This window comes from Sinohyriopsis cumingii, unplaced genomic scaffold (genome assembly GCF_028554795.1).
Source record: "Sinohyriopsis cumingii isolate HCF-2022 unplaced genomic scaffold, ASM2855479v2 utg003074l, whole genome shotgun sequence".
NCBI classification, from domain to species: Eukaryota; Metazoa; Mollusca; class Bivalvia; order Unionida; family Unionidae; genus Sinohyriopsis; species Sinohyriopsis cumingii.
This window is the reverse complement of record NW_028316387.1, coordinates 66,539-138,627: the sequence shown is the minus strand read 5'-3', so window position 1 is coordinate 138,627 and position 72,089 is coordinate 66,539. Positions and strand designations below refer to the sequence as shown.

Here is a 72,089-nt window from a genome sequence, read left to right as displayed (position 1 = left end):
TGGTCTTACTGCAATATCAGAGTAACTACCCTTTCACAACTAGGACTTTACATAACGTCTGTTTATTGTTTGTTTCCCACAGCCATCTGATTTATAGTGGAAAATAAATTCATTTTAATACAAATGACAACAACAGACTTAAATTATATCTTGAGGGTCATTGTTTTTATTAACTTACTTGCTGATTGCAGACTTTATGACCTGAAATATCAAAGCACTCATGTATAGTAGACAACAGAAAATCAAAACAAAAGGAAACAAATAATTAGAATTTTAATCATTTTAAATCAAAAACTGAATTGACTGAGTCTCATAAATTTTGTGACATAACTACACAAGTTTTAAGACCCTTTTTGGTCTACTTAAATGATAAATATACATTATACAGCTTCATCACTCAAATGTATGTTACCGTAGTAGTTGTAAAGACTTTGCTGGGTCTATATACTGGTCCATATCTTCCCATATCCTATATGTACCAAAATCCATCCAATAATCTCCTAAAACAGACATTTTACAACCTTTATGGTAATCATATTGATATTTTACAGTCAGCTGATCATTAACATCAGAAGTCTGTTCAGCGGATGCATTAAGTTGATTGATAACTTTGTCAGTGCATATCCATATCTGGTGACAATAACAATCAGTACTGTTCGAGTTTTACGAATAACATGTCCATATAAACGTACATTTGCCTGTATATTACAGTATGTGTTTTAGATTTTTAACATAGCTTTAAAACAATTTAAGTCATATCACTATAATGTCTGCAGTGGCAGCTTATAGTGATGTCTAGCACTGGTTTATCATTCCCCAGACATGCAGCATCATCTTCCACCCAGGCACATTATCCTGACACCAGACCAACCAGTCCTAACACTAACCTCTTGATACTGAGCACCAAGCAAGGCAGCTGTTATTACCATTTTTTGAAGTCTTTGATATGACTCAGTTGTGGTTTGAATCCACGACCTTCCACATCCGAGGCGGATGCTCTAACCACTAGGCCACCAGAGCGGTCACCTGTATATTATATAATGCATGTACTGGTAAATCTTGTGATAATGATATGATTAGTTAATTCTGTCACTTTATTTTTTCTGTGACACTAATAGGTCGAGCATAAAGTATGTATTCATTGAGTGGAGGTGGGATGTGTTGAAAAAAATTCAAAAAGCAGTAGCCTGTATATGTGGCAGGGTAACTGCTAAGTATGTTCTGCAGCGATAGGGGTCAATATTCCTTGATAACAGTGATGTTTATGAAGACTAGTCAAGTCAGAAACATAACTAGCAGATGAGTTAGATGCAAAGTGGCTGGTATACCATGTCAGGCAGAGTCAATATCTGCTTAGAATTATGAAGTGTGATATGTTGTAGTTTTATTGCACATGGTGCACTTTGCAGAAGACATTTTTTCCTCTTCATTTTCTGACATGACCAGTTATTTTATCTCATGATTCCGACAGATTATGCATTCCAGACCATGGTGCCTCATGCGAATTTGTGAAGCCATACCTTGCCAGACTGGGACAGTATTGTATTTGGATAGACACATGGATTGCCTTTTAGACACGTATTGTCCTTTACTTTTATAAGCGTGAGATTCAGAAGCGTGTCTTAAATTAATTACTCATCCTAAGCCATCTTGAAATGTCACATGATCGCACACACCTTACAAAAATTGTCACCTGAGAAAAGAACTGTTATGGTTCATGATTTTGATGATATCACTTGGGATAACGGAGAAATCCTGCCAGTCATTAAATATTCATATATGCAAATATGCAAATGAGTTTGGTACAAACGACAGTTTTCATTCGACATTGTGGTTTTAAAGAAAACAACCTAGTTCCTTTCGCCATTGAGACTTGTTCTGCTCGAAATATAGTATTGTGTTATCTGGCTGGTGGTATAAATATTTTAACCATTACTAATAATTCATTTCACGTTTTATTTAAGCGCTGATAATTACATTTTATATTGTTTACTATTACAATATTTAACTACTTATTCAATTGACAACACCATTGTTCGCGTTATCAATTTTCGTGGATTGTCTCAATTTCTCAAATATTATTATTATTATTATTATTATTATTATATTATTATTGTTTAAAACGTAACTTTGAATTCATTAAACGTTAAAAGTTTATATTTTAATAGATAAGTTTTGAAATTAAAATGGAATTTAAACCATACATTATATACGCCAGACTGTTACCGTTATCAGTTTTCGTGAATTGGTAATACGATCGCATTGTTTTATTACTATTTAGTACTATTATATATAATGAAACTGTTAGTAAGAATTCATTTACATTTAGTTTGGTTCTTGCAGTTACATTTCTTCCTACGATATCGCGGGTTTAATATCTCAAAAATTTAAGTTTTTTTTGCATAGCACCATGTACATATTTTATATGCACTACAGGACCGTAAGATACTAGTTCTTCTTTGCCAGTTGATTTCTGGAAAACGAGTATGTGCGTGTGTGTGTGTTTAACGCAGCTGTAATAATTGTTCAGTCCTATCACTATGATGTCTGCAGTGTGGCAGTTTATAGTGATGTCTAGCACTGGGGCATCATGCTGCAGACATGTAACATCATCTTCCCCCCACCGCTCCGGTGGCCTAGTGTTTAGAGAGTCCATCTCGGATGCGGTAGGTTGTGGGTTCGATGCCCGGTCGAGTCATACCAAAGACTTACAAAAATGGTAATAACAGCTGCCTCGCTTGGCGGTCAGCATTAAGAGGTTAGTGTTAGGAATGGTCAGCCTGGTGTCATGTCAGGATAATGTGACTGCGTGAAACATCATGTTACATGTCTGCGGCATGATGCGCCAGTGCAAGACATCACTATAAACTGTCGCACTTTAGACATCATAGTGATAGGACTGAACAATTATTAAAGCTACGTTAAACACACACACACGCACATTTTATCAATCCAAAGAATGTCTTATTCCAAGCTCTTTCATACATTTAGATACTGTGTCATCCGAACTATCAGTTCTAGACTAGGAACTTGAGTACTCTTCTGAATCTCTTTACAGTCTTTGTCAGTTTGCTGTTTAACCCCAAAATACTTATCCAAATTTGCGAATGGTATTTTGTTTAAGTCTCAGCATGTATTGATTCCGAGGTCACATGCACTGCTTATTCTACTTTGCTCAGAAATTAAGACAATAATAAAATATAAATTTATTTATTTGATGTACGCTTATAAATGACCACATTTACATCTCCGGTTCTTTCTGCCTCTGAATTCATTCACAGTAAATATCAATACATTGTCCCACCCAGCCACCAGTTAGAGTCTTTGAACCTGCCACCCAGCTATTGCATCGTGTTCTTTTTTAATGTACTCTTATAATGGCAACCTGTATATCAATGGGTCGTTCAGCCACTAAATTATGTCAATGTAAATATCAACACAGCTAATGAATCAACACATTTACCCACTAAGCAGGTGGCTGAAGCATGACAGGCAAGTCTTTGATTGTTGCCGCCCACCTATTACATCCAAGATAAAACATTGGCGTCCAAATACGCGTGATTAAGCATTTCCGAGACCTCTGAAATAACATGTCCATATAAATTTACATTTACCATTAATATATAATGATTTATATAAAGCTTGTGATACTGACCTGTCTAATTCATTCTGTCATATATGTTTTTTCCCTTAAACTAATGGGTCATCCATAAAGTATGTATACATGGAGTGAGGGTGAAGTGTTTTGAAAAAGCATTAGCAGCAGGGTGACTGTTAATAAGCATTTTCTGCAGCTGCAGTTGTCAAAATCCCTTGCTAACTGATGTTTATTTAGAGATGTTGAGCCAGTCAAGTCAGAATCATAACCAGCAGATGAGTTAGATGCAAAGTGGCTCCTATGCCAAGTCAAGCAGAGCCAGTTACTACTTAAAGTTATGAAGTGTGATTACCTTGTAGTGTTCTTGCCCATGGTGCACATTGTGGAAGACATATTTATTCTTCATTTTCTGACAGGACCGGTTGGGATATCTCATGATCTGACATATTATGCAATCCAAACCCTGATGCCTCATGAGAATTTGTGAAGCGGTACCTTGCCATTTTTTGACAACATATTGCATTTGGATGAACCAAGAGGCACATTGATTACCTGTTTGACACATATTGCCCAATTACTTTTATAATAGTGAGATTCAAAAGCATGTATGTGTTGTGTTTGGAATTTATCACCATTTACAGTTCAGCATGAAATGTCACATGATTATACACAGCTTACAATAGTTCTCACTCATGAAAAGAACTGTTGATGTTCATGATTTCGATGATGTCAAAGCTGGTGATAAAAATTGAAATCGGTCATTTTGTCATTCCAAGTGATGACAATCCTGAAAATATTCCAGTAATCCAGTTCGATTGGTTGAAATCAGAAATTTAGTCACTTTCTGATTTTTGACTATTACACTTTTTAACCTGATAAAATCTACTAAATATTAGTTGCTGTTTAACACTTTCTTATTTTCATTTGTAAAGTTTCATTACTTAGTAATAATTTAAACCTCTGCTTATATTTAATGAATATCCTAATAACTTCATCATTCAAAATTCAATTGTCCCAGCTATTCTTGGAAAAGGGATGGTGACTCACCAATATGTTTACACAGTGGGGTGTACAAAAATATATTCTGTGCAGTCTGTAAGGGGAAAGGTGGTAAAAAATCACAGTTGTGTCATACATACTTTATGGAGAACCCTTAACATCATTATCACCATATTATAATCACCAAACTTACTGTTCTTAGGTTAAATTATTTGATCAATTAAGCATTATTTTTAACATGTTTTTTCTTTAGACCATAGTATCTTTACTGTTCCTTTGTGCATAAAATATCATTGTAATTTATGATTATTTCCTTCTTTATTTCAGCTGATAATTATATGGATCTTTACAGAAGGGCTTTGTCACCTTATAGTCAAAAAGATGTTCACATGACATCTTCGCTGTGTTGAAATATTATAGATGAGTCCTATGCTAAAGACAAGCTAACAAGAACATTTCAATTTGTCATAAAAAATGGTACGTTTTCCTTACCTTATGCTTTGTATGGTCATTTTTTAATTGTCTGTTATTTATTAATATAAACTTAAAATCTTTGTCACAAGGGTTTAATTGCTCCATTTTACAATAAAGTAAATATTTTACCCTGTATCAGCCACAATTATTAATTTTTCCTACAAGCACTAAAGGCAACAAGTGCTATGTATCTGTATTAAAAGCAATAGTTCCATTAAGTCTTATATATTTCACTTTCAATTCATCATGTGTAAGTTATTTCACATTATTATTATTAAGTGCATTATTCAAATTTTCAATGTTTGTTTGTTCACATTGATGATTTCATATCATTTAATTTTCAGATTTACATGCTGGTTATGCAAATGAATTTGAATGTTCATGATCTGCTCTTTCATTTAGCAGCATACTTTAGCTGCTATGGTACACATATTGATACAACAGATGGGGAATCGATACAAAACGATACATCTTGCAAGTTATTTTAGACTTCATCAGTCATGAACCGCTCTGGTGGCCTATTGGTTAGAGAGTCCACCTCAGATGCTGGAGGTCATGGGTTCAATCCTGTGGCCAAGTCATACCAAAGACTTACAAAAATGGTACTAACAGCTGCTTCGCTTGGCGCTCATCATTAAGAGGTTAGTGTTAGGACTGGTCGGCCTGGTGTCAGGTTAATGTGACTGGGTGGGACATCATGCTAAATGTCTGTGGCATGATGCCCCAGTGCTAGACATCACTATAAACAATCACACTGCAGACATCATAGCAATATGAGGGAAATTATTTTAAAAATTCATTAAAAAATCTAAACCACACACGAACTCATTAGTCATGAATAATTATTATTAGTTTGCTTTGTTATTCTTTACATTATAATTCATCTTAAATAGTATTTACAGTCACAGGCACTTGTTTTTTTTTAGTAAGGATAAAGACTATTGAGAGGGTTATAACTCTACAGTGCTTTGTTTGCCCGGTTTTCAAATATCAGACGAAAAAATATAGGAAAAATGAAAAAAGAAAGATAAAATAAAAACTGTTTTGAAAAGTTGGCAATGCCTGTTTTGATTTCTTATTCCACAATTCATCCATTGTCAAGAGATCATTCTGAAAGAAGGAACAAAATGACCAGCGTAATTTGCAGTATTTCTCTTTATGCTTGTTTTCCAGAAGTGTTTCAATATAGAATTCAAATAAACTTTTCTACCATTTTGTTTTTTTTACTCGATATCTCTGCTTCTATTAAAATTTTATGGTTCAGTATGTAATTGATAACATCATGAAATGAACAGAAATTTTTATTTTAAGGGCTGCATAAGGTTTCACATTCGTACCCATTATCCATAATACTGATACATCAAATGAGCTTAAAACATGAAGCTCACAATTTTGTGAAGACAATACAGAACTGGATATATACTGTGTGTATGTGTGTGTGTCACTGTCATTGACACAGTTATTTTGGTATATTTACATAAACACTCTGTGAAAATATAAGCAAACTTAATTCAAAAATCAATGAAAACAGTGATGTAGAGTCACGTTTAAATTAAAGAGTTCAAGCAGGTGAAAATTATGAAACTTAATGCTGTCTGCATCAGTTTTTAAGTTTATAGTCAGTATATAAAAGCTGACCTTTTTCTTTTCCTTTTCATGTTACATGTATTTCAAATCAAAATACTTAACACATAGACCATATTTGAAATTGGAATAAGGCAAAGATAAAATCAGAGCACACAATACTGTGATAAAGCTTAATGTGACCACCGATTTTTCATATTGAAAGTTACATTTTCAATTATAACAAAGTGACACTGTTGCAAAGACCAGCTGAAAATCCTTCAGTCACCAGTCCAAAAAATATGATTATGTTGTTGTGCCATCATGAGGGGTTATTTTTTTAAAGAAATGTAGGGACTTATTTCTGAGTACTGACTTAAAGTGGACTCCGATGTAAATAATATGATCTAATATGTTTCATAAACAATTTTATGTATTATGTGTATGTTGTTATTCCTTTTTGTTTTGACGAATAGTATGCAAGATTTATAGACATCTAATGCAATATATTCTTTTTCTTTCATTTGTTCATTTGAACAGTAATGGCATTGGGCAAATCCAGAACGACTGCATCATCAAAGGCAAAGAGAAATCTACCAGACTAAAGTCTATTTTTTAGGGTATGTTAATCAGAAAGATGAAGGTTCATTCTTACGTTAAGTTTTTGTGTTTCCTTATACATGCTACTGTACATTTTGCATGAGATCAGGTAAACCATGTTTTCTTATTTGCAAGTGTTTTTATATTTTGTTAATGTTGAATTCTTCAGTGTATCTGCTGAAGAATGTTCTTTTGTTTTGCATACATTGGCCAGTTTTATGTGAATTAGTGTCATTAGGTTTTGTTAAGCCCATTGTGTTGTTGCAGTTACTATTGTCATAATGTGCATCCACTTTGGGTCCCACTAGGATACCGTATACATTCTTTATTTTCACCCTTATCTATGTAGAAATCAACAAATCATTGCAAACTTTGTAAATACTTATAATAATCTATTCATTTTTGCCACATGCTGCTTGTCAGAGGAAAATGGTGGACAAAAGCAATGCCTGTAGGTGTGTATAACTTACACTCGCTGATTGGTTAATTTGATAGGCATGATTGACAAGTGGTGATAGATCAATTTATTTTAACAGGTACATTTTAAATTGCAAACTATTAAGTGTGCGTTTTAATTATTGTTTTTTCACAAATGAGTTATCTTGCTGCTATTAATTATTATACAATATTTCTTAAAGTATCAAAACGCTTCGTTAGATTTGTTTCACTTTCTGTAATGCAAAAAAAATCTGAATCAAAGACTTGTAAACAACTATGGATATATTAAACGATGAATAGTTACACACTAAATAATTTACATCAACAGAATCTAAACTGCTTACCGCTTTCTTCACATTTGTCATTTTTTTTTAAAGATTTATGGTGGGAGCATTTATTCAGTAGCACGCTTTGATGATAAAAATGATGAAAGTGATGTCATGGCCATTCATTACCTGCACTGATGTTACTATTGGTGCCACAATCAAGCATCATTCTTCAATTTTATTTATTATAGGACTTGTTCCCATGATAGTTCTTAATTTTAAATTTGCCAGTGTCTAGTGGGAAAAAAAGCTGGTACATAATTTCTTGTCTTGCTCACTAATGTTAGTTTCAGTACCATTAATAAGTTGACAATAGTTGGAATTACAATGGTTATTGAATATTTGGTAGTTGATCTTTTAATTCCTATGTGTTATTTTTTTTTAATAACAGTTTATTTGATTTTACAGGTAACATACTAAGTTTAGGCTTGCACCAGCTTCTTTGGTGCCATCCATTTAGTATGTATGCAAAAGTCTGGCAAAGCTTCACCCCTACACCCCTCCCTGTACACATGCATACTTTTTTACACACACCCCAACCTGTGTACGTATGCTTGACCACCCCAATTCTGTATAACGGCCTATATTTAATTCATGTATGAACAATCAAGGATTAATAGTATTTATGTTTTTTTTATAAAACAGATCGTCCACCGACACTGAATGTCTGGCTGCATCCAAGAAATAACTGTGTAACTTTAAAAAGTTTGTCTCATGTCCACTAAAATTCAAATGCCAACTGAACCCAGTCGAATAGGTTATGCGTACGTACGTTATCATTATACCACTACATACGCAAGTGTATGCATTACGGTTAACCCCAGCTCCCCTCCATGTGTATGTACTAAATGGACAGCCCCTTTCCAAATCTCCAATTTTTTTAACTACCAAAACTTACTTTCACATTTCAGTCATGAATTTTGCCAATATTTTTTAGTTTCATTATAAAGGCACATTGCCTCAGTCAGTTAGTGCAGTGAGTGACAGTGAATCCTCCTGTTACATTTGACATATACTGCTTCTATGTCATATTTCAGTGTCACATGCCAATTGAGTTAGAAATGTTCCGATAATATTGCATCCATTGATAACCCATTTACTGGTAATAGCAAATGCTTTGAGGACATTAATGTCTATGAGTATGTTATTTTGCCATGTCACTGGAAATGTAGTCGGTAACATTAGCAGACTCCTGTTACCCTTTATTTGAGCATAAGCCATTAAAACCCCAACATCCTCTGTCCGGGGCACTCTGTTGAAGCACTTTCCAAGGTTCTCCTAAGGTGATTTCAACTACATGTACCAGCTATCATGGTTTCATTATGCTATTGGCTCTAGAATTTAAAAAAATTTAAGTTGATCAGCATTTTACCATAATGAAGATGTCTTATGTTTTCAGAAACTTGTATGGGATGATCATGGTTATACTGGAAATGAAAGTGTTCAGTCTACTAACACATTTTTATTATCTCATACAAGTGAAATAAATTTTCATCGGTTATTTTGATTAGTGATACACTTCTAAGATATCATCCATAAAGAAGTTACACAGGGATTTTATGGGTGAGGGGTGATGCAAAATTGTGCATAATAATAAATTTTATGACAATTTAGAAAATGTGACCTATGAAGGTCGGATTTAATACGTACCTACAGTGTAAAGAACATTAAAGTAAAGTGACAGTGAGACAGATAATCTTTAAATTTCAGTGATCTGTTTGAAATGTATCATTATGCTTTATTATTACAATAATCGATGACATTTTTGTAGGACATTGATAATGAACTTTTTGTGGCTGCATAATTTTGAGTCATGTTAAACTATAAATTTATTTATACTACATACACATACATGCCAATCATTACGCTTTTTTTTCACTAAATTACGCCTTACACCTAAACGTATATGGTTTACGCTTTTTCGGTATATCCACCTTCCAAAAACAATCGTTTGTTTTCTCGCATTTATTAACATCCCATTAATCCCACATACCATATTTTAGAAAAGATGGCTTCTACATAACTACAATATAAGAGTAAACTTGTCCATGCTTTTTCTTAACAGTATTATGTTCTATTTATAGCAACTATCCTATTACCCAGAAACATGCTCTACTTTCAAACTTTTGACCTCTTATTCTATACATAGCAGCTTCATGGCTTAGTTTACGAGACAACAGACTGGTTTTCTAATTTTTAATCTTTACTCACAGATTCTTTTTTCTAATTTATATTTAGTACAAAACCAGTCTATAGGTATTTGGTGCTAAAGTGTAATTTATTTGAGTCGATGCGTGTATGAGAGCAAAAATATCTCCTTTCAAATAATTTCACAGATGGATTAGAAAAAGCCAAAAGTAAACGAAACAAAAAATAACAGAATCCTACAAAGATGAGGACACAAGGGCAGCATCACGTGACATCTATTGCAGGCCATGTGGAAATAATTTTACTATTTGGCTCTAAAAGTCTTCAGATGTATTCTAGTCGATGTTTGTGTTAGAGCACATATATTTTTTCAAAAAAATTCACAGGTGGATCAGAAAAAGACAAAAAAAACCCCGAATCCTTCAAAGATGAATATATGAATGGCTCGTCTTACGAACTCCAATACTAAGGGAACTTCTTATCTGCAGCAGAACTAAAGTGCGGACATGAATGTCATAAACACAGAAGTGTTATTTACCAAGTTCTTAATAGAAAGATAATGAAGATCTTGCTATTGGTGCAGAAGCAAGAGAATTCATAGAACACAGTTCTACTCTAGCTGTGAATGTGTTTTATGATAATTTTTTGAGATTATTATGCTACAGCCTGTGATTACATGCTCCAGAAATTCCCATATGGAGATGAAGTGCTTTTAAAGCTTCAGTTGCTGATGTAAATGAGAGACAGTCAAAAAGCTTCCAAAGTGTTAGATTCTTTTTCAAGAGATATCACTTTCTAATACCCTCGTCTGCCTTGGATCATCTGGAAGGAGAATTCCTGAAATATAAAGTTTAGATTCTACCTGACAATATACTTAATGCAGATAGAGTTGATGTGCAGTGGCACCTTATTTCCCAGCTAAAAGACACAATCACTTGAAGATATAAATTTCCTCTTCTTTGTCAGGCTATGAAAGGAATATTGGTTCTTTACCATTCTAATGCTGACAGTGAGAGATTGTTCAGTATTGTTAACAAACATAAAAGTGAATACAGATCCAGGCTCAGTAACCCAGTACTTTGTGCTCTACTGGTGTGCAAAACATTCATGGTCTCAGCTGGTACAGTGTTTTAAAATGCAACATGAAAATCTGTTGCTTTCTAAAACTAAAAGTGCTACATATGAAAACTTGAAGCAGTAAAGGATGTTAAAAGAATAGAGGGGCAAATAAATCATTGTTTATTGAAACTGTAGCATGTTATATGTGGATTCCTCTTTTTCTGCTTCTATTTCTCTTTTAGTCCACTTGGATTACACTTTTTCCTCGTCAGAGGTTGGTATGTATTCATACATCCTAAAACATGGATTTAAAAGTATCATTATAAAACAATTTGATATACCAGCAAGTCTTGTTTCCTTTTAATGAAAAATTTATACATCTTGAGGTATATCATTGATACAGCGTACATACTATATATATTTTCTATATATATATAGTTTTTATTTTTCTGCATTAGTTACAGGAACCTGTAAGGCACACAGTAAAATATATAAGTATCATAAATATGAAATCCCTTAATTCCTTACTTACTGGAAGTTTTTATCTTTCAGATCCAGTGAAGAATGTCATTCTTATGATGGAGAAGAACTGTGTTATTCTCCACGGAAAGCCATGTACAGTAGCTACTACATACAGCAGATTTACACAGAGAATGTGACCTCTACTAAGTCTTGGAGCACAAGCATAATTCCTCAGTCCTGAACAGCATTAACTTTTTATGGCTCACTAATTATTAGTACTAGACATATCTGTATTAGCTAATTCATTGTACATTAATATTCAAAATATTGCATTTCTGATCACACTTGCTGATGCTTCCATGCTTTTCCTATTAATAAAGCAATACAGTGTGATCCTGCTGTAACAATGTAGTTTGGCTCCATAGAACCCAGTTGTGTTATAAATCAAACCCTGTTTTAACCAACCAATTAAGTTACCTAAAATATGGTGGGCTGGAGGGGTTATAAAAGCGTTTGCAAAAAGGGGCACTTTTGATTATATGTAGACTATATGGCTTCAAAAGTCTGGACATTTAGTTTGCGTTTTGTGCCAATGTTTTTAGCAATTGTAAGCATAAGTTTTCATGAAGAAAAAAAGGAAATGGCATTTGTTTGGTCAGTTGTAGCAGTTTCTTATGTTTCATACGTTCAAAAGTTTGTTGACTGTAGCAGAGCTCGTTATCATAGATAGACCAACAGTTGGATCTCTGTTTTGGTGGGTTGTTTCCCGTTACATTTCTGTTGGCGAAGTAATGCTGCCTTCCATCATACATTTTTTTTTTTAGAAGGCCATCATAAAATGAATACACAGGTGTTCCGTTCTGTTGGTAGTGATTACTACAGAAAATACGAGTGTTCTTTAATTTTACAATCCACTTACAGAGTTCAGTGAAAATAAAAATATTAATTACTAGCGAGCGGCCAATAAACCAACACTATTTCTTCCAAAACATCCATTATGAGCTAGTTCCTTGTGAGGATGATATCCACTACCAAAAATGATTTAAGGAAAAAAAGTAATGAGATCTCACGGAACATACAGTACTCAGGCCAGATGTCAGGATAAGCAGATTATGATATAACATGCATAGTGGCCAGTATTATTGGTGGAGGAAGAACCAGGGCTAACCCCATGAAGAACCACTGACCCACGAGAAGCTACTGGCAAGCTTTCTCACATACCCACATTGGCCGAATCCTAGACTCGAACCAACGCAGACAGAGGTGAGATGGCAGTGATCCGTAACGGAGAGCGCTTTAGACCACTTGACCACTCAGGGCCCCTATGAGAAGAGTACATGTATATTTAATTTCAGAAGCCATGCCATAGCCATGTCATATCCAAATTCGTGTTACATCAAAGCAAGCTATAGCGGGGTCACACTGAAACCCCGGAAAGAACCACCGATCCACGAGAAGCTACTAGCAAGCTTTCTCACATGCCAACATAGGCCAAACCAGCAACTCGAGCCCATGCAGACAGAGGTGAGATGACAGTGATCCGTAACACTGATGGCGCTTCAGACCACTTGGGGCCCCCAAACAAAGATCTAACAGTAATCCTAATATTAGTGTACAAAAAGAAAGTAAAATAAAATAAAACAGCAGGAGGAAAATATTTAAAACCTTATTTACATATAAGTTTGTATCAAAATCATAGAAAAGGTCATTTTATCATTATTGGTTTCATATTTAAAGAATGAGGAAATCATATACTTACTCATCATGATGTCAGTCAAATTTAAACTGCTCTTGTCAATTTCACAAGTTGACATAATATCATAATGAAGCAAAATTAAGACCTATGTATTAAATGTAACGTAATTTATTAAAAAAATTATTGGGTTAATGGAAGAATTGCTAACTATATACCATTATGAAAACATGAGAAGTAAAGCTAATACTGTGCTGTCTACCCGCAGTTTAAGGAGCTGAGCAGCGAAAACCACTAACATGTTATTAACATGTTGTTCTGTCCGGCAGGAGTTAACTTGCAGGCACTCTAGCATTAGCATTAGAGTACACAAAAAAAAAAAAAAAAAAAAAGTTCATCAAAGATCGGACGATAGTTATGGCTCTCTGGTAAGTGTTATGTTGATAAAAATACATTTCTTTTTGACCGTTGACCTTCAGGACAATACCTGGAGACAATAAACTGCTTGTAATTAGACCACTCGGGGCCCCTGTATTAAATGTAATGTAATTTATAAAAAAGGTATGGGGTTAATGGAAGAATTGCTAACTATATAACATTATGAAAACATTAGAAATAAAGCTAATAATGTGTCGTGTCTTCTACCTTCAGTTTAAGGAGCTGAGCAGTGCAAACCACTAACATGTTATTAACATGTCATTCTATCCAGCAGGAGTTAACTTGCAAATGTAATATATGTATATAAAAGTATGAGGGCAATGAAAAAATTAATGAATTTACATCATTATGAAAGGACGGAAAAAAGGCAAATACTGTGCCATTTACCTGCAGTTTAAGAGCTGAGCAGTGAAAAAAACTAAAATGTTAGTAGCATCTGAATAAGAAAAGCTAGCAAAATTTATGAAATAAAGAACTAAAACGATCTCCAGCTCTCTATTAATTTTTCTGTTGACTGATACACACAACATTTGTGCCAGTTAACATTTTTGAAATTAACCACAAAATATAAGCGTATAATTTTTAATACAGTAGTAAAATGAACAATAATTCTTTAAAGTATGACTGGAGAAACATAAGGATTGTAAAATAATTTTATCAGAGTTTGTCAGTTACAATCCAAATGTTTAAAGTGTAACAGACCAAAAGAAATTAGTGATAGTGGTCGGGTAATGATGAAGTGAATCGCTAATGTTGATTGATAAATGTAGAATTTTTTGTTTAATGGAGCAAATAAAAATGTCTAAGTGGGTGTTAAAATATGGATACATTTGTCAAGTACATTTGATTAAAGATATAGCAGCAATAGTGAATAGTACTAAAGCTTGTATTTATAGTATTATGGATGAGTATAATAAAAAATGATTATAAACAAAATAAAAATAGATGAAAAAAAGCAGGCATGAAGGACAAATCTTCAAAAGAACAAATGTGAAAACCCTAAGAAGCTGAAACAGTGGGCAAAGACTGGAGATATTAAAAAGATCTAGGCTTTGGAAATTGTGATCAGGTAAAGGATGTTGAAAAGTTGGAATGGCGGCATAGGAAAAAAATGAAGCCATATTTTGTGAGGCTAGAACATGTAAATGAGATTTGTTTAATGCAAATTAACTTCAGGCTCACATGGGAAGCATATCTTTGGATACTGATTGAAAAATGGGAAACTTTACATATCTCAGGATATAGAGAAGAAAGCACAAGACAAACTACATATGAGCCAATGGAAACTTAAACATTTCTTATGGCAGAGTACCAATGATGGTTAGTATGTCAGTGAACTATTGAAAGAATAAAGGTATGCTGCTACTGGAAAAGATGGCAACGATTTTTAATAAAGCAAAAAGTTGTGATTCTTGTTTTCATGTACAATAAACCCTTATATTTAATAATCTGAAAAAAACTGAGCTTGGAAAATCTGGAATGTGTTTACTATAATACTGCTTAATAACGTACAGTAGAAACCGTAATAAGTTTATTTCAATGTAGTTACGAAAATAAGTCTTTTAAAAACTTAGAAATATAAACAAAAGTACCTATTTGGAATCTTCGGATGCTTTTTCAACCTTCAACTTAATCTGACATCTTATCATGTGTAACAATAATATCAAATGTAATTTTTTAATAGAAAAAAGTATCTTTACATTACTTTACGAAATTTGTCTCTGTTTATGATCATTTTATATATTGTAAATATGTTTCACATCTAAATTTTGGAGTAAAAATTACTCCCTCAACTGCAATAATATACCCAGAAATTGTATCAAACAAAACAATGTAAAATGCAGCAAAGAAATTTAAGAATATGAAGGTGTTCCAATGATCTATAACATACATCTAAACTCCAGCTAAAGCAACTGTCATTTGTTTTTGATACCTTTCACTTTTTCTTACATTCCATTCATGTATGAAAAATTGTAAGTAGAAGCAAAAATGTTCTTGGGTCATTTGACGAGCTGATGATTTAATACACTGAATGAAACTGTTAAATTGTTCACATATTGAAGAATTTAGAGTCAAATCCAATCAGTCTTGATGATCGATATGCACAGGAACATTTATGAGCAAATCCATGGAAAATTTCATGGAAGAATCTAACATCTCTAAAAAAGCCACTTTCTCGGTTTAAACAATACTCATGGAGATTACATGCAAAGTCATAAAACATATTCTTTGGTGGAGTTTCCAAGTGGGAATAAATTGATGCTGATGGGTCTTTACGTCCTTCGGCATTTGTCATATGAAATCCATAACAATGTCCATGATTAGGACAGAACCAAAGAAATAAAGATGAAGTACCAGGTGCGAAAATATGAGTTTTAGAGAAATATTTTTCACAGCGATCATGATCTAAAGGTGGATCATCATAAGCCAATGTTTTCCTTTCACAGTCAATAGAAAATTTTCTGACTGAACGCAATTTCTTTCCCGACTCAGAAAAATAGTATGCTCTCCCGAACTTTGGAGGATTATAAGTACCAAACTGTGGCAATGCAGGTTCAGCTGGAGTTACATTTATTTCACTAACTTGTGTTATTAAATAACGAATGAAGTCAACTACATCTTGGCGTATACAATCTTCACCATTCTCATTAATGTTGCCAAGCACTGATGTTGCAATCAAATCTCTTATTTCAGGTGAATATTCACGCATTTCCTGCATTTTTCTATTGAAGAAAAGATCTCCACCATTATTAACCTTTTCTCCTGTCATATGATCCAAAAGTTCTACAATGCAATCCAAATACGTATGAGGGATCAAGCTAATGATAGGAGCTGTTGTAGACAACATTTTAACAACATTAGCAAATGCAATATTTTCATCTGGTAAAATATTTTCATCCTCCGACATGTGTGCAAGAAATCGTCTGAAAACCGGCTTAACTGAATCACATAACAAAGACAAAAGTAAATTATTTCTGTTAAATTGTTCTTCATGTGGCAGAATCTCCTGCTGTGGTATTTCTTTTAAAATTACACTGCTTATGTAATGCAAATGTTCTCTGGCTTGTTTTAAGCTATCTTTATCAATGCCTGTCCTGTCAGGAAGGAAACATCTTGTCATTCTTCTGTGCAGTGTTGGTAAGATGGTATAAGGGTCATCTGGTTTGCTTATTTCCTCAAAGTTAGCATTGCGAAACCCAACTCCAACTTTCGTTCCATCACATGCAAGCTGATTTGGGGCAAACCCACAAACTGGACAGGGTTTTCTGAAATCTATCTTCATATTTGAAGCCCAGCTGAACCACCATTTCCTAAATACTACATGATCCATGAATGTGCGGAAATCTGGATTTGATTCACGGTAATCTTTAGTTCTAAGGTCACAAAATGATGAAAACGTCAATTTAGAACACAAAACCTGGTTTACAAATGCCCATCTAATCTCATCACCTGCAGCAGTGTCCCTTGTAGCAACGTGAATGTACAGAGATTGCCCTTCATCCCATTTTATTTTACATGGTGCTTCAGTTTTAACACATATTCGTGTTAAAACTCTACAATGCACTGGTGCAATTTTTGTGTAAATGGTCAATGTACGATCAAAAACAGTTTTACCATTTAAATGATCTAAATCAGTCGACCCAGCACCGCACTGACATGAAAACTCTAGTATCTCATTCACAAGGTCAGGTCCTTTTACACAACCATTTTCGATATTGCTAAAGTCTGAAGTGATCCAAATGTATCTTTCCCTTATGTTCTTGGCCAATTTTGAATCTTGCTGTTTTCGTGCTGAATGTGTACTTACACAAGGAAAGGACCAAAGTCCATCATTGACATTAAAGTTTGAGTCATTTCCTGTTGAAAACTGGTCTTCAATATTCATTTCAACATCCATACTTTCAGTAAAGGCTTCAGTTTGCAAATCATCTGCAGTATCATTAAATAAACAATTGGAAAACTCCATCCAGTAATGAGGCGCATTTTTTAGTTCCAGCAAATGGCAACATAGGTTTCCTCCTTTAGTGAGCAAATCTACATTTCTTTTGAATCCCTTTCTACTTCTGCAGAAACCATTTGTACATGAAAGTATAAAACGCTGAACACGGTCACTGAACGTTAAATGTACAAATGAAATTTCATCATCATGCAAGACTGAAAATTTCTTTGTATTTGGTCGGCAAGATGACAACTCAACTACCTTCATATCTTTGAATGATAGACTTCTCTGTATCACTGCTTGTATGTTTGTAATTGCTCCATTTTCATCACTTTCAATATTTGGAAAAATATCTTCTTTTAATACTTGACAATGCATGCACTTTATACCATTTATATCCAAGGCATCATACTGTTCTTCTTCTATATCACTGAAACATTCTAAAAGTGTGCGATAAATTTTACATGTACAAGTGTAGAACATTCCATTTTCAAACTGCTCCCTTGTCGTCACGACATACTCAGACTTCTTGAATTCTCCCGTTTCATCATCATAGTCATTCATGACAGCAATTAATTTGTGCTCATCAAAAACCTGTATAACTAAATCTCCATATTCAAGTAGCTGTTTCTTGAAATTATCATAGATACTTATATCTTTCATTACATTTTCATTCTTTAGGTCAACAGTTTTCAATACCATTTCTGCTGTCACAATCTTTCCACGTGGTGTGAACATTTTCCTACGTACTGGCGCAGGTTCAGCATGATACACAATATTTTCACTGGCACTATTATTGTGATCATTTTCCTGGCAAAGGTCTCTGTAGACTTTGAATAATTCACCAAATTGTTTGTTCTTGTAAAGATAAAGCGCCTTGTTCCTTAATGATTTAGCACTATAACAGATAGAAAAGCGATACAGAAATTTTATTATGTCAATTCCATGGTCATTTGATAATAAATTTAGCATAATACTTTGTTCATATAGAGACTCAACAGAAGCAAAACTTTTTAGAAAGTCTACTGAAGATTTCTCATAATGATCCAAAATTCTGATCTCTGGATAATGACATATGATATCACGAATAGCAGGAGTCTTCAGCATTTCATTGTCACAGGACATGTAATAGGCATCCGATACATCTTTGCCGATTTTAACAGTGAATCCTTTGCGAGTGGTAAGAACAAAACAGGCACATAATTCCAAGTTGGTGAAATTTTCAGCATGCTCTGCAAGTTGTAGTTTTCTTTCCTTCAAATTACTTAAATTATATTTATATACTTTATCTGGTCTGCTAGGACTTTTATGTGAACCTTTCATTTTCCTCTGTGTTATCTTTTTTTTATCTTCATCAGTGGCAATGTTGCACAAGAAAAGTGATTCTTTTGAGATAGTCAATTTCTCACATATTAGATGTGAAAAATTCTCCACCATAAAATTTTGATAATATCCTGATTCAATATATCGCATATAATAAAATGGTGCTTCACTGCTGTCATTTATAATTTTAAGTAAAGTAAATACGAATACTCCCTCAGTACAATTAGGAAAAGTGGCTATATTTATAGCAGCATCCTCAAATTGTTGAAGCTGCTTATTCTTCGAATCCATGAAATGGCACTCTATCAACTGACTGATGATGTCATGCTCTATGTAAATGGCTTTATGGCACTTTTCCAAATTGGTTGTAAACACATTTTTAGCAATACTAACTTCTGATAAATCTGACTTTCTTTTCCTGGATAAAGTTTTATTGTTAATATCTGTAGGATGTAATGCGGCTTCCTGCTGTAAAGAATTTGACACAGGAGTTTTAACTTCTATACTGTCATCTGTTGTCCACTTTTCTCCTAGAAGCTGCCTCTTGCAAATATATTCTGCAGTTTGCTTTTCAAATTCACGAGCATTGGAACTGTTTAGCATAGATAAGTACTGGCTGTGATCTTCAATAGTGTATGGGTATTTTGGTGGCATTCTGAAATCTTCATCCAGTAAAAGGAGATGCAGTTTGCTTCGCTGTTGACAGAAAAATAAAGTTAACTGTAAATAAAACATCTTGAATATCACTATAAATACTATTTTATAAAGATCTTTGTTATCATCAAAATGTTATCAAATGAGCTTAATTATTAGGAAACTATGCAGATTGTTATGTATGAGAGACATTACACACAGACTGAAAGTTAAATGAGAAAAGAGGGTGAGCTGATTACCTAAAAAAATAAAAAATAATCAAGATACGCATTAGTAGTAATGTATTACATTATAATTAAACTATTCCTCGAGTGGAATATTGTCTTAATCAGTTCCAATATAACTGCTCATTCTGAATATAACAATATTTTATATATGTAAGAGGAAAAAAAAATATAGGAACTGAACAAATTAGTTTAGGTAAATAATTACTTTCAAATCAGCAAATGAAATAAAACTTATCATGAAATATCCACTGAAAAATAATTAAAGTTGGAATATTAAGAAACTGTCACAAAATTTCATGTTACAAAATAATAAAGGTAAAACTAGATCACAGAAAATTAAGAAATCCTAAGTTTAACTATACCATACAATATGGATAACTGATATGATAATGAAAGCTATGTGATAAATAGAACTATCAGTGAACCAAAAACATGCATTTTTTAATTTCAAGGCGCATTTCTAATGACCATCATTGTAATATCTCACCAATGGCACTGGACATAAATGCAGATCACTAGTTATTTTTGATAACTGTCCAAGAGGTAAAGCTTGTTGCCATTCTTCAATGGAATGAAAAGAAAACTGTTCCTGCAAATGTGATAAAATATTTTTTTTAAATGTTTAAAATAAGTAATTTTTTTCATTACAACAAAACCTTAAATATCATGTATATTCCAGAGAACAGTACATAAAGAAGCTGAAAACAAAATATATTCTGAACATTCAAATGTTGTCCAAGAATTAACTCATATGATAATCAAGATGGCCTTAAAAACATGACAGTGAATGAAGAACTGGGCTCTCATTCACCAACAGTCAGATTTTCACAACTTAAAGATGAAGAAATTCATAGCAAGTAACCAAAAACATGGTTAGGTCATCGGAAATAATTGTCTTTTATATATGACTAATGCTGTAGCTGGTTTTGAAAGAAAGTTCCTCTTCCAGTTTCACCTGCCACTGCTGAAATACATTTCTTCATTAATGTTACTATGAAGAAGATTATTTTAATATGTTACACAGTATATGGAATATTTAAGCCAAATAAGTACAATTGTAATAATGAAGCAGTTAATATTGTCATTACAAAGTTACTATAATTATGATTAAGGTCTTCATAAGGACCAAACTAGTGTTACTGGCCACAGCAGATTTTTCTAGGCCAAATAATTTTCATAGCCCAACTTATTTAATTTTGTCTGTGATGTAACCAATTTGTGATGACTGTAGCATGTGATTGACATTTTCAAAAGTTTCAGTGCACTATTATTATGTTTTAAGGACTACATTATTCATGAATGAATGAAAAAAGAAATATATGACAATAACTGAGTCACACTCTACAATGTAGACAAAAAAATGCAAAAACTGTAAGATTACATACCAAATAAATGTGTTTTAATACATGTGTTTCCAACTCATTTCCATCGTAACTGGTAAAAGCACAGTCTTTCCATTGACATAACATGCCAGGATGAATATGACCTATTACATGCTGTCCTAAAAGCTGCTCTGTTTGGAATGTTTCTGTGCAAGATTCCCAGGAACATTCGATCTAGAGAGAGATTAGTAGAATAGGGCATGATATGGGGAACTAAAATACTGTAACTATGAGAACTAATTCACGTGTTAAACAAAACTGAACCTGTTTGAAAGTATTTTCCTACCTTTTAAAAGTATAAAAAAAAAGAGAAAAAGATGACCAGGAAAACAAATAAGTTTAAAATGCTAATCTTGTATATTAAGGAAACACTGGCAGTTAACCAATTCAGCCCCGATCCTGTCTGTAGGCGTGATGAGGCTGTACCCTACTTCAAAGCCCTGAAGCAGAAATTGATGTTTCTAATACAACTAGTCATTATTCTCATGGATAATTTGTTTAAAACAGCTGTATTACGATGTATTCAAAAATAGTACCCCAAATGTCCTTCCTACGCACATTTCAGGCAAAAAAGACAAAAACCTATGGGGCCGAATGAGTTAAATTTGGTTTATTATGATCACTCACACTGCATAGAAACTTTCACAGTTCTGACTGTACACACTACTGCTAGTTATATTTGCCGATCAGGAATTTCCTAGAACTTATTTCTCATTGATACATATTCTGTTTTAGTGATATACATATCAATTCCTCGTATGATAATTTTTAATATATATATTGTGAACAGAAGGGAGAAAAAAATAAAATGTGTGTACCCAAAAGGTATGTTGTTGTTGTTGTTGTGGGGTTTAACACCATTTTTTAGCACACAATAGGCTATACATGGGAGCCCGTATTAATTGGTTGAGGAAGAACCAGGGAAAACCCCAGAAAAACAACCAACCCATAAGAAGCTCTGGCAAGCTTTCTCACAAAGGTATAGATGACAATATAGAAATAATTACCACTGGAGGTCCAGGATTTTCTTCAACATCACCAGAAAGGATCAGTTTCATTTTTGCAAAGTTCTTCCAACAAAATGCAGCAATTTTCTTTACAAATGACAAACAGTTTGACAGCACTGTTTGATCTCTTTTGTCTCTTTGTTCACATTTCATGCCTATATATTGATAAAGATGATAAATTTAATAATAAATGAACGAAACATCCATCAACAATATGTAACAACTGTATTCAAGGTGATGTTAAATGTGGCATGGCATCACTTTGTTGACAGGAATTTTGCATGAGTATGCAAGGTATGTGCTTATACAATGGCGAGAAACAGCATAAGAAAGATCTGATAATTTGCTTAATGATATTACTAAAGGCATCAGCGTCTTGAGCCAGAGTAAATATTATATCGTAATACCCTGGTTTTCTTTCTGATAAAAAATGACTATCACGGATGATATATGGCATTAAATCCACAAAGCTGAGTATCGTGTCTGAAAGGAAATTATTCATGCCTTATTGACAAATAAATGTTGAATCATTTATTGTGAAAGACACAAAATAATGTTCAAATTAAATAAAGGGAAAACGATTAAGTCACATTAAAGTTCCACTTTACACATTCTATACCTCAGTCTTAATAAAACGGCACATTAGGATGGCACTATATATATATATATATATATATATATATATATATATATATATATATATATATATAGATATAGACACACACAGAAAGTGAGAGAGATGAAAATAGTAAACAGACCAGATACATAACTGTAATACTGAAATGTATATTTACCAAATAACTGCATTTCAGGAACATCCAATGCAATAAAATCACTATCAGTTATGGAACTTATGTGACTGGATGCTTTACAAGTATATATCTCATCCTGTAAAAGGGTAAATTCATTATAAAGCCAATGACTGAGGGTTGTTGAGCATTTTATAAATAGGACACTAGAAGTATTAAATAGCTATACATACACAGATATCAACAAAGATGAAAATTGTACCCTGATTCTGTTGGAAGATAAATTTTAATTTATGCATGAATTATTATCATCAAAAAGAAAATTGATATCTTTTCAAGATATTATTATAGGAACATTAAAATATAACATGGACTGTATTAAGGTTTCAGAAATAATTTTATTTAAGTCAACTTTATGTGTCATGTTGAAGTAACTATGTGTGTGTGTGCGCGCAAATACCCAATCATGAATCATATGCATTAATTAAAAAATGTACACCATGAATTAGTTATGTAAGTATTTCTGGAACAAACTAAACAAACGAAGTAGTATAAGTTGTCCTCATTCAAAACAAGTGATGGCTGCCTTAACACAAGAAGCCAAAATATAATTTTGGTAAACATAATTAAAATTATTAAGTTCTGAATTGTATTTAAGCAGAAACTAATATATATCATACCTTCATATGGTTTGGTTTGAATGAAGCATCCTTATCTGGAAAGGAATAAATGTTTTAGATTCGATTAAAGAAAAGGCTTACAAAGAGGAAACAAAAAGCTAAGTAATAATTAAGGAATAAAACAATATTTGTGTATCTATGCTGGAAAATGAAAAACAATCAACTTCATATCACAGAATTTACAGGTCAAAAGCACCAAATATATAACACAATATAACTGTAATGCATCTATTTCATCAAGAATAAGCAAATTAACTGGGTTAATTTTTTGAAAATTTAATAATAATTTGGCAATAACTACTTCAAGAAACATACACATGATCTCCTCCATTTTCTTTCTATGAGGAACATGTCTGCTCAGGTAATGGTTCAAAAGAAAGTCTTCCTTAGTGCATTTCACACGGCACTCAGGACAGCAGAATACCTAAAAAAATAAAAATATTTCAACAGTAATAGTGTTTTAGGAAAATAGAAAAGCACTTAAATGTTAACAATGCTGCACTTTTTAATAGCTTAGTATTCATTATTATTAAAGAACAGTGATTCAAAAATATATATAAAAAATCTCAAGATCAGATTTCTTCTTTACTGGTCAAATGTGAAAACATTAGCCACAAAACAGTATTTAGAATGATAAAATAAGAAAAAAACAATTGTATAGTATTTTCTACCTACCTTTGCAGGGATGATTTTCTGGATGAATCTTTTCACTTTTGGTTTCTGGTGTGTACAGGCAGCATGAATATGTCGATCCTTAAAAAGTTAAACTTTATATGGTATCACAGTACCAATTGTTTTTCCATATACCTCAATGCTAATGTTTTGTGAAATAAATATACTTTCTGTCCTACTTGGGCATGCATGTCACACACTGTCATATAGAACAATGCTAGATTGTCAATTTGACAATGACATGACCAGGTACTCCATTGCATTTAAGAGAGATAACTCTACTGGAACTAGACAGGGGTAAGAGTTATCTAGTCACAACAAGCACATTTTCAGCCATGTGTACCATATTTTAAAAAAATCATAAAAAATACAAAATATGATCTAGATAGAAATTAACACAAACTCACATGTTGCCAAGAGGCTCAACATTTTTTTTAAGCCAAACAGAAAGTACAACTCTTACATAATGCACCAATCACAGCTAGTGTTGTTCTTTAATTCTGAATACAATGTTCCATACACCTTAAGCTCCGCCCACCTGGACTTGCACAATTGGTACCGTTATACCTATAGCAAACCTTAATTTTTCCAATAATCTGTGAAATAGTTCGGGACTGTATAAGTAACAAATATACTTAGTCTCACTTGTGAAAAACAATTTGATGAGGTACTAACCTATGTCTTATATGAATGTGTCCAGAAATGTCATTGAGCTGTTTGAACTATTGTTTTCATACTTTTGCTTCACCATCAAAATCATCTTTTGAAATAAAATGAATTCTTTCAACTGTGAGTTGTATCTTATTCCTATCAGCACTTATTGAACTTCACATAGGTGATATGGGATAAATCACATTATGTCATATTATGTAATAACTAGGTCAAAGGTCAATGTACCAAATAGTATGTACCTGTCCTACTTCAAAATGTACAATTCACCTAAAAGAAAGGAATTTATATTTGTTTGGTAGGTGCAGAACTTAACACCAGAGACAGGTGGACATGACCCAATCTTATTATAAAGTATAAGCTTTGACCACTTTACACTATCTGCAGATACAAGAGGTCACTAACCACCAGTCCTCACACAAAGGTCCACCTACCCATCCTCTTTGTAACAGAAATAGTAAGCTTTCCTCCTTTGTAATGTGAATAAAATTGTTTCAATAAGCCAGTCAGTCACCAAATATAGTAAATCACAGCTTTTAAGTGGTTATGTTGGATTGGGAGGTGAAATTAGGGGAATAAAATACAGAAAAATGCCAAATATAAACACTAAGTATAGCACATCAAATGGAGTTAAAAACAGGAGGAAAGTGTTTATCTAAAAGGGAGAGGTAGCTTATGAGAAAGGAATTAAAGGAGGCAAAATCAGCAATGCGAAAAATGAGAAGTGAAAGTTTGATGCCCTTACCTTGGACAAATATATGGGGCAGGGCCCAACAGGTCCAAGGACAGCCCAAAGGCAACTGTGCTATAACATCCCTTACAGGTACCCAAATTTCAAGTGAAGTTGTGTTCATTTCCATCTAATATGAAAGGGTGAATAATTTAGATAATATAGATACATAGAAAGTATATTTCTTCTACATAAGAATTTAATAATAATTGGCATCAGATAGAGAGAAAACTTATCTCAGATCCAAACAGAACATACCTTATCAGTTTTTAAACTTGTAAACTTTACTGTGAGAAATTATTAAACTGCTTCTACTTACATTTGCATCAAGATAGAGGGCTAATATAATACTTCACAAATCTTCTCTTTATTTTCATAACCAGTCACTGAAAATGTGAGATTTTATTTCCTTGAAATGTTATGACTGGTGTAAGGGAGATAACTGAATGATATACATAAGGTGTGGTAACCTCTTACACAGTATGCATGTAATATAGATGAGTTCATCAACAACCTGTATTAACTTCATTGCAATTAAATTATCTCAAAATACATTACTGATAAAGTGAGAACCTAACATTTAGACTCCTATATTTAGTGGAGACCTCAAGAGTCATGTAATTTTAATTTCTAAGATGACGCAGCTCTTTCATATCACATAGTTCATATTTTCTACAATGCCAGCATGTAGAGTGCAGCCTTCCATAACCATGCAGATATCATCTCATGCCAATTTGGATTCTTGCGATGGGATGCAAAGTTTCAAGAACAGTGTGGATTTGAATGGAATGAATACGCACTGTGTAACTAAAATGGTTATCATTCTGTAATGTTGGACCAAACATGGAAATTCCACAAGAGCAGCTTGACAGAAAGAAATAGGATTAATTGAAAGTCAATAGTAGATTATAATTGGGCTTATACAAGTGCCAATGGGAAATGCTGACTTAAGGAAACTGTTCTTGTTTGTTGGTATTCACTGCTACTTCAACAAAAGGGAATGCAAGAGAACTGAACTAACTACATGAACAATTTCAAAGCAGGAAAGTGTTAAAAAAAAGGACAATTAGAGCAGAACAATTCAAATCAAAGTGGGAAGAAATACCGTATCCGTAATAAATTGCCTAAAAATTACTCCTGCCAGAACATCCCACATGGTACAAGTGATCTATCTACAAGTGTACTTAGAGTGTTCTCTATCCTGGTTTATGGCATGCCTTACAAGAACAAGACAACTGTTTTTGTACACGATTTTTCATCTTTTGCAGGTAAAATAGCCAATATTTGGTCAAAATCAACTATATTATGTTTACATAAGTTATTTTGTTGCATGCATTCCAATCTAGGAGGTAACAGCACATACATAAAGGCATCAGGTAACACAAGCCTATATCTATCATAGCTATAGTTATCAAAAGTCCCCATCCAAAGCCAACTTGTGCTATTTTCTGAAGATTTCATACATTTTATTCTTAAAGAACTTTCAATATTTCACCAAATCTGTTCAGCACACATTTGTTTTCCTACATCAAACTAGTATAGTTCATAAATGCCGCCCACATGTATGCGTTAGTAGAGATACACTGTGAGGCTATTCTTTCCTTTAGGTATCACAGTACCAATTGTTTTTCCATATACCTCAATGCTAATGTTTTGTGAAATAAATATACTTTCTGTACTACTTGGGCATGCATGTCACACACTGTCATATAGAACAATGCTAGATTGTCAATTTGACAATGACATGACCAGGTACTCCATTGCATTTAAGAGAGATAACTCTACTGGAACTAGACAGGGGTAAGAGTTATCTAGTCACAACAAGCACATTTTCAGCCATGTGTACCATATTTTAAAAAAATCATAAAAAATACAAAATATGATCTAGATAGAAATTAACACAAACTCACATGTTGCCAAGAGGCTCAACATTTTTTTTAAGCCAAACAGAAAGTACAACTCTTACATAATGCACCAATCACAGCTAGTGTTGTTCTTTAATTCTGAATACAATGTTCCATACACCTTAAGCTCCGCCCACCTGGACTTGCACAATTGGTACCGTTATACCATATGATGGCACAAAATCAAGCAAATTTGATAACAACAAATGTTGTCATTAACACAGTCATATGCAAAGGTGCCTATATCATCATTTGCTCTGAAATTTATAAATAAATACCTTGTTAATTATATTATCATATATTTTTAAAAAAAGGAAATTTCCAAAGTCATTACTTTCACTGTAGTTTCTATAACAAACTATAATACCGCAAACAGCACCGGTCTTTTATTCAATAACTTTTTTTTAAACTTTCAGACTGAAACATTTATACTTTGATAATTAACATTTATACCTTAATACTAAACAATTACCTTGTATATGTTATGAATAGCTGTTGGTGGCAATATTACAGCAACATCCTCACTGACATGCACTATTATCTCATGCTGCTCTAATCTGCATAAAAAGTATATATCATCAAAAACATTTCAATAGTTATTTTCCTGCGAAAAAAATTAATTGAAACAAACTTATCAAAGTATCAGCAATAACTCCTGACACATAAAAAAGGACACCTGATACAGTTAAATAAAAGACCTGGCAAATGCGTCACTCGAATTATAAATGTAAAAATACGTACGTGTCTTTCAAGAGAATTTTTTAAAAGAAAAATAAGAATATGCGAACAATATTATAATGATGGCTACACACATTGGCTGTAAGGGGTGGAATCTGATGAAGAATATTCACTCTAATATAAAATATTATTGTGAAATAAAGATGCATAAAAATGTAATTTCAATTATTATTACCATTTAGCAAATATGCAGTTTATATAAAAAGTTAAGATAGATTCATATTGCTGGCAATGTCAGTTTTCCACAAAAAGAAATGAATAGGCCATTCTTAATCTATGATGGTATATATGTTCAGTACACAAGCACTACCAGTTAACAATTCTCAGATGATTTATTAATCATAATGTAGCAACGCAGCTGTACAGATATCAGTAAATTACTATCATCAAACAATAGCATAACTGATGATTATTTTCCTGCTCAAGTAAAAAAATATCACTTGGAAAAAGGGAAAAGAAAGACAAGAAAAATAACAATATTAAATACTAACAACTATAACAAAGTATGTAAACTGAAGCTGCTTTTACACAGGTTCCAATCGACACACCCATAATGTATGTATTAATGAACACATGCACATTGAATAAACTTGAATCAAATATATAATCAGTGTGAAAATTTTGCTCTTGTATAAGTGAACAGATTCAGTATTATCATCTATAAATAGACATGCAGAATAGGTTAACATATTTTTTAACTAAGCTGCAGGATTGATCATAATCTCTATAATTGGAAACTATAGCAGGCATGGCCTTACATAATTGATTAAATGTACAGTACCAATCCTCTATTTCTTAGAATGCCAAATATTGTAATTTTTATGTTTCATATAAATGTATGGCAAAATATAAAACAATTATTAAAGCAGTAAACAACATTGTTTGAATATTTAATGTACAAATGAAGTAAAAACAAATGCATTTAGGTTATAAATTATAACAATAATTGAAAAGTTAACTAATCACTAATTTTGAAACACACTGGCTGTCATAAATACCCACAGGAACCCCAATACGATTTTAATACCTTTTAAAGAAATTGAAAATTCTCATTGCATGAGTGTTGTATATATTCTTTTTAGTGGTTTTATACTTCTCCAGGCCAGGGGAATTTTTTTAAAAATTAAAACAAATATTGTTAGTAGTAACAATATAACAAATTTCATTTCTGAAGTATGTGCATTATTAAAATGAATTGAAAGAAAAAAGAAACCAGTCTGGTCCATAATGAACACATTTTGTTATGACTGAATAATAACTAGTAATTTTATAAAAAATAACAATATAGAAGGTAGTGAACATACTGAGCTTTTGTACTGTAAATAAAGATATGCCACACTGCATGATTTCATTATGTGCTGATGAAAGGATAATTTAATGGTAAATTAACATGCACATTGTGACAAAGATAATTGTACTGTAAATTAACATCCACATTCAGAGATTGCATTAACTTTATAAGGTGGCATGATTTATGTCATCATTTATATAGTAACTGATAAAGAGCAACTGGAGTCATCTGAGAAAGATTTTAATTAGTTTTATTGGATTTTTAATGAAGCGTTAACAATTTATCAGTTACATAACTATAAGGTTTCCTTGTCACAGTCTATAGCCAGGGTGTAAAACCGGTTTTGGCCAAAGACCAGATTGCATTTTCTAAGACCAATCGAGGGCTGAAAACAAATTTCTTTAATATTATTACTGTTCACACGCCAGATTAGGCCCACTGGCAAGGGCTTGTGCATCTATGGTATATAGTGATGTCAAAACCATGCCAAAGACATATTGTGTCACACATTATCATGACAGTGGGCTAATATGCATTTACTGAAATGTGATTGCAATACAAATGAGATGCAACATCAGAGGTAAATTTCTGGTCTTATAACTCAACTAGAATAATGATGGTACTTATTGAATCATAGGATTTTAAGAATAAAACTTGTTATGTAAATAAGAAATCTGTATTTAAATGTGAAATATTTCTGCTTTTCCAACATGATTAATGATATAATATAACCTGACAATTGGCTTACAATTTATCCACCTTTAATCATTTTAGTTGTAAATGTAAAAAATGAACAGAAATGAAATATCAAAAAGGGAATCAACATAATAAAAACATGAGAAAAACAAACCTTTTCTGAGAACAAACTCTAGTTCTATGAGACTGAAAAGAGTTTCACTTTTATTGAAATTAAAATAAATATAAAGCAGAGATAAAAGTGATGCATGTCAGGATGAGAAAATTGATATCTTTTTCTTGTGAATGATATATCTGCCTGAGCTGTGAAACCTAACTTATGAAACAAGCGAGCTATGTACATTTTGGAAAATAGACTAACAATAATCATGAAATTTATTTATAAAATCTTTCAGATTTAATAAGAAATAAAAATGTCTCTTCCCACACCCACTTTTTTGATGTTCAAAAAGGCAATGGTGTGATGGTGATGGAACTGATGTTTAATGCCATTTTAACACACTGTGAGATGGTTAAGGCTGAAAGTCACATAACTGGAACCAACTATGAGAAACTGACATTCATTTTTTGGAGTGTGAGTGGACTTGACAGCATCGGATTCATATGAACAATTCCTCAAACTATTTTTAAAATTTAACAAGACTTTCAAACTCTGAGACAAGACAAAAGCTACATTATGTCTATTTCAACCCTTGAACCATACCTGGACATTCCAAGCTTTCTGTGTGTGAGTTTATATAACCAACATCACTGTATATGTGAAAAATCAGAATTCTTATAACAATTCCAGCCTGTACATGTGGTATATCTGATTCAACCTTTCACCCCCAACACAAAGCAGGTCGACTGAAACAATTCCGCTAAAATATTAGTGCAAAACTAGTAGGCATTAGATAGTTATGGCAAAGAAAGTTACTGCACAGATAAAGCTAGAGTATAAGAGTTTTGATCTATGAACAATAGATGTGTCAATGACTTTCACAATTTATGGGTGGGTGTAGATATGACACATGATCATATGATTCACGTTTCATATGAATAATTCTATGAAATCTTTGTGAAAACCCAGATATCGCTAAAAAGTTGCAGCCTGGATAAGCCTGACGTAGGCCTAACCTAACCTTCGACTCAAAACCATGAAGTGGAACATGTAGTTGAAACTGGTATATGACACCACTAGGACAATATAAATAAATTATACAACAACTGACTCATGAAAATAGGGATAACAATGCGGGGGGGGGGGGGGGGGGGGGCAGGGGAGACTTTAGTATAATTTCTTACTTTAGATGATACATTTTTCAATTTATCTTTATCTCTATCTAATACAAAATGCTCATACCTTTTTAACTCGTGTTGAAACAGGTACTCTGTATCGTTTATACCTCCTGAATTTGGGAATAAATGGCTTTTTGCTAAAATTGCAGCTCTCCTTAAATGAAATAATTATAAAACATTAACAATATATGTAAACAAAAAATTCTGTACTTTGGTCAGTCCAATTACTCTTAAGTATATAATAAGCACATTAATAATTTTACCTGTCATTTTAAAAAGGACAAACATGAAGTTGACATTTTCTAAAAACAAATAGGGGCAGAACATTATGATTTAACATGGACATATTGCTGTAATACCAAAATCATTTACCAAATATAGACTGATGTGAATATGTGACCTTATTCATGTTAAAAGCAAGTTTAGATTTTATGTAAAAACTATAATTTATGTTAGTCACCTTATCCTTGTAATCCATCGACTTAAGTTTATCTCTGGGTGGAAACTGCTTCACTACATCCGCATAAGACATACGGGTATCGACAAGGTCCAAGGATAACAATTTTTCAGCGCTGTTTACCTGCTCCATGTCCAAACTAACAACAAATGACGCCAATACTGTTTTCAATACATATGCACCATTTATATTTACATGGAGTCCATCACGTGCCAAATGCATACTTCGATCAAACAATGGGTTATAGTCAATAAAATGGCACTTATCACATTCTCGGCTTAAGCTCATAATGACATCATTTAGTGCAGCACATCCTCTTTGTAAGTCTGGTAAAACAGTAGAGTTCCAATGAAAAGATTTAAAGTTACTGGTGGTTCGAGGCAGAATTCCACAAACAGTGACCAGCATCGTGGGATTCATTTCCAGCAGCTGACGAATAAAGTCTCTGTAACAACTGAAAGCAAGAAGTGCACAAAAAGAATTAACTAAATGCAAACAAAACATGACTAATAAAACTGTGAAAATTTCAGAAATTCACCACCATAGTAACTGCTGCCATTTGGGAAATATAAAGAAAATGATACAAAAATTTAAAAACATCTGCTACCAGGGTTATTTTGTTCAACTCTCAAGCTCTAAGCAAAAATAAATATCCCATTTTGACATCATATGGCAAGATTTCAGAACAATCAACACACTTCATTTTTGTTGTAGCAATGTAAAAATTGTATTGTCATAAAGTGCAATATGTATTACCTAATTAATGTTACCCTCCTCCTGATGTTAAGCCTGTTTATTTGTGGCATTTGGTGGATTATTAGTTAATAAATGTAGATTGTTGGAAGCTGAGAATACCAAAATCAGTTAAAATTGTGACAAGAATCTTGAATTAAATGAAGCTACTGAAACACTTTCTTCAATACTTTTATGTTTTTGTTCATTTTGTTAAAGAAACATACTTCAACTTAATCTGATTATGGCATTCCCGGCATAAATCACATTTCAGGCAAATGAAATGTAGGCCAACATAACTTGAAATCAGGTCCACATGACTGTGTGAGAATTTTAATTTATTAGAAAAAAGGCATCAGAGTAAGAACAATCTCGCTAAATCATTGTGACTTTAATTTGTAGAAAAGCATCAATACGGGCTGCATAAAGTTTGAGATATTTCTGAAATCTGACTTCTCAATATGATGCTAGGTGACATCAAAACATGCTACACAAGCACAATTAATTAGGTAATAAAACATTGACCCAAAAACATAAATATCAGGGTCAATGTCTTAGACTGTATGACGAGTAGTCAATATGGATGCTAATCATGTAAATTTGTTATTGAAAATTATGCTGGTCATATTATAATTAGAGAGAATATTTGGAATTCATCACTAGCCAGTTGTACTCTGTAAGATCAATATAATAAATTAAATATACAATAGAAATTTATAATAGTTATGCTGCAAATATTGGGCACAAATAATAAATGTTTTCAAAGTCAAATTTACAAGTAAAAATACCTTGTAAATATGCTAACATCTTTTCCAACATCATTCGAACCTATGTGAAGAATCAGCAGGTCAGGTTTTTGGGCTCGGACAACATCTAACACTTTGGATTTAAAATTGGTGACATCTCCAACCAATTTCGCACCAGGAATAGTCAACAGGAATAAGTTGGGAAGATTCAGAAGACAACTGAGTTGCTTCAAATTGGAATCACCTGCAACGAAAATGCTCCTCGACATTCTGACAAGTATGCGGCAGCTATGCAAAATATACAATGAATATCCACTATTTAAAAGAAGTAACTGTCTTTCTAAAAAGAAAATATAAATTACATAAACACTAAATTATACTTTTCACACCAGATCAAGTGTAATAAAATGGAAGTTAATCATAAACACTCCAGAAAACAAACTACTATCTTGGGGTAAAAACGTATCAAATGAATATAACTAATAAAATATTTTCTAGTATATTCTTCACGCTATCAGTTCCAATACCTTAACTAGTATGTGAATATGCAAACTTCTTACTTAGGTAGTAATCAAATTTAAACACTAATACATATAAATGAACAAAAAAAACTTAGCAATGCAAGTACAATATCAAATAAATTCAGCCAATATTCACAACAAATAGAAAATAAAGTCAAACTGATAAAACTTAAAAGGACTGAAACGAAAATTCAAATTGGTCTGGCAGTTGGTAACGTGACTATGGTCTATACAAACTAGTTTGTTAAATTTGCGCACTATGGTAAACTGTAAAATAAATCAAAGCGTGATTAATTATAATTACATATATGTCTAACAATTTTTAAATATATATGAATCGAGAATATGGTAACTAAGATGCAGCAATTATTAATCGTTATCGCTCAAATTTGAAAGGCGTTCGCACGAATTTTGGTTCAAGCGGAAGCAGGAAGTAGAATTGGTGGTTTATGGGATTCTTTCTGAGGAATGTATTGTACAACCAATCAAAACCATCGTTTTTAGAGGATACATTTGCATATCTGATTTATCGACCTAATTCGCAACTTGATACCATTCCTTTTAATTGTAGAGAGACCTAAAGCTTGAAAGTTGACAAGGAGCGAATTTAAGAAACCGTGGTATGTTATTTAATTAAAAAAAACCTGTATACTCTCCGGGACAGGGAAAATAAAGTAACCGATTCCAGTCCATTTTTAGTCATAATTGGAACTATATTCCCTTAAACATAGATGCTTTTCTTTGAGAAAGAGATATGTGATATACTTGAAATTTGACTGATATGTGTTGTAAATGTTATAATAATAAAACTGTTTTATATTGTGCAAACTTATTCTTTGACTAAGCTGGTTTGGAGGCTGTATCGATTTTACTATTCTTTCAATCGATTAGTGTCAAGCATGACAAAGTTACCTCCCATTGATAAATATTGCATAATCGCGCTGTAGTTTTTATTTATCTGAGATTTCTCAGGAGAAGGCAAGTGAAAGTACTTTATTACTTTAGTTTTCAGTTTGAAATTGCTTGAGTTTAATAGTTATTACCTCTAATTCATATTACAAATGTTTATATTATGGTGTATGGGTACTATGTTTGTTGATTTAGAAGGTATGAGTTGTCAGGGTAAAGATAAGTGTGTCGTAATGAGATGCAGATGCAGCGGCGTCCATCTTGAAACTTAGCCATTGTCGAGGATGCCCGTTGTTTGGATTTTAGATGCAGGAGGAGAATAACATTTCTGTGTAGCAAGATTTATGCGTTGTTTTCGTATTTCTCATAAAGTTTATAGCGCACGATATATTTGCCTTGATTGTTCCGACATGAACGGCCGCTACTTTAGCATAGAGTGATTGAGATTTACATCAGTGTGTGATTTTGATTTTTAAAGTAGTTTTAACAATTTTGAGTCATATCGTTACCGTGTCTGCAGTGTGGCAGTGTGATGTCTAGCACTGGACATCAAGCCCTAGACATGTAGCATCATGACCCACCCAGTCGCATTATCCTGACACCAGACCGACCAGTCTAGTTCAGTTGTTTTAAGTTTTTGGTATAACTCGTCCGGGGTTCGAATCCGCGACTTTCCACATCCGAGGCGGAAGCTCTAACCACTTAGGTAACTTTAGTGGTAGAGATTTACATTAGCATTATCAGGTCAGATGTCTTTCGATGTGAAAATATAATATCTATTATTTGGGTAATTTGAGTTCGCACTAATATGCAAGAACTTGCTTGCAGTCGGCAGCATGCATCATGTTTTCAAAACATATAAAAAGTTACATTATTTTGTCTGGTAATTACTACAAATAACATTATTATTATTATTATAATAACGGGATCTATTTCCTCAAATGACATTTGTCCTTATTTAACAATTACTGATAGTAATAGCAATGAAAATAATATATATATGTACACTATTTAAATGGAAACTGGGAACGAGGTGTTATGCTATCTTTTCTTCAATAATGAATCCCTTCAGAATATATGCTTTTATTAAAGAAAGATGTGCCCTATTTATGTTAAATTTGATCGACATTTTTGTGGTTGTTGTAGTAAAATATCTCTTCTCTTTTGTGCAATCTTGTTCTTTGACTAAGCTGGTTGAGTAATTGTTTCTGTTTCATTATTCTGTGAATAAATTAATACCAAACTTTATAAAGTTACCTCCCTTTTACAGTACAACTGTAGCTTCCAGTCATTTTCGTTGAAAATTTCCAGGAACAGGTAACACTTTTATTATAACTGTGAAATTTTGTCAGCAACACTTCAACATATATTCATGGTTTATGGTTAAGATTAGTTCAGAAAAAAAACAGTAAACTTTTCAGCATGTTGCAAATAATGAATGTTTAACGATTTTGCTAAGAATATGACTAAAGAACATGTAATTTCAATCAGCTATAAGTAACTTGAATGACTAATTTTAAAACACAGCCTTCCCCATAAGACCAGTTGACAACTTCAATTTTAGATGACTACTCGTCAATGCAACTTATCGAGAAAGAAGAAGGAAATGAGTCTGTGTCCTTGAGTAATTTAAAGTAGGACAAATCACGATGGCTGAAGGATCTACTGGACTAGATTCCTCTTCAGGAGAGCCTTTAAAACGGTGAGTGCCTTTTTATTTTCCATTTTATAGACTGCGACTGGAGAAGCGGCATCTGTTTCCTATTCAGTAATATCTATTAGATTCGAAACTCCTTTTGATAATAGTTCTAATCTTTACATCCGTCAGAACGTGCTTGCAGTTGACATTGTATATATTTTCTAAGTTTATATAGTTTTGTTGTGGTTAATATAAAAGGAAATCATTTACTCGAGGCGATAAATCTGAAAGATATTGTGTTTAGAGACAATTTTACAGTTGAAAGTGTCACTATTGAATATAAATAAAAATAATCTTGGCTACCATTCCTTGACTTAAAAATTCAACAAGATATTGATTTTCATGAGTAGTGTAACAAAAAACGGTTATGACCCCACAAAGTGATATTTCATGACCACCTTGTGGAGTCACCACTCTCCTGCGTGTTTGTTTATTATCATGGTTTCATAAAAACGTGATGGTTTCCTAATTAGACAAAGGATATTGGTATAATCACAATGGATAAAACATTGAAACAAAGGTTGGAAGAATTTATAAGTCATTATAAAACCAAGCAGAGAACTGATAACTGGTATCAGTTAATTGACGCTACTACTGGTGTCTCTGAATTAGCTTCCGTGATGGTTGTTGTCCTTTTCTCGATGTAGATGATGTGGTTAATAAGAAAGTAAACCCCCTTAAGAGTCCTCATCAACGTTACGGGTTTGTTGGGATGGTCTTTCTGAAGCGCCAGACCCAGAGGTGCCAGGCGCAGCAAGATTAACACAGAGCTCACAGCTGAGGCTGGTAACCCCTCGATCGCATTCATCTGAAGAAAGACGGAAAAGGTATCAAGTGTTATAAAACACCATCCGACTTAGCCCAACGATTAAAATTAATCAGCCAATAAATTCGCCGGAGACATGAGAGTGGAAATCGATAACGAAATGATAGAGATAGTGGACAATTTAGCCTGAGGATTATTGTGTGCTTCATCAGGATTTGGTCGGTGGGTAACTGTCCACTGCTTACATTTTTATCCGCCTGTTGATTATATACCATCATATCGCTGTTATTTGACTTGAAATTCGCTCAGCGATAATTTTATAGTGCGTTGTGTGACCCGATTCCACTAGACAAAGAAGCTGTTGATCATCGGAGAAATCTGGAATGCTTTTGATAACATGACCATGCGCCATATGTTTTCAGATACAGTCCCGATTGTTTGAGCATTTTTCCACTTACGATAACCCAAGACATATAACGTAGTCGACATCGCCAATGAAATACAGCGGCTGATTACTGAAAACAATCACAACGCAAATAATATTAATATGGAGCCTAACTACAGCACGTTAAAAACCAGGTTATCGTGCTGATTTTAACATCAACAACATGATCGGGTCGATTCTTGGTTTTACACAATGTCATATTGCTGGCAGTGATGAAACTTCTGTTGTAGAGGTTAATGGTCCGGTGGACATCAGCAATGTAATCAGTTTACTTACCCACTGCTAGATCACTGAAGGATCTTACGATACCCAAGGTAGTTCCAGCAATGTGATTTATAGTTTTTCTCCTAATAAACCCAGAGGCGCGTTAATAACTGTCAATAATTCTTGCAATATTCATTTTATGACGATGTTGATCCGGGCAACCTCTGGATTTTAATTAAAGCAAGTCACGTTTTTGTTTTCATATGAGACAAGTGTAAAAAAAAAAGTGTAATGTAGTTTATAACGATGAGACCAGGAAAATTTCAACAGGAATAAATCAGAGGAGGGTTTTGTCTAAGCTATTTTCAAAATCACCTCAGCATTTCCACGATTAACCACAAAAGTATCTCCGATTGAATAGCTGCTCATTTCTAGCTCAGCTTATAATAATCGCTACTGCGGAGCGAATACTCACTCAACGTGGACAGAAACTCATGTGTCATCTGGAGTTAACCAGTCAGCTAGCTGTTGGTAACCAAGCTGGGCGCAAAATGACCTCATTGATGACTTGGGCAGGAATAGCACGCGTGCATTGAGCTGCGATTATGATTTTATGTAACCGTGCAGTATAATAATGTTCTCCAAGTATACTCCATATTAGTTCAAACTCTTCAATGAGGATCCTATTGATGAATCCACGACGGAATACGAGTACATCGACAACCTGATTGAAAACAGATCTCTATTGTCCTATGGGAAGAACTCACAGAGATGATGTTTTTTTTTTTTGTTGTTGTATAAGGATTTTATTGAAATCATTGGAACAGTCTGACGTTAGCATCATCAGCAGCTTTTGGTGTTGACGCCTATATCGTGTTGGTCAACAACTGTAGTAGTCTCTTTGAATTTGTGACATATAAACTTAATAATCAGGTCGCGGTGGATATTCATGAACTATCCGTGGTCAGTATGGTCAAGCATCTGGTGACGTTCAGTGATTTTAGTCGTAGCACCGGTACAAACGTGGTAGTTCAAAGATCGAGCCACTGGCACCGCTGTATCCAGCAAAATAAACGCAGCTGCGGCAGTATTATCAGATGCTGTTGAGATGTTTCCTGCTGCTGCTACTGCTGATAACACAGGCACCGACTGAAAAGCTGGTACTATTCGTGTCCCTGTTCGTGATGCGATTAGAGTAGTGTTTACCCTGTACAAAAACGCTGCTTATAGTGATTGATTTGCCACACAAAGGGCTATGAGCGCAGAGGGTTTGCAGGTTTGTATGTTCCTCGCCTTGAGCTTGAGAGTTTGATTTTGCTATGATGTCTGCACGGTATTCGGAGGAGCCAAACACACGATTGAGCTAAAACATAACAGCTATGCAAATTATCTCCACTCGGCACCTGGTGTAGTGGCTGCGCAGTTCGTGTCTACAGGGTTTTCGCTCTGGATGCCAAACAATCGGACCACCCTTGGCGTATGAGGTGGAACTTGACAATCTCCTGTTGAGTTTTTCAAAGCGATTGTATTTTCAAAAACAACAAGGATTTAATAGCTTCCCTTTTTGGTTTGGCGAGCCTAATGGCACATGGAAGATAACAACAAAAGCAGAGTCAGGGCGTTCTTGTGACCGGTTTGTGGTCTTTCAAAAAACCTTGCGTAGTAATAATCATGAGTTAAACAATATGATATTCGACCAAATGAACCTCAGTAGGATCTATGCAAGAATCAAGAACAGGCAGTATCTGAGCGAGGACTTGAGCAGTTATGCCAACAAACTTAAAAACTACTTCCCCACGTACATGATGTTAATCGAGACGATGCAAAAATACCAGACACTGATGCTGGGACACAGGTGCCCTTCAAAGAGTTCAAGATGTTTTACCTGATTCATCATTTTGGCATTTCCAAACATGATCTGTGGATGAAGGAGTTATCAGTATTGAAAATTTAGATTAAATGGACAATGGTTACAGTGGCGAGTGTAGCAGATTCAGCTAATCCAGAAAACGTGTTGTCCAGTGACACACATTAAAAGGTTTGCTCGTTGCTGACATCTGATAAACTTTTGACGTTTGACACGATATTGGGTAAGATAACCGTGATCATTAAGCGGCAGCTCAGGATGTTCGCACTCATTTTAATTTAACACAAAGTATAAAGCATGCCGTACTCACCAGTGTGCTTAATTCTGACACAACAGGATGCGATAGCGCGAGCGGCTCAATCCGGCACCAGTCATGTTAGTGTTATCTGCATCACTAGTAGCTATGCATGGATATCACAGGGTGATTATTACAGGGCTGAGGAAATTTTTTTTTAACCACTAGTCCAGGACAAGTGGTTTCAGAAAATTCACTAGTCCCACCTTTCTCTTCACTAGTCCCACCTTACTTTTCACTGGTCCCAAAATGGTAATCACTTGCCGAGATTTGATGAGACGTATGTACTTAATCCATAGAAAAAAACAAACGAAATAATATACAACATAATTATTTCTTAAAAGAATTTAATTTTTAAAAACATTGGTTGTTATACATTTGGCTTCTTCAGGTTCATGTATATATGTTTTAGCTCATGGATTTGAAAATATGTCCATGTATATGTCTGCCACCTTCCGAGTCATATATTCAAGACATGGATAACAAGCACACTCAGTATCCGTCTTACGTTTTATCCCTCCATTTTCAAACAAATTTACCTTCTCCGAATTGCCGTTATTACCTTCCTTGCAAAAATAATTTAGCAAACTCATTTTATCCGCAGAGTAACTATCAGCTTGCTTGACAACTACTTCTAAAGTGATCGTAAGGTCAAATTTCTCTTTTATTACCAGAAAGCAGCATAGGGCGTTATCACCTGCGCAGGTGGCTCACACAAGATTAACCATGGAAATGTCTCAGTCTCAAGTAGCGAAAAAGAAAAGGATTATGTGCCACAGGACCACTGTTTGCATCGTTATCTCTGAAAATCTTACCCACAGTTGGTTCGTTGGGATTAGCCGTAGCCATCGGAGCAATATCAGGAACCAGCAATGGAAGTGCCAGAATCGGTCTGGTGTTAACACCCAGAACCATCATCACTGCAATTGCTTACACTGAGGATAGGATTTTATGAGTCATCAGAGAAATGGCTAGCGGAGTCAGCTTTCTTCATGCAAACACAGTAGAGCCGGTAGTTTTGTGTAACCTGGGAATAAAATATATGAAGAACGAGTAATGCATGATGATTACTTAAGAGCGTTAGAGGGTGGGTTACAGTTACATTGTACCTACTTGAACACCATTAGATCAGTGAATTACACAGTGTATACAAGTGTGCACAAATAAATTGGGTTGAGTTGTTATGATGATAAACATCAAGTATTCAATGATGAAGTATCCACACTAGCGCACGGACATATAGATGTTATCGAAGAGAAGGTAACTACTGGCTGAGTTGGGATTACTCTAGAGACGACGTTATTGAAATTATATGAGCGTTATCAGTATTATCGTAGTCTTTTACAATAGTTGGTCGGTTTACCATTGGAGTAGTTGCAGATTTTAATTTTTTCTCACTCACTTCGATTAAATGACTCGCTAATGTTGTCGAATTATATGGTTCTCTGTAATGCGCTATGACAGGACGATATGACTTTATGTAATCCTCATTTTTATACTATAATGTTAAATAAAAATTATCTATGATCAGTTGTCTAATTAGTAGTCCAGCGCGTTTTAATGTAAACATGATAATAACAAACATGCAGGAGAGGAGTGACATCACAAGGTGATCATGAAATATCACATTGTGGAGTCATACCCAATTATTACTATTTCTGAGTTGAAGTTATAAGTGGCAAAACTGTAAATTAGTCTGTAAGCAGTTAAAAAGGAAGACAAACTTACAATGTGATCTATTCTGTATTATTTCCCGATTAAAATATATAAGACTGACATTTCTATCCTACTGAAAGGTGTGATATGTGCAAATATTTAATTTAATTATCCATCGGAAAAATATTAAGTGCACGTACAGTTAAGAATAATTCTCATAATAACAGCCAGTTCTCAGCAATAATTAAAATTTGGTAGAAATGTTTTGTAAAATATCAGAATTTAATGCTTAATACGACAACTGCTGATGCATTTTTACAAATTTATGTCATGTCGATGCTACTTCCTAATCAGATATTTTGGCATGCAAATTTAAGAAAATATTACCTTTTCTATCAGATATCTCAATCTCAGGTTTTCACGTTCATTAATATGGAATGAGGCCGTTTACCACATTCCAGTTTTTCAATTCTTAGGGTCGCAGAGTTTATAGAATTGCGAACGACCATGATGGATGACACAGTGGATGAAAAGAATGCTGCAGCAGTTGAAGGAAGAAGTTGCCATTTCCAAGCAGAACATGACGAAGACGAAAATAGGAGACTTCTAGAAAAGGAAGCGAATCGTCTTGTTGACATCAAAGACAAGAGTCCAGGACTTGAATCTTCATGTACAGCAGATCCTGAGTACCCAAAACGCACCTTTCAAACAGGGCTGGTAGAAGGGTAATATTTGACTGTAAAGTGTATACAAGGTCACTCATCTTCTTTAGCCAAGGTTCTGATATGTTAATCCTATCTATAGTTTGGTGGATCGAGCAGATAGACCTGTGGTTCGGGTCTGTGAGTTTCACTGGACGAGGCAGCAAGCCACTGCATCCTCTCAAAATTAAGTTGTTCAAAATTAAAAAATGTTCACATGATCGAGACTAGAGGATCACACAGTTTAAATGGACTCTTTAAGTAATTTTTCACTGCCGGTCCGTATTTGTACTAATGAATTTCTCTCAAATACACATATAATGTCTTCTGTCTGGTACATAGTCATACTTTCGATGTTAAGCTTACAAAGTGTCCTTTTAAAGTCAGTTGCTTTCACCATTTTCAGTCGATGGACAATTTACCGCTGTTACATGCTCTTGTTTAGTTAGCATTACATACTGAGAGAGGCTACTCAAGAAATCCAATAGATATTGCTAGGTCAAAGCAATAAAATATCTGCTAGATCCTCCAAGGTGTAGATAGGGTTAACATATCGGAAACTTGTATAGCGAAGATGAAGGCCACTTTACTGGACATATCTTGTGTTTTTTATGAATTGTTCAAAGTGATTGATTGGTAAGTTATTGGTACATTGACGACTGATTTACTGCCCATGATTACCAAATGTATTACATTTGGTAGGAATGCCGTTGCCCCTTTTTACACCTCATGCTGTGCACTTAAGTGGGTACTATTATGACCACTAGTTGTATTTTACATCCACGGATCATAGACCCGAAGAACTTATGGGATGGCCTGTCGTCCATCATTTGTTTTTCCGTTAGCACACGTTTAGTATCATTAATCCTTCTAAACTAATTATCAGAGTGCCATAAAACTTTATTTAAACATATATATTATGGTCTATTTGGTTTTCAAGGTAAATGGGTTTCGCTTGGATATTTAGTATCTTGTTATCGCTACTAATCGTAAATAGATGGACATGCCAACATGGGATTTTCGAGAAATGACTTTTTAGGATGTCTAAATTGATAAAGAGATGTCAATCTGAAATCCAATAGAACATTCGCAGCAGCCATCATGTTATTCCTGCTTCTTCTGAATGGAAAGTTGGTCTAAATGGAGTTTCACCACAAGACTTCTCATGACGTTTCGTTTGGTTGAAACTAAATTCAAAGGTGACGATCTGACCTCCAAAATGGCTGTTATTATATCCATCATGATAATCTTGTTATTGCTACTTCCACCGAAACAGAAAGCCATATTCACACAGGGCTTTAATTATTCTTTTGGTGTTTAAGTGTGCTCATATCACTGTTATTTTCCCTATATGGCATCTACATTATTGATAGTACTGAATCTTTCCCTGTGTCCATATGACGATAAATCCTATATTTATCTAAAGTATCCTTAAAGATAAACGTACGTTAAAGTTCTTGTGATACGCCATCCCGTAGTTTTTGGAGACGCCGAACTGTAAACAGATCAGCGAGTCATAGTTCATAGATTTCACACTCATGCCTCATTACTCACTGTGCACTGTCGCCATAATGCATACACACATTCACACCATAATGCTAATATTTCAAAGAATAAACATTTTCCTTTAAATCATCACAACGAATTCTTAAATCTAAGCCAAGGGTCACCAGTAGAGAAGAGGGAAAACCCCCCAAAATTAGATTGGGACTGCATTTGTGGGTACTGACCCTGAACATATAATTGTGACCTGAATCCAGGTGGCCTGAATGAAAGTTGTGCCAACCTGGCAGCCAGCTTGAAAATCTTGTTAATTCAACTATTCCTTGAAGGATGCTCATATCGCCATTAGGCTTTGACCAAAAACTTCTTTACATGCCTAGATGACCCTAAATGAAAATGGGGCAACTCTAAAATCCAAGTTTCATTATCACTAGATCTTCTGAACTGATTGCAGTAGTGAAATATGGATATCATCAAAGACTTCTAATAGTGTAAAGATTTTGGCACAACACTGGCCAGTTTGAAAATATTATCTTTCAGTAAAAAATTTCAGATATGGTTTCTGTACTCAGCAGTGAGAAAGAACAAACGGTCCTATCTTAGATTTCTCGAAATGTTCAAACAGTACAGCGTCAGTCCCTTCGAGGGAATCTTGTTGATACATATCACACTCTTTTAAAGGTGCAAGTTTTTTTGCAGCTTGGGTGTCATCGTGCGAGGTATATGAGGGGTAAAGGTTGCCTCAGTTAGTAGCCCCGTATGATATTAAGGAGTGCGCATCGCGCCTATTCCACATACCTGATTGTGTTTGGTGGGCATATAGTTAAAGTATCCTCTCATAAGGAACCCATGGTGACTCATCTTGTCACATTTATAGCACAGTTTCGATGGGTTTATTGATGGACAAAACATTTCCTACATAAAAATGTACAGGACTCTTTTTTAAAGTAGTATTGGGCATATCATCCAACATGGACTTGTCATGGAATAATTGCAGTATAAATTACAGACATTTTGCAGCTTACATTTGCAGTTTGGGGTATGTGCACAATGAATGCTGTCTACATTCATACCACTACTGGTCATAAACCAGAAGCGGTTATGGGATTGCTCTATGTCCATTTTCCCTATGTGCATTTCCACATGAATCTTATTGCTACCTGTCATCACCTAATTTGAGGACTGTCATGAATTGTACGCACACATTCATCCCAAGGCCTAGGTGACCCTAAATAAAAATGATCATGCTTTGAAATCCAGTAAGCTTGGTAAAGTTACTATCGCTACTTTACCAGAACTGGCAGTCATGTTGATAATGGATTTTCATCAGAAGACGTTCATGAAAATAGTGCTGATATGACCTCTAGTATGTCTGCAATACCGGTCATCTTCTAAATCTTGTTATCGCTACTACTCCTGAACGCATGGTCATATCATAATGGGGTTTTTGTTGAAAGACTTGCCTGTAAACGGACCACTGTGCCATACATGGCTTTGACCATAAGACTGCTTAAGATGTCTGGTTGTTCATAAATGAAACTGGTACCAATCTAACTCCATGGTGGCCAACTTAAAAATCTTATCACTAATTTTCATCAATGGATTGTCATATTGGCATAAGGATTTAGCCAAAATATTTTTTATGAGATCTAGTTGCTCCTACATGGAAATGGTGCCGATCTTACAAACAATGTTATCACCATGACAGCTATCTTAAAAATATTATTATAGCTATTTCTCAGAAACATGGAGTTTTCACCAAAAGATTTCTTGCTGTGTATTGTCTGTCCTAAATGAATGTAGTGCCGATCTGACATGATGGTCACCTTGAAAATATTATCACTCAAAAATATTAGAGATGGTTTTAACATTCAATAGTTAACCCTTTACCTCATAGAGCATAGTGACAAAGTGCAGTGCACTATAAATAGAACACCTGTTACATAGTCGACAGCATACGCATAGGCCTGCCTGTGAACTGTTAAGCAATGTAGTATATGTTACGTTTGACAGCAGTTTTAACCATTTTACAGTTTTGGTACACATCTATTATATGCGGAAAAATGTAAGAGTAAAGTCCGATTGTTATAGCTGTGTAATTATTTTTCATGGAAGAATTTTTTATATGCTTTAAAATTGAGAGAGAACACTCGTTCACCGTCATGTCAGTGAGGCCTCGTGACCAACCATAGCTGCCATTTCTCGTACTCGAAATTTACATGTTTTTCGTCTTCGTCTACATCACTAAGTCATCTGAATTTGATAATCAATAAAAACTAATTGCTGCCTACATAAATATCTGAGCCTTTACCTGAGTTATTGAATCTTTCATAGTTGTGATTCTAATTGTGAAAACTTTATACGTACTGAATGAAATCCGTGACCACCATTTTGGAGAGTGGAGATTATGACCCAGTTACTTTAAATAGCGGGGCCCCGAGTGGCCGAGTGGTCTAAAGCACTCTCCGTTACGGATCACTGCCATCTCACCTCTGCGTGGGTTCGAGTCCAGGATTCGGCAAATGTGGATATGTGAGAAAGCATGCCAGTAGCTTCTCGTGGGTCGGTCTTTCTTCCCGGGGTTTTGCCAGGTTCTTCCTCCACCATTAATACTGGCCGCCATGCATAGCCTATTGTGTGCTGAAAAATGGCGTTAAACCCCACAACAACAACAACTTTAAATAGCAGATATCGACTAGTGCATAAATAGTGACCACGTGATCTGACGTAATTGTCATTCGCAGAAATGAATGTAGTATCTAATGGGGGGTTTTCCCCGAAGGTGGCGCTACGAAAACCAGCTCAAAATGGCTGATGTTTACAGCAGGCGTCAAAAGGTGCTTCCATGCGAATGGAGTAGAGGCGTCCAAAGACACTTGCATGAGGTAAAGGGTTAAAAGGAAGAAAATGCATTTTCTTAGATTCCTGGAAATTCTGTTCTGCCAGTAGGGCTCCAGTTCATATGAGGGACTTTAGCTATGGTTGGCTGAATGTATTCGTGGTGGGGAATGAGGACGTGGGATAGGGCGGTGATGCATGCAAACTGGGAGCTAGATGTAGTTACTCCTAGCACGGGTTGGTTGGAGTCCTACTTAGAACAAATGATAGTTCTCTAACCAGTTTGATTACATAGAGGTTATTCTTTTCAAATAATCTGGTCTCCAAACATATAATGTGTGATAGATGTATAAGCGCTTTCCCCTCTGGATGGCATATGTGTGTCAATTTATGAATATAATTTATATACAGTACATTGCATTCCTAAAATAAAAATCAGGTTGATTTTGTGAATTGTTGTGTATGTTTATTTTGGATAATGCGCTTGACCTTTGTAATTGAGAATAGGAGTTTCTGCCTACCTGACTAATGTCATCTTGTTTTAAAAAAACAACATGTTTACTTGCAATTAAACTCAAGGCATTGGGTGTGTACTTGGAAATTCTATTGTCTTTCTGATTTTGACAGGTTTTTAAGTTAAAAATAAGTTGTTTTTTATGCTTGTGTTCACGGTCTAGCCACCAAATGTTCTGAAAGCTTACCTTTGTCCAACATCGTGGTCATTTTATTGTGCCTTTGTGGAATCACGCTTATTTGAGAGGAATTATTTGTTCAGATTATTTATTGGAATTACAAAGTGCTCATTGAGATCTTTGACTAAAACATATTTGGGGTTATTGTGAGTTCATTCTATGACATTCTGGATTATATCATTGTGATACTTCAAGACTGTTGATATGTGAACTCATTCAAGACTTTTGGTAATATCACTACATTCAAAATTCATGGAACTCATGTGGAATATTCTATACTTTTTGGACTTGTGATAGAACATTTATGGATATTTGGGATTTAATTCACAATACCCTGTAAGTTCTTTTTAAATCTTCACTTTGAATTCTATGGAAGTAAATTATTTGTTAAAGTTTGCTAAACGTGTTGTTTTTACTTTTTATGTTCCATAATTTAAGACCATAAAGTTGTAACAGCATGAAGCAAAATTTTCCAATCCACCTGCTTAGTGAGTGAGTTCTCGTGGACATCGAGGCTTTACCTTCAATCTTGTTCCATCCTTTGTTTTTAATTTTTGCTTTCGGAGGGGGACGAGTTTAAGGACTTGTTCGAGTGGGGTTAGGGCACATGTGCATGAGAGATGCGTGATACATTCCGTTATTAACGGCACGGGTTCAAGTCCTGCTTGGAACAAAATGTAACTATTTCACCTGTATATTGGTGTCATTCTGTTTAATTGTTTTTCAAATAATCAGGTATCCAAATATATATTGTGCTATCCAGGAACAAGTGCTTTATTCTTTATTTGGTATGTAGGTGTCAATGTACAATTATAATTTCAAGTATGTATCTTGCATTTCTAAGGAGAAATCTAATGGGTTTGTGTATATAGCTGAGCAGGGCTGTCAAGCACATGGCCCGCAAGGCTCATTAGTCTGGCCTGCAGACCAGATCTCATGTTAGTGTCAAATTTGTATGCTTGTCATAATTCATGATACATATGGCCCTGGTGAAGTACATCGATGACAAATATGGCCCGCCATAGCAAATGAAATATATCTGCCATTATATATGTTATTCAAACATGTATTTCCATATTTAGGCCTATTTCAATTTTCTTCTTCTAATCATTCTCTCTCTCACTCTGTCTCCTTTTCATCAGGATGAATAGATCTTAAAATGTGCCATGACTGAAGACCCTTTATTATAAATTTATTTTAACAATGCCTTAAACGAACTCCAAACAATAAATAGAGGGCTTCAGGTAGTTATGCTTTTATAATTAGTTTTCCATCAGAATCATGCAAATCAGTGACTGAACACGTGACCCGTTGCGTATCACTCCTACAGTATCTTATTCCAGTTACAAATTTTCAGGAAAAGACTCTAGAGTAAATTATAATTATACAATTGTTTTAACTCTCGTCACAATCAGATTCATACTTGAAAACGATTGAGAAATCGGTCATTGATAAGCCTCGATTGCAAACCGAAATTAAGTGATAATCTAAATTTAGATGTGGTTTCTGTTACATTACTAGACTGCAAGCTTACCAAAGTCATACATTTTTAATAGACCAACTAAATAACCAAAAATCTGTACAAGTAAACGCACAGTCTTTAAACTCTTTTGTTTATCGATGTAATATCGATGTAATGCTCTGGAGTCTGTCAGATACACTGTGATGTTAATTTCGAAAAGGTCGCTGTCCTGACAGTTATTGTAATTTTTTGAAACTTCGTTTTATCTTTGTAGTAATGCAGTCATTAATTGCGTAGGCAAAGAACAGATAAATAAGATCAAGACAAATCTACGATTTTTGCCTTAAAAGTTTTTTAAGGTTTGTTTTAGTGAACATAAGCTAATATTTCACTCGTGAAGTAGAAACATTTGTGACAATACAATATTTCCCTTGTCATGCGTGACATATTTCCTTATATCTACGACAGAAACATTTATATCCTGTAACATAGAGCCTTTATTTATTATTAAACATAACCGCTTGGCAGATATGTAATATTGTCTGTATAATAAATTCAACAATCTTTGCACAAGATAGTCAATAAGAGAAAACAAAACAAAAGACAGACCCCCCAACCCCCCCAAAAACAAAAACAAACAAACAAAAAAGACTTAGACATAGGCCAACATGAAAAAATACTTAGGAGGAGGAGGAGAAAGGCAGAGATTCCTCAAATAGCACGTGTATGAATTCAGGTGAATTCATCATTCACTAGGCTTGCATACACTGCTAGCTATGCAAGAGTACATGCATAGAATTAAATTTATTTTCATTTTTCTGGTGAATTTTTGTTCTCCTTAGAAGATAGAGACATTTATTCTTTATTTTCCATATTTTGCCACATTAAAAGCAGATGTTTATCCTTAGAGTATTTTGTGTTGTTGAAATTAAAGGCTAAACTTTGTTTAAAAGCAATATCGTATAACCTTTAATTTAGTTCGGTAGTTCTCATGCCCTAGTTTGCTGTCTGAATGGGACGGCAAAAATAAAATCTTAAAATATTTGCTTTTTGTGAAGTTTGATTTTAGACAGCCAACTTAAGTGCACTCGTTCATGAAAAATTGACCAGATGTATGGTATTTGTGTAGCTGTTGATTTTGACAGAGGTCTTTGGGTGAAGTGTCTAGATATAAGCTCTACAAGAAGAGGGAAACTGGTCGCAATTTATGATCGAGGTCATTGGCTGATTATCCTGGTTTCTTTGAACTCATATTAGAGACGTGTTAAAGAGCTTCAATTACGTTAGCGTAGACCTAATCATGTTTAATTGTTCTTAGCTAAGTTTATAGCTATGTATGTTGCAATGAAGCATTATCTTTTGTTGATCTATACAGAAACGTAAAAGTGAGAATAAAGCTTTCGATTGATATTTCCTACAAAAGTCAAGTTGAGTGTAAGTAAAGTACACGTTGCTAATCAATTGAACATTCATTGGGCAGATTAAAAAAGTTAAACTTTCTGTTTGGTTTATCCAAGAATGAATCTTATTTGGAAGGCCACATAATAAATACTATTTTATCAATGGTGTTTTTCTATGAATATTACAGTGTTCACTTTCAAATTTCATTTCTATTCTTTAATTATGTTTCAGGAAGTTTTTGACTTTTTAAATTTTGTGAAAAGTCCGAAATTGTAGATTACATTTGAAAAAAGTGAACTTTTAAACATGACCAAAATCTGGAGAACATCTGGTACATGCCAAAAACTTTGATATAATATATAAAATGCTGTTTATACTTCAATTTTAGTAAAGTCCAACCGCAGACTGCACAGACCCAGATCTGCAGTCGCACTTGTTTGTTATTGCTATCCCTCCTATGATTCTTGGACAACTGACATGAAACTTTAAAAACACCTTTATCCCATAGTTCTAGATAAACACTGTGCTGCATACAAAGCCTATATGGCAGCCACAGTGGCCATCTTGAAAATCTTATTATTGCTACTCCTCCTGAATTGATGATGTCACAGAATTGTATAAATCCCTGTACACCACTCCCTCGATAACTCGCGCACATCGGGGTCCAGAAACATCGGCCACACTATAAGTGAGGCGCGAGTTATCAAGGGACCTATAAAATAAGCCCAAAACCAATAAAGTGATTGATGACATAACGGAGAAATGGGGGGGGTAGGCAGATTATACTGTTGAATACTCACTTTATAATCGTTCTGAGATTAACTGTTAATAAATATCTCTTCATAACGGTGTACTTTATTATTTCCTCATAGGACAACATTAATTTCAGGATAAATTACAGTATATTGAGGCGATCATCGAAAACATTATTCCACGTGGTTTCCATTCACTTAACATGTGTACCACTTCACACATTGTGTACTACGTCACTAATTTTTATGTTGAATTGGATACATTCTAGTTTTATTGTTTGATCCAAATTAGACCTTTTCTTTATATACAAAAGATCGACTCTTTTCGAGAAACAGTGTCGATCGAACGATAGATAGATAAATAGATATGAATATGATAGAAGTAAAATGGAAAAAAAAAAAAAAAAAAAACCCAAGGGTTAATCAGTACTAACATATTTAATTGGTCTACAAATTTAAAACAACGTAAATTAGAACAAGTTAATACTTGCCGTTTATGCCATGCTTGACAAATATCAATTCACTTTTTGAAAAAATCAGTTATTTTTGTGTGTGTGTGTTACTCTTGGTTTCTCTGCCGCCGAGCAAAATCCGTCAGATTTCTCAACTGCATGAGCTTTACATAGTCAACGTTTTGGGTCTCCAGCCACCTTATGGCAATATCAAAATATTTGATTGCTTCCTGTGCAGAGGGATGGGGGGTGCAACATCTGCGTCTTCATCACTTTCAACACTTGTGTTACTCCAGTTAGAATCATCTTCTGCTGCAAATTTGTTCGCTATAGAAATAATTATAGTTTCATCTGACATGTATTCGGCTGTGGGGCAATCATTGTCAGCACAAATCCACTCCTCCATATCATCAAGAGAAACGCCCATCTCAGGACCATGAGTCTGTACGAATTTCTCCCAAACAGCCTCGGCATTAATGACATCAGTTTCACTGAAACATTCGAAGTCACTATGATCGTCGTTGTCTCTGTTACTGTTTTGCTTTACGTCAAAGGCAGCTCCAAGACCCTTAATCCAGCACCTGAGGTCTCTTGTAATCGATTTTTTTTTTAATGCAACAAACACTTCCCCAAGTTGTTGATCAAAACAAAGCCGGCATGTACATGTAATTAGGTTCTCACAGAAGTACTCACGGGTTTCGATGTGACGGTCAATTGACTCTTTTCATGTTTTCAATGAACGGAATATGTTGTGATTATAATGTTTACACTGAAACGGAATTAAAGGATTAGAACGTGACTTTCACACAGGAAGACGTTTAATTGGTGTTTATTTCATTCTCTGTTGTCACCTGTTAGCATTTACCAGAAGTTTTCATTGATCGCTATTTCACCAGACTGTTTATTTACAGTATACTGACAACTATTCATCATAAAAACTTACATAATATATGATATCTTTAAACAGAGGTCTCGCTAGGATTTTAAAACTGGGTCTTTCTGCCTCTAAATTCAATCACTAATTATCAGTACATTTTCTCACTCGGCCGCTAGTCAAAGCCTTTGAACTAGCCGCCTAGCTGTTGCATCATGTTCTTTTTTTTTTTTTTTTAATGTACTCTTACAAAATGGCAACAGTACATCAAGGAGTCTTTCAGTCACTGAATTCTGTCATTGTAAATATCAGCACAGTTAACTGATCAACACATTTTCCCACAAAGCAGGTGGTTGAAACAGGACTGGCAAATCTTTGAATTTTCCCGCGCACCTATTACATGCGTACGGAGGACTCCCGCCTCAGTGATTTTCTGCGTTCCAGATCAAAAATTGGCATCCAAATACGCGTAATTAAGCGTTTTCGAGATCTCTGGAATTAATTCTTCTTTAGAACTTGCAAATTTCAAAATATGGATTATATTTTTACGGGCATTAATCACCGTTTTCGATGATAAAACGAGCAATGTATCAAGGTTTAATTTATCAATTCATATCGTAATTTTTTCATATTCAGCATATTTTAAAGATATTTTAAATGCATTTTCTCTGGAAAAAATCGGGAGCCAAGACGGACACCGCGTTATAAGCGGGATTGCGAGTTATCTGGGCACGAGTTATCGAGGGAGCGGTGTATTTATTAAATACATGTACTCGGGTTTCATTTTGTGTGTACAACAATACCCGAGGGTGATCTATGTATATTGTGCAAATATTTCGAAAAACAGTGAGTTCAGTTCATCCTATGCCGGACGTGCGAAGTGCTTTTGATGGGAAAAATCGATATTCGTCAAGCGCACAGACGATGTAGGGCTACATCATCTGTGTATAAATACCTCACCATAGGACGAGATCTTGACATTACGTAACGTCTTGTCAGTGAACAAGGACTTACTTAAGGACTTGCATCATCAGCTGTAGAGGTATGTGAGTTATTTATTAATTTCTTATGCATATTATAGGTTATACCTATTGTACTACCACGTTTATTTTTGTACATTTTCTAGCTTCGGCTTGCATAGTATAATGCAGATATATTCTATTTTTTATATGTGACTTAACAGGTGATCTATATTTGCAATAAAGTTTCATTTTATTAAGAAACGTTTAGTACCATAGGATTCTTATCGGACACAGGTAGGTTCGCTTCTGAACCTGTTGATTGCTTTGTAATGTTGTGCCGATAATGTAATTTGTATAGCTTACCATATATAACATTGTTATGTGTTATCATGTATGCCCGTGTCATTCTTAATACACGGTATTAGATTTATTTTCAGCTGATTAGAGCTGACCATGGTGATCAGAACTGACCGTGGCAGCTGTGGAGCTGATCCATGGTGATCAGAGCTGACCACAACAGCTGTGGAGCTGCCCATGGTGGTCAGGGTTGACGGGGTACCAGCTGTAGAGCTGAGCATAGAAGTTGGCCATGACGGCTGTGGTGCTGGCCATAGTGGCCGTGGAGCTGACGATGGAGCTGGTGGAACAGAGGCCGTGCAGCTGATTGAACAGTGTGGTGCTGGTTGAGTAGCAGGTGATTGGGCGTTGCTGACCGATTGGTGTGTGCTGATTGTTTGATTGACTAAGGAAGTGAATGGTGGTCGGTAACTACCTGCAATTTTGACTGCTTGATTGACCAGTATGACTGTTAGCCAAGTATTTTTTTTGTGTTTTGTGTAACTCCATACATGTAATCTTTAAGCTGTTGGCTAATTTTGGGGTTTGTTATACCCATTGTTTTGGGACTGTAAAGCTATACTGTATGATATATGTCCCATTGTTACATCATATTTCTGTTTGAGTAAAATACCTCATTTTTCATTATTTGAGTGAATACATTTTACTATATGAGTAAAGTACATCATTTTTACTATTTGAGTAAAACACCATTCTTTTCGTCGTGTGAATTTACTGTGAATCATTAACCTTTGTCCTTGTACTGTGTAAGGTCATGTACTTGTATTCACATTTATGTTATGTTATTAGGTTCGTGCAGATTGTGTTAATTTGTCCAATATTTGGATCTTATACATGCACTTATTAATCATAATTCTTTTTCCATTCAAGTCATTCATCAATAAACATTTTATTTGTATCACCATCAAAAGTGGTCTGTTATAAATCCGAAATCCATCCTGGTTATCTTGCTACAGATGATCATATGAACATGGAGATTAGCTAGAAATACCCTTTTTAGTGTCAGTTTTGTTCCTGAATGAAAATGCTGCTAACCCTGATGCCCAATATGGTTGGTACAGTAGCCATTGTGAATTGTTTCTTTTCGCTACTTCTCATTAATGAATGATCATATCAGCATAGAGTTTTCTTTAAAACAGTTATTATGTTGTGTAATTAGTTATAAATGAAATCCATGTCAATCTGGCGACCAATATGGCCACCACAGCAGTTATGTTGAAAATGGTCTGGAATTCCTGGATGTTCATTTCTCCCAGTAGAGCCTCATTCCCTTCGAGGGACTCTTATTTCTCGTTGCTGTTATTACTTGTCAGATGATGCATGATTTGATCATTCAATGAAAATCTCTCATGTTCCCCAATATCCTCTATGATAGATATATATATGTATGTATGTATATATATATGTATGTATATATATATATATATTGCAGTTACATTGTCATTCAACCAGTTTCCTCTACATCATTTCTGATTGACACATTTCCTGCTAGAAAGAAAATCCCAAAACAATCTGCATCATCTCATATAACCCTTAATTATCTTATCATGTTAGTTTGTTGTCATCGCTATGTTGTTTGATGTCACATGTTCAATGATTTTTTAATTACAGAGTTCCTTTTTCAAGAACACAGACAAATACGTGTTACAACTGTTACGAGGTGGTTGAAACTAAACTTGGGGCGGTGTTTGCTAGGTATGGTCGCTTGGTTGCCAGACATCCATGGAAGATAATATTGGTTACCATCTTAGTGAATGGACTGTTGTCTACTGGAATGATTTGTTTGCACCGGGAAACAGATTTGGTGACTGTATACACTCCCATCAACAGCGAAGCAAACAAGGACAGTGAACGTGTCAAGGCATTATTTCCAGATCTCTCCGGATTAAATTTTGTTGGTTTACATCAACTGCCTAATGTTGGTCGCCAAGCTGAAGTGATTGTTCGAGCAGTCTCGGGGAACGTTCTTGATCCCATTGCCCTGTTGGAAGTTAAGAAGATATACGAAATCGTAGGAGAAATTACGATTATTGGGAATGGTGTTAAAATAAAGTTTTCGGACATTTGTGCCAGAAATGTGTTCGGCTGCGCAGTTGAAGGGGACTTCTTCTTTTCTCCAGAGTTTATATCTGCAGTTAAAACTGATACTGTCACATTTCCATATTTCCATCATAATACGTTTGGCCCTATTTACTACGAGAGCTTAATAGGAGCGTTTGCCTCTAATGAAACACACTTGACTTCAGCACAAATGTTACGTCTCAGGTTCAACATCAGAACTGACGTTTCAAATGTTGATTCTATCGTCTCCTGGCAAAATGAATTCGTGTCCAGAATGAAATCTTTCTCTTCCCCCGTGATTGAAATCACGTATATGCATTCAAAATCCATGGAGGAGGAACTGGATAAGAACATTTCTGGAGATATTGTACTGTTTTCGATTACCTTCACTTTGATGATTACCTACGCCTGTTGTGCCACATTTACAGCAAGATGTGATGTTGTTGGCCAAAGAGCAAACCTTGGGTATCCTGGGGTCATTGCTGCTGGTATTGCGATAGCGTCTTCACTTGGAATTGTCAGTGCATGTGGAGTGAGCTTCGTCAGTATTGTCGGTGTTATTCCATTTTTGATAATAGGTAGTCATGGATTATTTCATTCAGACCCATTTCTGACATCTTTTCAATTTATGATAAACAAACTATTTTATGGACCTCTATGACCGTAATGTATAAAATGTTTTATACCAGCTACAAGTAAATTATTATAGCTATAACGTTTTGCCTGAAACAGACAAATGTGTTTTTCAAATATTATGTGCATGGTTTAACTTTTTAATGCTTGTCACATAGTGTCAGCTTTTTGATAATCTTTTTATCACTTCGATATTGCGATACTTATGATATTGAAAGAGTACATTTAGATTGATGTGAGTGAAATACAGTACATTCAAAGTAAACGAATGAGATCACACAGTAAGTGGTATACGGTAAAGGTGAGAGTAGTTGTCTGATCTGTTCTGACGCTTGCTGTACGTATTATTTAGACCTATGCTTCATTATTTGCAAGTTGTGCACATTTGGATACCCATGCTTTGCGAATAGGGTCAGAATATGGTCTTGAGAATGGGTCAAAACTATAAAATTATATACTCAGAGAAATATGAGGTCATAACAGATACCAGCTGTTGGTAGCTGGTGAAAGTTAAAACTGTGAATAAAATTACATTTGAGTTCTGCCTGATACACCTTCAGCTCTTAGAAAAGCAGCATCCATGGATGCCCTGTCTTTCTTGTGTGGTTGGCATGTAGTTCGCGGTACACTTTTACAAAGCTTGTGGCTATTGTAGGTGCAAAATTAGCATGTTTAAATGGAGAGGGAGCTAGAAGAAGGTTTGCTGCCGTTCTGTCTCAACTTGTACATGTTTGATCCCCTATTTAGAGAATTGTATAAACTATGATATACCCATAAATATATGCAGCAGTATGAGAACTAGATAAGTTGTAGTACGGGAGGGGGGCTGGCCCTAAAACTTACACACAAGGGATAGCAGCTCCCGTACGTTGAGGAGAGACAGTTGCAGAGCGCTCAAGCGTTACCGACGGGACAACCATGGCGGCACTAAAGGGATGCTTCAGCCCAGCACCTGTAATGGCATGAAAGACCTATTCTGACTGGCAGACAGATAGGTGATGCGCAGTTAGCAGAAGAGAATATGGGTGGAGAATATAACTTGAGATTATTCTCAGTGAAAAAGACCGAAGGACCTTGGAAACACATTCCGTGAAATTGGTGTGGTTTTATTGGAGCAAGACAGAGAACGCTTTATTGTGGCAATACAAAACCCTATTCCTTGTGATGTCGAGATTGTTATGGAGCTATTTACTGAGGAAGGTGTGCTAAACAGGTTGGATAAGATCGGAAATTGTCATATTAGAATGAACGGTTGGACATTCCACCAATGCCGCCAGATGACTAACATAACAAACGCCTTCGTGCAAATGAAAGGGATCAACCTTTCATCGTGGCTAGATAGTTATATTCTGCTTTGGGACAGTCCTAACCTTGTCCCTGGTCAGTATTTGATAATCACATTTCTTGGAATGTATTAGGTGAACTTAGAAATGCGCTGAGCAAATTGAAACCACTGAGTTATAAAGGCTTATGGAAGCTCGCCCACTCCAATGAGCCATTCCAGGTTGACATTATGCCCTTAGAAATGTACATGAAGGACATAGAGGCCAGAAAGATGCAACACTAATGTTTAAATATCCTTTGCAGTTCTTGCCCATAACGAGAACCTGGGCTGGTCAACAAAGATGTGAAGCGTTTCGAGCAGCTTTATGCCGGTATGACAATCCAGATCTCTCTCTTCCTTCCCTTGCCTCTAACGGAAGCAAACTTTCTGACAAGTGTCAATGTCTTAATTACAAAGGTTATAATGTCATCCCAGTTGACATGGCTGCTGACATTTTTCAGGCAGTAGGCGCAGGAATTATGAGCGCACTGTCAAATTATTAGGTAAAGGGACTGCGAAAAATGTGGTGTGTCACTGGCGAAGAGCTCAAGAACACGGTTCGCAATGTTGGCAAGACATAGAGCAAGGTGCACTGGTACTGGTATGCCGCAGCAGCATTGTAGACGGCTTTATCATGCAGATAGGAAGAAGTCGTGCTATGCCAGGAGATATTTTGGTCGACTAACATGACATCTGCAAGCCCTACTCAGTGGAGAGCTACAAACGCTTTCAGCACTGGACTGAAAAGCTTAGAAATGAGATTACATCCAGTGCCACACTATAGATTATCGCCTTTTATCTGTTAAATTACCATTGGCGTGAACACAATGCTGCAGTCTCTGTCCAGTATCAGAGCTGGCCAAGGTTATTAAAATCAATATTTACCTAGCCTGTGTGAACATCATGTCAAAGCCGATATATCTGCTGGCTCTAACGCAGTTTGGCCATCTTTAGCATCCACTTTTGGAATAAATTGCAGGTGTTGGAACGACTACACCGATATGGCCCGGTCAATTTTATCTGGCTGAGGTTGAAACCACTGATCCCATCTGGTTTCGAAGTAGCTGAGTTATCGTTTCCATCAAAACGTTAAAGTTCTTCCAAGCTCACAAAATTGCCTAGCTGGCGAACCCGTGCCCCACCGCTGCTTTCTCAAATCCATTGTAGTGAACTTTGGATCAAGATAGTAAGTATGTGGAAAAGGTTATGCATGGTTTGACTGGCCACTGCTATAACATAAAAGCTTAGTGGTGGCTTTACACTATTCAGCCGAATCAGCTTCCTACAGTGGTGTATGAATGTTAACCGAGCTGGTTCCTCATCTCAATATTTTAATTGAAGAGATGCTTAGGGGTCTTTCTGATGCATACAAGCAAATCACTCACCAGATACTAGAGGGCATGCACTTTATATTGCATCTCGTGACGACTTATTGAGAAGGAAACCAGTAGATACAAAATGGCAGGGAGCTTTCCATAACATACAGTGTGGTAGATGGCGCACCATCCACGCTGCTAGTTAATTTTGCCACACTCGGTTCTGAGTTTGATAACACTGGACTGCCTAATGCGGTATTCCTTGAGATTGTTAAACGGTAACAAACGCATCAACAAGCAATCACCGCTTATGCTGGAGCAGCTGAAAAGACTGTAAAGCATTGTTAAAGAGTCATGTGTTGACACCTAGTGCCCGCAAACGTAATGTGGTCTCATGAAACAAACATCGGAGACCTCAACATAGCCGGAAAAAGAATATGAAATGTAACGCCTTACCCTGTCAATAGCAATTATGCAGCATCTGCAGCTTTTATCTTTGATTAAAACGTTATAACACAAGAAGCAGCTGTTTTTTGTGATGGTACGGAATCAGTTACTAGAAATCCTGACTTGGGCAGCCATGACATCATTAATATGTTAGACCTTTCAAATAACCAGGTTGGTGCCATTAGGGTCTATGTTTATATTGTTTGATTACAAACAGACAGTTCCAAGCTTGGCTTTCAGTCTAGGTCAGTTGTTAAGCTAGAATTTTCATTAATGCTGTTTATCGCTGGAATGAAAGGGGACAACTTTCTAGCTCCCACCTATGCGAACAATATAATGATACCAAATGATCTTTACACTATTCTCCTGACTGGTGGCTGCAGTACAAATGGAGATTGTAAATCCTGTGGCATAATCTATCTTCAGTCCAATCAGAAGTGGGTGTCTGTCGGCACAGAACATTAATGATTATGTCTCACGACCATTTATTGTCCACACGGAAGATGACTTTCTAACTCAAGACCAAAAACAAAATAAGTACATTTGTGAGCTAACATATGAGAGCCAGAGGTGGACCATTCTATTTCCCCGGGATATACTATTTTCCACCTTCCTAGCCTAGTATAAATGGCAGGCCAGCTGTAGTTTGCAATATCTTAATCTCTGACACAGTACTAACTACACCTGCAAATGTGAGTATCATTTGTATCACATATTATAAAGGTAGTGTCTTTCTTTAAAGGTCAGAGAACTGTTAAGTGTTTTTTTTTAAATATCAAGAAATAAGAGTCATTTTGCATTTAATGCTATTATGACAGAAGACTCCCATAAATCAGAGATGGTTTCAGTGTTTTTGAATCTACCTCTCGAAAATGGGGTGATGTGCATAAACAAGAGTGTGTCAAGCAGAATGAAGTTCTTACCAGATCACTTGATGAGTACAGCAAGCAATTGGAAACAAGTAATACAAAGATTCTATTCAAAATCTTAAACTGCTTACCAACCAAACAGTGGGCCACCCCTCGGTGATACTGTTTTTTTGTTGTTTTTGTTGGTGTTTTCTTTATACGCCACACAACCAAAACTAAGTCTACTCTACACCCAACCCTAACCAATTTTGTTCATTTCTACGCTCGGTGCCTGGGCGTAGAGACAATAACTTCGGTCAATCGGAGGCATACTTGCATATTGCCACACTGAAACATCTCAAAAGCATGGATTTCACTTGGACGTACTTGCTGCATGCCAGTCGCAACAAACGAAAGGGATTTCCTGGAGCGACGAGTGTATTACACTCTCCAGATGTAAATTGCACCCAGCTCCAGAGGTGGAAGTGGGATCTACCTGGCCAATTTGTGAATTGCCCTGTATAGGGGGTAATATGTCTGACAGATGCACAAAATGTAGTGATTCCATGATCGAAAATTAATCAGTGTCTAACGTCCTGCAGCACAGTATTGATTGAACCAGACTTAAGGAAACTATAACTATATATTGAACAATGTAGTTGGGCATAAATCAGTGGCAGCTGCACAGGTAAGAATGGTCTTTTAAAATGATTGTTATTTTCGTCAGTACTGTTGCATTGTTTTCCTTGACAAAACAGAAACTATTTAAGTTGTCACATTTACATCAAATGACAATATTCAACAATGCTTTAATTCTTATCTGCAGGGATTGGGGTAGATGACGTGTTTGTTTTACTTTCCGGGCTTGCCGGAGCTCAAAGCAAAGGTAGCGTGGAGGATAAAATTGCCGAAACCATGCGAACTAGTGGAGTGGCCATCACCATTACTTCTGTTACTAACCTTCTGGCCTTTGCAGCTGGTGCATCATCAATCTTCTTGAGCGTCAGGAATTTCTGCATCTATGCAGGTGGGAATTGTTTTGTGTGCATATACATTTAGAAATTAAAATAAAATGTCAAATGATAGTGACTAAAGAAGAAATAATAATTATTTGTATGTATACACTTTTGTTTTCAAAATGTATTCTCCACAATCATTATGCATCCTTGATAATTCATGAGTGAATTAAAACAGCCAGCCAATGTATGTTTTAATTCACATTGAATGTATGTCTTAACCGACATAATTAATATGTTTATTTAGTTACTTTGGTACATTATGTGCTTTGCTGAATGAAGCATATAGAAAAAACCTATTTCTCGAAGTTTGCCATTTTGGTACAGTAACAATTTATTTTTGTTGTCTTGGGTTTTTTTATTCTGTAAAAAGAATGACAATCATCATGCTAAGACATGAAATACATCAAAAAGGTATACAAATATATTTTTTGTCTCCTATTGTGAGTTGAAATGAGGAAAAGTTTTAGACATTGTTGATAATGGAAATACATCATTCACAGACAGTCTCCAATTCCTAACAATAAATCATTTAAGAACAGGACAAAGGATATGGATCTTAGCTTGTACTGTTAGAGCGCGAACATATTAGAACTTGAAAACACACTCACTAGTATTAAGCTCATTAAATATGGATCTGATATACTTCATCATAGTCAGCCATTAAAGGACAAATTAGTGACACTTTATCATGTTAAACCAATGTTTAATCAGTAACAAGAGAGAGTAGTCTGATCTTTACTCAGAGACATATTGATAGGTGTACATTTCAGGACAATGGTTAGACCTTTCTTACACACACACACACACACACACACACACAGACACACACACACACACACACACATATATATATATATGTTTTTCTTTTATTCAGGTGTTGCTGTAATCTTTTGCTACTTTAATCAGGCAACATTCTTCGTGGCATGTCTGTCACTTCACGAGAAACGTGTAGAATCCAACAGACATTTTATGACCTGCTTACCCGTGGCTACTAAGGAAGAAGCCAAGGCCCAAGGAAAGAGTGGGATTCACACTTTCTGCTGCACAGGATCACCCCCTAAGTCACGAACTGAAGCTGAAAGTTTTCTAGACAAATTTCCAGGTTGGCTAGTTCCTAAAATTGTTCTTAAACTCCCTTTTAAGATTCTCATACTACTGATTTTTGCTGGGTATCTTGCTGTATCAATATACGGTGTCACAATCATAAAACAAGGTCTTGAGTTAAAAAACTTGGTGTCTGAAACCTCATACTTTTATAAATATAGACACTGGGTTGACAAAAACTTTAGGGATCTCACACCTGTATCATTCGTGATTCCTGATACTGTATTTTATTCAAGCAATTTTACGCAAGTTGAAATAGATAGGGTATTGAAACATGCGATTTCTAACCCAAGTGTTAAGGATGATTTTCAAATATGTTGGTTAGTTTCATACAGGCAATCACCATTTTATGATGACTCGTCAGAAGATAATTTTGTGACCAGTCTGGAATCTCGGTTCTTGACTCATCCACGTTTTCAGCGTTTCAAAAATGATGTAGTAGTAGTACATAAAAGAATCACAGCTTCCAGGTTTTATGTCATGTCTGAAAACCTGAAATCGACGACGGAACAGGGACAGCTAATGCTGGATATGCGTGATGTTGCTAAGTCCTCGTCCTTATCATTATTCACCTTTTCTCCTCCTTTCATTTTCTATGAACAATATGTAGAAGTTCTTCCACAAACTTTACAAACTGTAGGGATTGCGGTTGGAGTAGTTTTCTTTATCACAGTCTTATTTATGCCACATCCTCTTTTGTTGATTTACGTGACGGTCACTGTAGTTATGATAATGATCGGAATCATAGGCTTTCTTCCTTTTTTTGGGTTAACAGTAAGTACAATCACAATGATTCACATAATAATGAGTGTGGGATTTTCAGTGGATTATGCTGCACATATTTGTCACGGTTTCATGATTTCGGAGGGAAGTACTCGAAATGAAAGGGTAAAGCAAGCGGTGATAAGATCTGGGGCACCAGTATTCCATGGTGCAGCATCATCTTTCCTTGGAATAGTGACACTCGCTGCTGCCACATCGTACATCTTTCGCTCTTTTTTCAGAGTGATGGTGCTTGTTATCGTCTTTGGTTTAGCTCATGCTATATTTTTCCTTCCTGTAGTGCTATCCTTCATAGGTCCTCACAAAACAAAAAGGGACAATAATTGTATCAAAGTTTGAATCATAACAAGATTTCATTAGAAACGCAACAAGGGGTGGGGGCAAAGTGACATTAACGTTGGAATTTCACTTATAAGGAAAGTGTGAATTAGTTTTATGGAAATTAGAGATAAAAATTTAATTCTGCTATATGTATTGCGAGTCACTCCCACTCCCCCTTTGATCTTGCATTGTGTAAAGTCTGAATACCAGAAAGTATGCCAGCTGTGTTATGAAATTCAACAAGTACAAACATCCACAAACGGAACTATAAAGGCGCTTTTTGACACTTTTTGTTTTCAATGTATTTAATTACTTTCCAGCAAGCACTGGTTGTTGGTGAACATTTCAGTATTCATTATATCTCTACCACTGTATGTATGTATGTCAAGCACTATAATCACATAAATGTATGTCACTGAATTATTCCTCGAGCATGCCCATTGAGGATGGCATTATATGTTTATTGCCCATGTTATGGAGAGGTATGACGATTTGTTGACCCAAAGCAAGTCATATTACAAGACGGCTTTTCTTTGTATCTCCCCTAACAAAGGCACTATATTGCCACTATAACAAGACAGGCAAATACAATTATGTCAGGGAGACGTGATAATTTTGTTCCCTAACACGTCACATTTCGGGCGACAATTAGTGACACTGCAACTTTGAAATGTATAATTACTTGCATTTGTTCTTGTATGTGTATAGACAAGCCCTTAAGTATGTGAAGACGATATGTTTGCATCTGTAAATAATCAATTTTTTTCATTTTCTTTTACCTATATATATATATATATAATATTACTTTTTACTTACGATTCCTAATAATATGTTCCTTTAGTTTAATCTAGTGTTAATTTGAATTGTTTCACTTTAACCAGTTTTGTTCCTTCTGCCATGCTGTTTTAAACTCTACTATCAGAGTAAATTAATGTTTAATCATTTTGCTGTCTTCCTTTGAAAAATAAACTGTAACATAAATCATTTTCATTAGTTCCAAACTTTTGCAAGAATGATTTTATTACCTTGATGTTTTGCTGAAAATCCATAAAGCATCTATAATAATTGTAGTTATGCATCCCCTTTACATGTTACAAAGTGTACAGATAAAAAAATAATGTTATTTATTTTTGTTTACTACTCAAATAAGGGTTCGAACCCTGGACGAGTCATACCAAAAGACTTTTAAAAATGGTACTAACAGCTTCCTCGCAAGGCGCTCTGCATTAAGAGGTTAGTGTTAGGACTAGCCAGCCTGGTGTCAGGATAATGACTGGGTGGGTCATCATGCTACATGTTTGCGGCATGATACCCCAGTGCTAGACATCACTATAAACTGCTACACTGCAGACATCGTGGCGCTATGACTGAAAAGGTGTTCAGCTTCATTTTATATATAACATTCTGGCTCATGTGTTTCATAATTGAAAACATATGAACTTTATAGGCATGTTCCTCAACTTAGTACAAAGAAATGTGCCATCAATTTAGTACATACAAATGTCCAGTCAATATAGTACATACAAATGTCCAGTCAATTTAGTACAAAGAAATGTGCCATCAATTTAGTACATAAAAATGTCCCACCAATTTACTACATAGAAATGTCACATCAATTTGGTACATAGAAATGTCCCTTCAGTTTAGTACATATAAAAGTCCCATCAATTTAGTACATATAAAAGTCCCATCAATTTAGTACATAGAAATGTCCCTTCAATTTAGTACTTAGAAATGTCACATCAGTTTAGTACATAGAAATATCTCATCAATTTAGTACATAGAAATGTCCAAGAGGATTAATACATAGAAATATCCCATCAATTTATTATATAGAAACGTCCCTTCAATTTAGTACATACAAATGTCACATCAATTTAGTACATGTACACAGAAATGTCCAATCAATTTAGTACATACAGATGTCCCATCAATTTAGGGCATAGAAATGTCCCATCAATTTTGTACATACAAGTGTCCAGTCAGTTTAGTACATACAAGTGTCCAATCAATTTAGTACATAGAAGTGTCCAATCAATTTAGTACATGCAGTTGTCGCATCAATTTAGTACACAGAAATGTCCCATCAATTTAGTACATAGAAATCTCCCATCTATTTAGTACATACATATGTACCATCTGTTCAGAACATAAACATGTCCCACTGTAAAGCACCCATTAAGATGACTATTAAAAAGACAGTTTTGCATGAAGCAATCTCGAATTCAAGTTTGAGATGGTGCCTTGATGGAATGGAAGGATAGGGAAATTTTGCCAGGTACCCATCCGTCTCCAGTGTAAATATTATCATTTATAGCAGATTAATTATTTGAACATCATTTTAGCAGGTAAAGATGTTCCACAGTTCTAGGCCAGCTACGTGTACTGTGTAAAGCCATTTTGTGTTTAGTTCATAATTAAGGACTAACGTCGCACAGTGGAACGGTCAAACGTTTCTTTGATGTACTTACTACTTCAAGAGTCTTTTAAAGTTATACCCATGCTATTCAAACAATGTAATAACAAACTAGTATTATTAACTCCTACTTCATTCAGAACATGTTCCCGTCCCTAACACTCAGATCTATTTAATCATGCACAAAATATTACAAACCTTGTCTTTTAGTTTGTATCAGACAAGAAAATAAACCTTGAGCATTAGCTCCTTGTATAATCTGATCTTAACTCTAGAGCAATTACATTAAATTAAACGAGTTGTCTCCCATGATATTGTTATAAATATAGTAGGTCCACCTCTTAATTTTTGCTTGTTCTATCCATGTCCAGCATTCATTATAGGTTCAGGCATCAGTCAGTAGTTGCAGGTGTCATTATTCTTGACCATTGAATTCAAATCGAATTATTTATTTATCATGTGAGACAAATCTGAATCATTTAATTATGTTTTTTCTCCCAGTGTGATTTTCACGACTACATTATAGTAATATACCCAATCACTCACTAAACAATTCAGTTTGATTGCTGTTTGAACCGATTCTAACGTAGTGTTCGTAAATTTCCTCCCTTAGTAATATCCCAGAGTGATTCAGCAATTTCTTGAGTACAGCTGCCATGTTTGTCACGGGTCTAGTAAATCAAGAAATTATAGGTCTTGTTTTATTTTCTTCTCTCTTTCCAGACGGCAGGCAATGCTTATATTCTGGGCTTCTATATTGATCTGAACTTTACTGTTGCAACAGTGTATCGCTTTCTCCATGCTCTCTTCTTCTGAGTGGAGGGGAGGGACAGTTTTATTTGAATCCTTTATTACTGATACCGTTATATTGTCAAGTCCACTGTATTACTCAGCCCTTTTAATGTGGAATTTGATGTGTGCAAATGCTTCTTTAATTTTTTTATTTTTATCCTCCATTCTCTCTGTTCTATATGTTCAAGTTTTATTTTCAAACATTTCAAATTCATCACTCAAGGCTTTAGCTTCTACTGGTAGTTTTGTGTTTCAAGCTTCTACCTGTATTTTTGTGTTTAATTTGTGCCTTCATGCTTTATAATGCCTGATGCGTTTCTGCCTGAATCTTTATTCTTTCACTGTTGCATCTATGTTGACTTTTGATGCCATCTTTTCTATTATACCATATTGTTCATCCATTCTTTTTATGTATAAGTTTCAAGTTTGGTTACGCTTTATTGTTGTGGTACGAAACGTTTTGCATAATTCCATTTGAGCGTGAGATGAATAAGTGGGTGCAGAAAGCGAAAACGATCTATGATTACTGCCTTTGTCGAGATCATACTGTCTAGTTGATACTCTCTAACAGTTGTAGTCAGTGTGATTTATTTGCCATTTGTGGCAGCAGGTTTTTCTCAATTTTAACATCATGTTTAATGCACACAATTTGTCTCCCCCCCACTGTATATGTACGTGATGTATTACACATAAACTTATCAATTTGTTTGATAATAGCCTGAAAACAAGCATGTTCTTCTTAAATCATCAATTTATTTGGATAATGTCATAATATCAGAGGGAAAATTTGGTGTTACATTATTCTGCGATAGTTATTTGGTATTGACTGACATTCATTCGGTCCGTGCGACCGTTGACCTCTAGATTGTCTTGCCTTATGTGTTTGTTGTGCCTTCATCATTCAGTATTTGTTCTAAGGTAATAAAAATGACAAATAAATAAGAATATATACTTTTGTATGCCTGATTGCTTGCCTGCAAGATGCACTATAAACCAGTCTCATGGCATTCTATTGTGTTTGTTATCTTTTCAATATCTTAGTTAGTATTGTTACTTGTTAGTGGTCTTTATTTAATTGTTTACTTTTATTTTGAAGGAAAGGATAGGATCATTTTAAGTCTAGAATACGTAATTGGAAATGGGCTTTCCTGTTTTAAAGATGTGTTATGTATGTATGTATGTATGTATGTATGTATGTCTGTATAACTTCTGAAGATGTGGCTATATCAGATATATTATCTATCTAGAAAATATTTTGGAAGGCGAAGAGACATCAAAAAGATAATTTGATTTTGGTAATGTTATAAACGTACCATTGAGCAAAATGCGAAACAGTACAACTTCCAAATATTATAAGAATAATATATATATATATATATATATATATATATATATATATATATATATATATGTTTGTATGTGTGTGGTTTTGTTTTCTCTATCTGGATTAGAGAATATTATATTTCCTTTCATGGTATTCGACTGTCATGTCTTTAGAAAGAAAACAGCTGTAGTGAAAGATAAATTACAAAGAAATATGTGCTCCAGCTTAAGCAAATATTCCTTGCAGAATCTGTGAAGAAAATATCTATGGAGGCTCAAAAGCTGCCATTATTATAGGAACATTTGTACTAATTAAATTTGTCTTATTAGCACCTTTTGGCGACCCCTCCCCCCTCCATAAGGTTATAACTTTTGATCAATAAGCACTATGTAAGTAACAAACTTAAAAAAACATCGCCCCCTCGCCGCCAAAAAAACAAATACCCAAACCCCCGAATTCCCCCCCCCCAAATTTTGGATTTGGTGATGGTCCGAGCGGTATGTCTTTTACTGGAAGAAGAAACAACACATAGTGTAAGTACAGTTTCTTTCATCAGCTAATAAGAATAGTGCATAGAAAAAAGAATAAGTAACAATTGTGCGATATATAAGTCCATGTAGCCATGCGGTATGTAGTAATGACCCTTTACTAAAGCAATTGTGTACTGAACATAAAAAGTAAAACCATCGATTCATGCCAAATTCTTAGATTGACAGAAAAGCAAAATTTTTGTTATCACCAACAGCATTATTTCAGCTTAGAGTAATAACTATGGATGATAAAAATGTATCAGTTGGTAATTGGGTAAGTTTGTAGGAAACTTAAAAATCAAATCTGTCTCATTCAATACTGGATATTTGTGCCAAAGGAATTTTTACAAGTGTGTTTATCGAGCAACAATAGCTAGCCTCAAATGAGCGAATTAAATATAAGGCGGCACAAAATGAAGAAAAAACAAAACAAAAAACAACAACACAAAAAAATAACAAAACAAAACATTACCCCCACCTGCCCAAACCTACTAAATGTGCAGCACAAGAAACAGACAATTAATGCAAACATTGTGCCATCAACTGAGCATCACAACGAACAGAGTAAAAATACATGCTTTAAAAATAAACACAGACAGTCAGCAGTGTTGCGAAAAGAAAATTAGTTCTGTTCATTTTATTTTAATGTAAACTTATTGGGTAAAATACCTATCACGCGTAAGGTAAAACTGATGGCTTGTCTCTAGTACAAGTACATTCTGAGATCTTGGGTTAAACCATGTTTTACAACCTCACAGCGATTCAAAATCTTATTTGCTATGGATTAAAAATCCCGTCATAGTTCCACCAATATCAAAGTAACCGAATAACTTACAAATTTGTCTTTAGCCCCTTCAAGTTTGGTATCCATTCTGCTATACTCTGACAAACTAACTCCTGAAAGTCCATATGACTGTTTCTTGAACACTCTCATATCATAGGATCTTCTAGGGTTGCGTTACTACCAGTAACTCCTGCCGGCAGGGGTGGAAAATGTTGGTACAAGACCACATTTTACCGATACTAATGCTAATCAAACAATCTCATGAATACATGGTTCATACCTTTCATATAATGGAGAAAATTATTCTGTAAACAAAACTTTAGAGTAAGAAAATGAATGTTTCTCAGTTCTTTACAGGAGCTGCGATCATAATAGACAGTCACAAGTTTACACAATGTCACCATATATCGTTCCACACAGCATTGTGAATTTTATTCTATCAGTAACTCAGTGAATTATCCGGTCAACACAATTAAATGTAGCTAATTGTAGCTAATTTATTTCACATGAAGTTTTTAAAATGAATTGGGTATTGTTAGCTACATTTAATAACGCTGACCTGAAAATGTACTGAGATACAGATTAGGTCAAATGTGAGATTAGACGTGGAACAAACTATAGTGTAATCCCATTCCAACATCGTCAGTCAGCCATCAGCTTAATCCATACATATTTAACATATTTGGTTCAGAGCTGACTTATAAAGTTAATATTTATTGTGTTTCCACTCATCACATAAACTGTATACATGTTTGCCGTTAGTGAAAGCCTTAAACTTCAGCATGGCTAGATCACATGACTTACAGTCATCAATAAATAGAAACCGGCAAAATATAAACCAAATCTGGACCCCAGTAAATAAAAGATACATGGTTATTAATTTATTTTGAACATGAGTAAATAAAAGCACCAGTGGTATATAAAACAAATAACTCCACAGTGCCCAATTTTTAAAAAGAGTGAAATTATCGATCACTCTGCCATGATTATGGATTCTTCAGAGCACACGGAATGAAGCAAAAAGTGAATGCTTGGATTATTGTTCCTGAAACATAAATAATAGGGCATTTATTCGTATTGTTTCAGCTTGTATCAAACCCTTGCAATCCGTCGAAGAGATAATCCGTCTCTTCTTCTGGTGCTGTGTTGTTGCCGACAACCACTGATCAAAGTTGGTGGGGATGCGGGGCTACAACTGCATGAATAGATTAAGTCGGCTTCTCAACAACTTTCGTCTGAAGACAGTTAATGCTCAATACTTACAATATGTTTTACAATTTATCGGTACATGAATATCAACAGTCTCATCTTTCTCCGGTACAGAGTTAAATATTAACATTAAATTTCTGCATAAATTCCCTGTGTAAGGGAACCTATGCTCGTATGTAACCAGGAGCTATTGCCTATGAATTTCGTCGTAGTCAGATGAGCTCTCGTTGACTACTATAATGTTATTTTCTTGGAATTATATCCAAATTCCCACTTTATGGAATTCTCATTGCATTTAATGATACAATACGACTTAGAAAGACTTAAAAGAAGCATAACATCTGCTTGTGGATTTCAACGGTTGTAATTAAGTCATAATATTTTTAATATTTTATAAAATTTCGTAATTCTGCTATCATTACAGCTGTTTATTTTTTTTATTCATAAAATGATTATGAAAGTTAATTAAAAAATATGCATTGCTCAAGTGTTTTTGTATCGGTTCATTTTATAGGGCATCGGTCTGTGGAAATAGGCTGATAGGACAACGCTTAATCGCTAACATAATAGTATAACATTGAAGTAATTTATGTCCGTATTAGCATTTAATGTCGGAGACTAAAATTCACCCATGTAGATCTGTGGAGACTGGTACATTACAGTAATACCTCGTGCATTCGCGTTTCTGGATTCGCGAATTCACGGATTCACGAAATTTTCATTGGTACCCTCTACGAACATGTTTTCTTTATTTTATTGAATTGTACCTTCGTTATATGACTTCTGTGACATACATGTATGAAGTTTACCTTGTTTACCTTCCTGACAATGACAAAGAAAACATTAGTCATTAAGTTTACAGTCCCATTCGTTACTTGGTTTTACCTTACTCTGAGTGCAAAAGAAAACGGCAGCCAATGAATTAGTATAGAGGTAATATTAGTATACATGTACCGTACAGTAAATGCGCTAGTGTGGCAAATACCCATTAGGCGATACTGTACTCTATTTTTACGTCAACCATTTATTTCTCTTTTTAAGGGTAATGTATTAAGCTAACTTTTAAATGAAATTAAAGTGCTTTGGGAGCATGATTTGGGTCATATTTAGGGTTTAAACCCTAGAAATAAGCATTTATTAGCATTTTCA

At 34.8% G+C, this 72,089-nt stretch overlaps 1 protein-coding gene, 1 long non-coding RNA gene and 1 pseudogene across 9 annotated transcripts in view; 2 read left to right on the top strand and 1 right to left on the bottom strand.

Moving 5' to 3' along the window:
• Positions 1–12,081, top strand: part of LOC149769897 (uncharacterized) — a 13,717-nt gene extending 1,636 nt beyond the window's left edge. The window contains exons 2-4 of the long non-coding RNA XR_016419019.1: positions 4,925–5,074; positions 7,175–7,254; positions 11,758–12,081. This is a non-coding gene — a long non-coding RNA (uncharacterized LOC149769897). The remainder of the gene's footprint in view (positions 1–4,924; positions 5,075–7,174; positions 7,255–11,757) is intronic.
• Positions 12,082–15,168: 3,087 nt separating this feature from the next.
• Positions 15,169–33,942, bottom strand: LOC149769896 (uncharacterized; annotated as a pseudogene). Its single transcript, XR_016419017.1, has 12 exons — positions 33,716–33,942; positions 32,199–32,249; positions 31,803–31,892; positions 28,208–28,292; positions 24,436–24,513; positions 24,076–24,184; positions 23,761–23,795; positions 23,126–23,219; positions 22,332–22,486; positions 21,328–21,498; positions 20,430–20,531; positions 15,169–19,757 (listed from the first exon to the last, which is right to left on the bottom strand). The product of XR_016419017.1 is annotated as an uncharacterized LOC149769896 (transcript).
• A 755-nt stretch (positions 33,943–34,697) lies between these two features.
• LOC149769895 (patched domain-containing protein 3-like) lies at positions 34,698–68,100 on the top strand. Of its 7 annotated transcripts, none has more exons than XM_089949688.1 (6): positions 34,698–34,814; positions 36,668–36,805; positions 42,512–42,760; positions 55,641–56,668; positions 61,485–61,685; positions 62,552–68,100. In XM_089949688.1, exons 2-6 carry the CDS (start codon positions 36,753–36,755, stop codon positions 63,901–63,903), a joined length of 2,883 nt encoding a protein of 960 aa, XP_089805814.1. In that variant the 5' UTR covers positions 34,698–34,814; positions 36,668–36,752; the 3' UTR covers positions 63,904–68,100. The 7 variants fall into 7 exon arrangements, with proteins under 7 accessions (XP_089805814.1, XP_089805811.1, XP_089805810.1 ...); XM_089949685.1 differs by lacking the exon at positions 34,698–34,814 and adding an exon at positions 35,110–35,172 and having other exon boundaries at positions 36,631–36,805; XM_089949684.1 differs by lacking the exon at positions 34,698–34,814 and adding an exon at positions 35,117–35,172.
• Positions 68,101–72,089: the final 3,989 nt, after the last annotated feature.

What these genes read in the sequence shown, in the direction of transcription:
- LOC149769895 (XM_089949688.1), top strand. Translation starts at nt 36,753, where the DNA reads ATGGCTGAAGGATCTACTGGACTAGATTCCTCTTCAGGAGAGCCTTTA. An exon ending in TCAGGAGAGCCTTTAAAACG is followed by an intron (nt 36,806 to 42,511) that starts GTGAGTGCCTTT and finishes TTCAATTCTTAG; the next exon opens with GGTCGCAGAGTTTATAGAAT. An exon ending in GAATTTCTGCATCTATGCAG is followed by an intron (nt 61,686 to 62,551) that starts GTGGGAATTGTT and finishes TCTTTTATTCAG; the next exon opens with GTGTTGCTGTAATCTTTTGC.